The 72089-nt window shown below is 35.3% G+C and overlaps 1 protein-coding gene and 2 pseudogenes across 1 annotated transcript; 1 reads left to right on the top strand and 2 right to left on the bottom strand.

Annotated features, from left to right (window-relative positions):
* The first annotated feature begins 16311 nt into the window (after positions 1-16311).
* On the top strand, positions 16312-30868 carry LOC146888806 (uncharacterized; annotated as a pseudogene).
* An 11168-nt stretch (positions 30869-42036) lies between these two features.
* On the bottom strand, positions 42037-42908 carry LOC146888805 (uncharacterized; annotated as a pseudogene).
* A 1331-nt stretch (positions 42909-44239) lies between these two features.
* LOC114163873 (ACT domain-containing protein ACR6-like) lies at positions 44240-48285 on the bottom strand. The gene is made up of 7 exons (XM_028048251.2): positions 47988-48285; positions 47492-47537; positions 47035-47149; positions 46845-46912; positions 45508-46122; positions 45060-45164; positions 44240-44974 (listed from the first exon to the last, which is right to left on the bottom strand). Exons 1-7 carry the CDS (start codon positions 48032-48034, stop codon positions 44633-44635), a joined length of 1338 nt encoding a protein of 445 aa, XP_027904052.1. The 5' UTR covers positions 48035-48285; the 3' UTR covers positions 44240-44632.
* Positions 48286-72089: the final 23804 nt, after the last annotated feature.

Here is a 72089-nt window from a genome sequence, read left to right as displayed (position 1 = left end):
TAGTATGTGCATTCATCTTTCGTATAACTATTCATGTATTTATTTGTAATTTTGATATTGTATAAATAAATTATTATGGATAAATAAGTTCGTAATCATATAAAAGATAAATTCTAATTATTTGATATTTTTTTAATCTTTAATATATAATATTAATAATAACAAATTTCATAAAACATTAGTATTATATTATTATTCATTTTGATTATAAAGTAAGGGTTGTATGAACTTATACAACATATGTGTTAATAATACTCTCTTCAACTAAAGTACACTAAGGGTTGTTGTATTATATTCATATTTTTTTATTAGATAGTGTAGCATTCTAGACATATGTATAATTATGTTCTTAAGATATCAATGTTTATAAAAAAAATTAAGCATAATAGTTAAGTTAATTATTTTCCAAATGATGTTAGAAGAGCAAAAGAAATGGAGTTTATCCAATTGAAACAAAGAAGTATGACAATAGAAAACTATGCTTTTAAGTTTGAAGAATTAGGAAAATACCCTACTTCTTTTTATCACCCAGAGGAGAGGATGAAGTGTATATAGTTTGAAAATGCACTTGGCCTGAATTGTGAAATGTAGTGGGAATACTAGAAACTTTTTATTTTTCTACGCTTATTCACAAGTGTAGATTTTTTGAATATTTTGAAAATAGTTAAGTCAACATACCAAGATATTTTGGGTCCCTAACAAAAAATATAAATAAATGCAATGAAGGAAAACCTTACAATCGTCCCCAATGGAGGTCTCAACCCAACCAATCTTCACCAGGAAATTTTAGTAGACCTGTGAATAATCATATAAGATGCTTTAAGTGCAAACAAGAACATTACACAAAGATTTTCATCTTAAGGGACCTATCAATTTCAAGTTTGGAAAACCTGGTCATATATTCTCTGTGGATAACAAAAGACACATTTCAATACTTAAGGCAAGACCCACCACAATAGGGAGAAGTCTAGACAATGACTGGAGCTAAAGCCGCTAAAAACCTTGATTTGATTCAAGGTATGCGTTTTATTAATGGTAAAACTTTAAATGTACTGTATGACTCAGACACAACTCGCTCATTCATTTCCAATGATTGTGTTCAACACCTTGACTTATCGACCTCTTTTCTAAACACTATTTTGATTGTTTCAATTCCCACAAGTAAGTCTGTAATTATCGATAAAGTTTTCTTAAATTGTGCTTTATTCATTGAGAATAGAAAACTTATTGTAAATTTAGTCTGTCTACCTTTGTCTTAATTAGATGTTATTTAAAGTATGAACTCATTATGATACGACCCTATCCAGGAAAGAGTATGGTCATTTCTGAATTTGAATCCTCAAGAGGCACGACACGAATAAATCAGAGAAGAACGCGGAATAAGACAAAGATGGAGGACGCCACAATCTAGCAGATTGATAAGTCAAGTGAAGATTCACCACAAAGATGTTAATCTTTGATAAGAACCGAAGGCCTAAGCCAAGAACAAAGAGAAACCTCTTTTTAATGAAATCAAATTCAATATATGACTAAAAGTGTCTACAATAGTTTTTGGTACCTCTATATATAGGCACATGAGTTTAAGAAAACCTAAGAACCCTACAAGAAGGCCCAAACCAAAACATAAACTAATTTATAAAAGAAAGCCCAAAGCCCAAAAACATAACTTATTTTCTAAAAGAAAACCCAAAGTTTAAAAATATAAATTAATTTCCTAATAAGTATCCTTCAAGAGTGCTCCAAGCCATGATCTTCATATCCTTTGAATTTCCACTTGTAGTTGCTTGTAGTATCAAGAGTCTTGAATAAATGTGATTTTCCAATCTCTTGCTCCTTGCCTTTGTCATAGGTCCTTTGAATTGTAAAGGTTCATCTTCAAGTTCTTCTTGTATGAAATCTAGGGATAGTCCTCTATCACTCCCTCCTTCTTGAATCGAATTTGTCCTCAATTTCGAACCTACATCAAATGGAGACAAGTCATTAATATTGAAACTAGAGCTTACCCCATAATCTTGTAGTAGATCAACAACATAGGCATTGTCATTGATTCTTTTAAGAACTTGAAATGGTCCATCTCCTCTAAGTAAAAGTTTAGATTTCCTTTTAGAAGGAAATCTCTCCTTCCTAAAGTGAACCCACACCCATATGCCAGGTTCAAACTTGATCTGCTTCCTCCTATGGTTAGCCTTAGAGGCTAACTTCTCCATCTTCTTTTCTATTTGGGTCTTTACCTCTTTATGCAAGTTCTTGACAAAGGTTGCTTTGGCAAGTCCATCTTTGTTAGTCATAGAATCAATATCAGGTAAAGGTAACAAATCTAATGGAGTTAAAGGATTAAAATCATATACTACCTCAAAAGGCGACATCTGAGTAGTAGAATGAACTACCCTATTATAAGCAAACTCCACATGAGGTAACCATTCCTCCCAAGTTTTCAAATTTTTGTTTACAAAACATCTAAGGAGTTGCGAAAGAGTTCTATTTACCACTTCTGTTTGGCCATTTGTTTGAAGATGACAAGTTGTAGAGAAGAGAAGCTTTGTACCTAACTTACCCCACAAGACCTTCCAAAAATAGCTAACAAGTTTGACATCCCTATCTGAGACAATGCTTCGTGGAAGGCCATGTAATCTTACCACTTCTTTGAAAAATAAATTGGAAGGAATGAAGTGGGCCATCGCTCTTGTGGCAAGGAATGAAGTGGGCCATCTTTGAGAACCTATCAACCACAACAAAAACATAATCTTTTCCCCCTTTGGACCTTGGGAGACCCAAAATAAAATCCATAGAAATATCGGTTCAAGGAGAGTTAGGAACAGGTAAGGGCATAAACATCCCATGATGCATAGACTTAGATTTAGCATGCTTACAAGTGATACATTTATTACAAAAAGAGTGCACATCATGTTTCATGTGAGGCCAAAAGAAATGATCATGCAATATGTCTAAGGTCTTTTGAACCCCAAAATGTCCCATTAAACCCCCTTCATGAGCTTCTTTTACAAATAATTTCCTCATTGACCCTTTAGGCACACACAACTTTGTTCCTTTGAAAAGAAATGCATCATGCTTGAAAAAATCTTTAAAAGCTCCTTTTTCACAATTTTTATAGATCTCACCAAAATCATGGTCATCCATATACAATTCCTTAAACAGTTCAAAACCAAGGATTTTAGTTTCAACCATAGATAATACTGCATGCCTCCTAGATAATGCATCAACCACAACATTTGCCTTACCTGATCTATGCTTAACAACATAAGGAAATTGTTCAATAAATTCTACCCATTTAGCATGTCTTTTTTTGAGTTTACCTTGGCTCTTAAGATATTTAAGGGATTCATGATCACTATGAATTACAAATTCCTTAGGAAGCAAATAATGTTGCCAAGTATGCAAAGCTCTAACAAGGGCATATAACTCTTTGTCATAAGTGGAATAGTTTCCCACTGCCCCTGTCAACCGTTCACTGAAATAGGCTATAGGATGCCCTTCCTACAAGAGAACACCGCCTATGCCCACATTTGAAGCATCACACTCTATCTCAAAGGATTTGTCAAAATTTAGTAAAGCTAAGATAGGTGCATGTGTGAGTTTGTATTTGAGACTATCAAAAGCATCTTGTTGTTCCTTTCCCCACTTAAACCCCATATCTTTCTTAACAAGTTCATTTAGTGGAGATGTTATGGTGCTAAAATCCTTGACAAACCTCCTATAGAAATTAGCCAAGCCATGAAAACTTCGTACCTCACTTGCATTCTTAGGGATGGGCCAGTCCCTAATGGCTTTGACTTTTTCCTCATCAACTTGTACCCCTTTTGAGCTAATTACAAACCCTAGGAAAACAACTTCATGTGCATTTGTCCTTATTGGCATATAGTTATTCCCGCCTCAGTACTTCTAGAACTCCTTTTACATGGCCCATGTATGAATCAAGTGTTTTGCTATATATTAAAATATCATCAAAATATACAACCACAAATTTACCAATGAAATTCCTTAACACATGGTTCATTAACCGCATAAAGGTGCTAGGTGCATTGGTTTACCCAAAAGGCATAACCATCCATTCATACAAGCCAAATTTAGTTTTAAAAGCAATTTTCCATTCATCTCCAACTCTCATCCTTATTTGATGATAACCGCTTTTTAAATCTATTTTGGAAAAATAACTAGCACCGTGCATTTCATCAAGCAAGTCATTAAGTCTAGGGATAGGATGGCAGTACCTTATAGTGATATGTTGATGGCTCTACAGTCACTACACATCCTCCACGATCCATCTTTCTTAGGTACCAGAATTACTGGCATAGCACAAGGACTCAAACTTTCCCGAATCCATCCTTTTTCCAAAAGTTTCTCCACTTGTTTCTGTATCTCTTTGGTTTCTTCTGGATTACTCCTATAGGTGGCCTGTTAGGAAGGGATGCACCCGGAATGAGATCTATATTATGCTCAATACCCCTCTGAGGAGGTAAACCATGAGGGATGTCTTGAGGAAAGACATCATCATATTCTTTGAGAAGTTGTTCCATACCTAAAGACAAAGAAGCTTGTACAGAAGACAAACAAATATTGTTAAGCATAAGCAAATATAAGGGTTGTTTTGAAATCAATGCTCTGTTGAGCTCTTTTTCTCTCAAGAAAAGACTTTTATCACTCTTTACTTTTTTACTTTCCTTTTTTTGTCTTTTTCTGGAATTTTCTCTCTTCCTTTTTTTCGCTCTTGCTCTCTTTTCACTCGCATCTTAAGTTGATCCTCACAAACCTCTCTAGGAGATAAAGGTGTTAGGGACACCTTTTGCCCCTTAAACAAGAAGAATACTTATTGGCTAGACCATCATGGGTTACCTTTCTATCATATTGCCAAGGCCTCCCCAACAGTAAGTGACTCGCCTTCATAGGTACCACATCACATACTACCTCATCAACATATTTACCGATACAAAAAGCAATGTTCACCGCTTATCTACCACCAATTCTTCATTCTCACTCAAGGCAAATTGAGGCAGAAAACCTAAATTGGTGCAGGAATCGAAAATGAGCAAGGAAAGAAATGGGCAACAGCGAAAAAAGCAACCAAAAATGCGAATACTTCAATATAAATGTTACCCAAACGGTAGAAAACGTTAATACAAGTTCAATGTGCTGTCCAAGACTAATAAAACGTGAAAAACGAATGGAAAACGTGAAAAATTAGCTTCTACCACCATGGGTCACCTTCCAAAGCTTAAAAACAACAAAAATGGAGGTTTGAGAGAGTGGAGAAGAGAGCAGAGCGGCTGCTGCATGTTGAATGACCTAAAACTTGTGGTCACCTCACTCTTTGCCACTAGTATTTACAAAAATGCCATTATGAGCTGCAGAATTACAAAAATACCACTTTAGGCCTCAAATGTTGGCCCATTCACTCTGATGACGTGGAAATGATGTGGCAACGATGTGACGACTCTCTTCAACTGAATATTAATGTCCAAACCCCAAAATTTGCTTTACCCAAATACCTAAAAATAATTAAAAACAAAAATTAGGCCAAATAATGCGAATTTAACCCAAATTCGGAATAGTGGCCCAATAAAGCCCAACAGATGAAAACACACTAAAGATGAACAATTAAGTACTGAACAACTGTCAAATGGGTACACAAGGGCTAGTGGAATGAAGGAAAATAATGACTCATCAATTACCGTGTTTTATTTTATTTTATTTATTCATTTTTATTTACTTAAAAGTAATATTCCTTAGGGATGTTACAATTGGTATCAGAGCAAAAGTTTTGAAAATATTTTAAATATTTTGGGACTTTTGGGGAGTGAGCTTATCAATTGTTTGTTTGTGTGAATGAGTTGAATGTTATAATTGGGTGAATGGCTTTGCTTAACTAAGTGAATTGATTCTTAACAGTTGAATGTGGCGTATCCAAGCTATGGCTGCTAACAGGAGGAGAAGGAGTAATGGTGCTGATGACATCGCGGAGGCTATTCACCGAATGGTGGATGCGATGCAGACACCTATAGCAGCGCAGCCTAGAACGGCGATTGCACTAGTCAGGGTGCCGACTGTGGTGGACTTCCTGTGCCACAAGCCAACAGATGCGTGGCTCCGCAAATGTGAGAAAATCTTCAAAGTAATGAACTACGCTGATGAGCAGAAGCTCTTGTTTACCACGTACCTGTTGATTGATGACGTAGATTATTGATGGGCGGGAATGCAATAGTAGATGCAGACCTGGGATGAACAGGTGGAGTGGACTAGTTTCAGGACTCGGTTCCTGGAGAAATAATTCCCTGACACAGCCAGGCAGGACAGGGAGGTTGAGTTTCTCACACTGCAACAGGGAGAGATGACAGTGCATGAGTATGTGAACAAATTTGAGCACCTGGCGAGATACTATTCACAGGACATTTTAGAGGAATGGAGGTGCCTGAAGTTTGAGCGACGACTCAAACATGAACTGAAGAAGGTGGAACACCTTTGAGAGAGAGAGACGATTCCCAATTTTGGTGGAACAGGCTAAGAGTGCTGAGCATCTGGAGAAGGGTCCAGGTCCTGTTACTAGACATCAGAAGAATGTCGCAGAGACGAGGCAAATGAAGAAGCCTTACAATAGACCACAGGCATCTCAGGGTCCCACTTGATACTAGTGTGGCAAACCTCATCTGAAGAGAAATTGTCCTCAGTTGACAGGTGGGGTAGGAGGGTCAAGCAACCGTCGCAAGTGTTTCATATGCGATAAACCGGGACACTTTGCCAATAACTGTCTAGAAAAGAAGAATTTGGGTGTGAAAAAGCCAGTAGCATCGCTAGCAGAACGAGCTAGAGCGGCTGGTAGGGTCTTTGCCTTGACCTCCACAGAGGCTACTCAAACAGGTAACCTTATCCTCGAGTCATGTTTATTATTGGGTCAGTTAGTATTAGTGTTGTTCGATTCTGGAACAACACATTCCTCCATTTCTAATGCTTGTGTGGGGAGATTGAATTTGGAGAAACGTGATTTGGGGTGTGAGTTGCTTGTTTTGACTCCCTCCTCGGGTTAGGTAGCTACCAGTTCAGTCTGCGTTGGGTGTTCAATGGAAGTGGCAGGTCGCAGATTCAAGGTGAACTTGGTGTGGTTGCCTTTGGAGGGATTGAATTGATTATGAACGGCATAATTTGGTGTTCCCAGAACATGAAGGGTTGGAGTTAATCTCAACTCAGAGAGCGATAAATGAAGTGGAAGCTGGAGCCACCTGTTTTATGATAGTGGCTCATACAGAGAAGAATAGCACCGTAGAGAAAATCAGTATGATTCCAGTAGTGGAGGAGTATACGGATGTGTTTCCAGATGAAATACCAGAATTGCCACCGAGCAGGGATATAGATTTCACCATTGATCTTATCCCTGAAGCTGCCCCAATATCCATGGCACCTTATAGGATGGCACCAGCGGAGTTGGCTGAGTTGAAGAAGCAAATAGAAGACTTGGTTGAGAAGAAGTTCATCCAGCTGAGCGCATCACCTTGGGGAGCACCGATACTCTTGGTAAAGAAAAAGGACGGCAGTTCGAGGTTGTGTGTTGATTACCGTCAATTGAATAAGCTGACTATAAAGAATAAGTATCCACTTCCGAGGATAGACGATTTGCTGGATTAGCTGAGGGGAGCTGCAGTGTTCTCTAAGATTGACTTGAGGTCTGGATATCATCAGATCTTAGTCAAACTGGAGGATGTGTAGAAGACGACTTTCAGGTCACGCTACGGGCATTATGAGTATGCAGTGATGCCGTTCGGGGTGACAAATGCTCCTGCTATTTTCATGGACTACATGAACAGGATATTCCGACCGCACCTGGATCAGTTTGTTGTCTTATTTATTGATGACATACTGATATATTCTGAGAGTCGGGATGAACACGCAGAGCATCTGAGAGTGGTGCAGGGAATTCTCAGAGAGCATAAACTGTATGGGAAGCTGTCGAAGTGTGAGTTTTTGCTGAATGAGGTACAATTCTTGGGCCATGTAATCTCAGCCCAGGGAATAGTAGTGGACCCAGCGAAGATTGAAACAGTGGTGAAGTGGGAGAGACCGCAAACAATTACTGAGGTGAGAAGCTTCTTGGGTCTGGCGAGTTATTACAAGCGATTTGTGGAAGGGTTCTCCAAGATGGTGAGTCCATTGACTCAACTCACTAGAAAGGACCAACCTTTCTCTTGGACAGACGAGTGTGAATTCTGTTTTGAGGACATGAAGAGGAGATTGACCACTGCACCTATACTAGCTATTCCTGACACAACCAATATATTTGAGGTGTACTGTGATGCCTCATATCAAGGCTTGGGATGTGTGCTGATGTAAGAGAAACGACCTGTTGCTTATGCATCTCGCCAGTTGAAGATACATGAGAAGAATTACCCGACGCACGACTTGGAGTTAAACATGGAAGCATTATTTGTATAGGGCACAGTTCCAAGTATTCAGCGATAAAAAAAGTTTAAAATACTTGTTTGATCAGAAGGAGTTGAATATGAGGCAGAGGCACTAGATGGAATACCTGAAGGATTACGACTTTGAGCTGTTATACCACCCTAGTAAGGCTAATGTCGTAGCAGACGCTGTCGCAACCGGAATCGCGATGGGAGGGGCGAATTGAAAAAGAAAACGGGTTTAAAAAGAGATTTGGAGTCGCCACCATAGTTATTCTGGAAAACTATGGAAAACCATAAAAATAAAACAAGTCTGCGAAAAACCAGATTTTGGATCCGGGAGTCGGTTACGCGTAGGGAAGATGTTAGCACCCTACCGCGCCCGCCCGAGGGCGGTACCTTTAATTAAAAATGCAAAGCTGATGTGATTTTCAAAATATTAATTTTCCCCAAAAATAATGAGACAAAAATGCTAAAGAAACAATATATTTTTAAAAAAATTTTTGGGCCCGACAAAGATTGACCTTGGTCCTACGTATTCTCATTTAAAGTGAGAAATCAGGGTTACGTAGTTCTTTAAAAGATATTTGAAAAATAATTGAGAAAAAAGATTTGATTTTTTTAGAGGTGAACCTGACAAGGACTGACCTTGCTCCTACGTATCTCACGGTGGAGAATCAAGGATCACGTAGTTCTTAAAAAGGCATTTTTTGTTTGAAAATATTGATATATTTATATTTTGAAAATTGTATTTTTTGGTGTTTTTTGAATTACTTAAAAATATGTGTCATACGACGCGAGCGGTCGGACAGACACTAAAAGAGAAAGAAAACTATTTTTGATATTTTCAAAAATGAGTGTCACACGGTGCGGGCGACCGGACAGACACAACAAAACAAAAGAGAACATTTTTCGTTTTTTAGATTTTTTTCTATTTTTTGTAATTTTTTATAATTTAAATATTTTGTCTCTTTTTAATTTTTTTTAAAGAAAGAAAAGAAAGAGAAAAAAAAGGAAGAAAAAGAAGAAAAATAAAATAAAATAAAATAAAAAAAGGTGGAATTAAGAAAAAAGGATAAAAGTGAGAAACAAAAATATAAGGGTGTATGAGTAATATGTGAGATGCATGAAGTAAATTAGGTATGTACAATAAAAATGGGAGTGCGACAAGTGAAATATAAAAAATGCCCAATAAAACATAAAATAGTGGTGGAGTTAGTAACCTGGGGTGCAGCAGGTAGTTACTAGAGGTGTGTGAAGTGGAATATGGGCTGCACACAGTAACAACAAACAAGTCCAAAACAAAAAGGGGTGTGATATTAGCAAATAAGAGGGGTGCAGAGAAAAAAAAAATACAACAGCAAAACACAAATTAAAGGAGGTGCAGAGATTAAAAAAGGGGGCTGCACGAAGATAAAAAGGGTGGAGGTGCGGGAAGGAAACGAACATGACAATAAACATGGGAGTGAGAATATTAAAAGGGGCGGTGCAAGAAGTGAAGTGGGCTGAGACTTAATCAGCCCAATATGAAATGTGGGTGGTGAAACATAGCCTAAACCTAGCTGCTCGAAAAAACAAGAGCCACGCCCCTCTCTATCTCTCTCGACCCTTGCACGGCTCACGCCCCTCTCTATCTCTCTCGACACGCTGCCACTGGTCACCGACCACCTCCAACTCTGCCTCGCCGCACCACCGCGCGGATAGCTTTCCGGCGGCGTGAATTGACACCGGAGACGTCGCCACCACAGACCTCGACGAGAGCCTAGGATACGCGACCTTCACCCCCCTCCTCTCAGGCACGACTCGAACGGTCGCTGCTCCGGCGATGCTCGGCTCACCGCGACCCAGACCGCCACCGCAGCGCCGCTGCCGGGAACTAGGAACACCACTGGAGATCCTCGTTTAGTTCCTTTTTTCCCCGCGTCAACGCAGCTCAACACTAGTACCCCTTCGCACGCGAGTCCTCTGCGAGAAACCATGACTCGCCAGCGGCGAAGCCGCCGGTGACTACTTCATTTCGTTTTTTCGTTCCGACGGGATGCGTGTAAATGGTGAAGTGGTGGAATGGAGCGTGATTGGGTGATGAAGGTTGCAGTGTCTGGACTTCGTATTTTCATGTGTTTTTTGCAGGTGGAAGATGAGTGTTGTGATGTTGAGATGGTGTTCTACGAATGAGAATGTTGCGGGATTGGACTAGGATGCTGCGGGATTGGAATGGAGAATGAGTCTGAGGTGAAAGTGAGGATGTGAATGGAGGGGATTTTCCGGTGGGTTGTGGGTTTTTCTTGGGTCTCTGTTTTGTATTTTTGTACAGGTGAATGATTAAGATGAAAGTGGATGAGAAAAAGGAAAATGCAGCTGAAACTGATGGTTGGCGATGATGGAAACTGATTGGGAAGTCATGAACAGAATGAATGAAGGTGTTGGTTTTCATCTTGCAGAGAGCAGAATGAGAAAAGGCCCTGGTGAAGGTGTTGAATGAAGGGATCTCTGATGATATTTGTTGTGCCTCTCCTTTGTTCCTTTCCCACCTCGAGACGTGGGATAAGGCTGCCTGCTCCTTTCTTCAGCTATCATGACCCTAAACCATGACCTGCTAGCTCCCACTCATAACCTGCTAGCTCCCACTCATGGCTATCAGAAACCTTACGTTTACCTTTTAGTCTTCTCTTTCTTTTTCATTTCATTTTTTTTTCTTAAATAATAAAAAGTAAAAAAGGAAAATAAAGAAAAATGTAAATAAAATAAAAATAAATAAAATAAGATTAAAACGAAAAAATAAAAATAAAAATAAAAACAAAATAAAATAAAAACAAAATAAAAATATAAAATAAAATAAAAATAGAATAATAATTAAAAAATAAAAAATAAATAAAAAATAAAAGTAAAATAAGATGAAAAGTAAAATAAGATTATGAGAAAAAAAGGTAAAATACATTATAATCCGGACAAAATTGGGTGTTGACAGACGCCCTGAGCAGGAAGAGAGCTCATGTGTCGACCATGATGATTAAGGAATTGGAGCTGATCGAGAAGTTGCGAGATATGAATCTTGGACTGGATATGGAGGCAGGTCATATACGGTGCAACATGTTGAGGATCACTAATGAGTACCTGGATGAAGTTTGAGTGGAACAGGGTAAGGATCAGGAACTGCAGCAGATTATTAGCAAGTTGGGCACAAAGAAGAGAAAGGACTTCAGGATGGGCAGAGATGGTATCTTGCGTTTCAGAGAGGGTGTGTGTACCCAACAGTCAGGTTTTGAGGAAAATGCTCTTGGATGAAGGGCATAAGAGTCGTCTTAGCATACATCCAGGTATGACTAAGATGTACAAAGACTTGAAGGCGACTTTCTGGTGGACTGGCATGAAAACTGATGTGGCAGATTATGTAGCATCCTACTTAGTGTGCCAAAAAGCGAAGATCGAGCATCAGAGGCCAGGTGGTACATTGGAGCCTCTTGACATTCCTAAGTGGAAATGGGATAACATTTCCATGGACTTTGTTACACACCTGTTAAGGTCAGTGAGGGGGCATGATTCTATTTGGATAATAGTGGATAGATTGACAAAGTGCGCTCACTTCCTGCCAATCAATCAAAAGATATCTCTGGATAAACTGGCAGAGTTGTATGTTAGGGAGATAGTCAGGTTACATAGTGTGCCTACGAGTATTATCTCAGATAGAGATCCAAGGTTCACATCGAGATTCTGGCTGTCACTGCAGAACACCTTGGGCACTCAGCTGCGAATGAGCTCGACATATCATCCTTAGACTGATGGCCAGTTTGAGAGAACCATACAGTCTCTGGAGGATTTACTGAGAACATGTGTCATAGATCACCTCGGGACGTGGAATGATGTGCTACCGTTGGTGGAGTTCACTTATAATAACAGCTACCATTCCAGTATTGGGATGACACCTTACGAGGCATTGTATGGCAGGAGATGTCAGATACATTTGTGTTGGCAGTAGGATGGAAAGTCTGTGGTACTTGGGCCAGAATTCTTACAATAGACTATTGAGAAAGTAAGGGTAATACAAGATCAAATGCGTGCAACTCAGAGTCGGCAAAAATCCTACGCAGATAAGAGGAGGAGGCCACTTGAGTTTGCGGCTGGTGACCACATGTTCCTCAAGGTTACACCTACAGTAGGTATTGGGAGAGCATTGAAGTCGAGGAAGTTGACTCCTCGATTCATCGGTCCGTATCAGATTATGAGGCGAATCGGACAGGTGGCACACGAGATTGCATTGCCACCTCACTTAGCAAACCTGCACAATGTCTTCCATGTATCACAGTTGAGGAAGTACGTGGCAGATCCTACTCATGTGTTGGAGCAAGATGATGTCCAGGTGCGTGAGAATCTGACTCTAGGAGTTGAACCGGTGAGAATTCTAGATTCTCAAGTCAAACAACTCAGAGGGAAGGAGATTTAGACTATGAAGGTTCTCTGGGACGAGGCAACCTAGAAAATGACTTGGGAGATGGAGGATCTCATGAGGAAGTCTTATCCTCACCTGTTTTCTGGTAAGTCCTATTTTCGAGGACAATGTAAGACCAGCAAAAATTAATTAATTAAATAATTAATGAATGAATAAATGCGGGTAGAAAGAGCCTTTATGGCATTAAATATTGTTCAATGTGACGTGGAAAAGTACTAGCTCAAGTGGTTGAGTGTACTTAATTGTGTGAGAGGACTAGGGTTCGAGTCCTATGTATGCCTGTTGTGAGTTATTTGATTTATTAGTAATTTTGATAATATATTTGTGAATAGCGAGTGATATTATAATTATAGAATTATAATAGTTATTGCTAAATATGAATTGGCATAATGGTTGTGCTTTAGCCTTATGGGTGGAGGGTCATGGGTTCAAACCTTGATAGATAGGAATTAGCCTTTATTTTTGCCAAATCTACCTTGGAGTGAAAGTGAAAAGGTAGAGAGAACCCTAGTATAAGGGGCAGCCAAAAGGGTTTGAAAAACCACTTTATAATTACCCTTGATTTCGTTTTGTCTCATTAAACCAACATTAATAGACCTATAAAAGGCAACTTTAAGGGAAAAGAAAGGGTTTCTGTAGTTGTTGTTTTGGGTTTCAAGGGGAGGACGAAATTGGATTAGGAATGGAGAGTTTGGGTGTGCAAAGGGCTGAAGCAAGGCATTGGTGAACCAAGGAACTTGCATTTTTCTCAATTCTAATCAAGAATTCCAAGTTAGGGGTGCTGAATTTAAGTGTATCTCAATAATGCTCGTATTTCTACGTTTTGCCTTCAACTGGATTCTATATGGTATGATTATAGTATTATATGCACTGTAATTAAGAATTGGTGGATGGAAGTTTAGGCACAAAGTCCTTTTGGATGAATTATATGAATGGGATGAGGGTTTTGGTATTGTTGTTGTTGTCTTTGGCCAAACCTTTAGTTTGATGATGCAACCCTGTATGAAACATGTTACTGTGATGGCTTGATGATATAGAATGCTTGTTAGTGTTTAATTTGGATTTTGGTATGGTTGTGGATTGTTTTCGCGCTAGACCAGGAGAGGAATACTGCAATTCTTGCCCAAGCGGGTCACTCTCGCCTAAGAGAGAGTTGCAGGGCTTCGCTACTGGTTTAGGGGCCGAGCATCTCGCCCAAGCGACTCGTTTGGTTTTAAGCGACTTGTTTTGTTGCTCAGGTGAGACATGCTCGCCTAAGCGAGGACGCGATAAGACCTGTGCATCATTGAGCGCGACTTCTCGCCCAGGCGAGGGGTTTTGGTGTTTGAGCGACTAATACTCTCTCTTACGCGAGGGTGGCTCGCCTAAGCGAGGTTTAGTTGAGGTCTAATGCAATATGTGTCGAATTCTCGTTCAGGCGAGGTGTCTATGCGTTTTGGGCGAAGGTGTGACTCGCTCAGGCTAGACGAGCTCGCCTCAGCGAGATGGTGTGATGCGGCCACTATTTCATGCTCGCTCAAGCGAGATGATTCAGCTTAGGCGAGATTAATGTGCTCGCTTGGGCGAAAGCACATGGCTTAAGTGAGAATGGCTAGAAGCCAAGCTTATATACACTGTTTGGATTGTTGGTTTGATATTTCTTAAAGTGTAGTGATTATATGCTTGTGTTTGCGGTGTTTGGGCTTGAAGGACTAAGTCCAATAGGGGTCTGGGATGTGCTTGATGGTTGGACGCATGATGGGCATGGAACTGTGTAGTTCCCATCGGCTGCTAAGTGGCGAGGAGTCCTTAGTATGGTGATTACTTGCATCAGACGCACGATGGGCAAGGAACTATTATGTTCCTGTCGGCTGCTATTGGGCGAGGAGTCCATAGTATGGTCATTGCGTGCGTGCCATGGTCCGAGTGAGGGAGGCTTGGATATTTTAATACAGACGAGGAGTCTGTAGGGCAGGACTATGAGTAGGATAGGCTCATAGGGTTGGACCACGAATGGGTTAGTTTCGTGGGAGCACAGTGAAGTCCCAAGACCTAGTTCATGCATATGACTCATGAAGGATTATGAGATTAGGGATGGGTAATTTGAAAATAATGAAATACTTTAGTGATGTTATCTTCTTTGGGATGGATGACATATTTATTTTATGTATTTATATATTTGTGCATAGCTCATCCTATTTGTGTGTGTGTGGCGATGATCAGATAACTTGTTATCCGGGAGTAGATGATTTGACTGGAGAGCCAGGAGATGCATAGAGGCGGAGTGCAGGGGCTACATGGGGATTTTGAAAGGATTTTCATTTTAAGACTTTTGATGTAATCTTAATTATGTTGAACTTTGATGGATTTTTGTAAAAATGTAATTGTGAATATTGGAATTATGTTATAATTAAAGTTTTTATTTTCCTGCGATTTTGGGAATATGCGATTATAAATGAGGTTTTATTGATATTACCGTATTTTATTTTATTTTATTTATTCATTTTTATTTACTTAAAAGTAATATTCCTTAGGGATGTTACACACTGATGTAGTAAAAATTTACCCACAATAATCGATTAGGTAAATTTCCTTATCCACTAATCTCATCAGTATAACTGTAGTTTAAAAACAAATCTGAAATCAATTTGAAAATTATGCATCACTGAATCAAGAAGAGATTTTTCTTAGAGATTGAGATACATAGAGTTCTTGCATTCTTGGGAGATCATTCGATTGGGCATTCAAGAAGATTGATGATGGATTCAATCTTGGATGGTCAAGCCTGACATTACGATTGAGTGTCACATTTGTACATTCATTAGGTGTATTCATTCCTTTCTTTTCTTTTGAATTGTATTTCTGTTCACTGTTAATTCACTGTGTGAGTGAAGGCCTAGTTGCAATTGTGTGGAGGCATTGCATCTAGGGGGAGTTCTTGATTTGTAGATCAAGTTCTTAGGTCTTTAGGGTCTTGAATTATATAGGTGACACTAGTGCAGAAAGGGTATTTGACAGTGGTTATTTTACTATTCTGCCCCAGTTCTAGAACCGGGGCATATAAGGCCGAGGCAAAAAAGGGTAAGCTTATTGCCTCGGGTGTTACTCGAGGCAGAAAACCCCCTTTTTGCCTCGGTTCTGCAAAGAATCGAGGGCATATACTTCCTCTTTTTGCTACTGTAACGCCACCATAACAACCACCACCACCACCACCACTGTAAGAAGTCCTTCAATAAAGGCGGTGTCGAAGGCCAAGCCAGTCCTTTATTATTGTCCAAAACCAAGTCAATGGGCTCGAAAATCACCGAACAAACCTACCCCAAAGTGACGTGCACCGGTCAGATCAAGGTCCGGTCTAAAACGATGACGTGCAAGAGTTGGCAATCGATGATGGAATAAATAGAGAAGTGGAACACGTTTTCAAAATGAAAAAAAGGGGAACGCATTTTCAACTTACCCTTTGCGAGAAATGGTAGCACGACAATGGCTGGAAGTGGGGAAGAAGGCACCGTAGAGGCTCGTCAAAGTAGTGGCCGCGTTCGTCGGAGTAGAATAGTGGCACTATGGTGGATGCTGGTTTCCGAGAGAGAGAAGAGAGAATGGAAGTTGGAGGCGCGGGGAATAAGAAGAATAGTGAAATGGGTTCACGATTTGAACCCTAATTAAAGGATATGGCCTCAGTTCAATTTTTAATTGAGGCAAAAAACCCTTTTTGGCACTGGTTCAATTTCATCCGAGGCTAAATATAACCATAATGGCATTTTTGAAATACGGGTCAACGTTTTGGCCTCGGTTCAATTTTTCAACGAGGCAGAAAACCCTTTTTGGCACCGGTTCAATTTCACCAGAGGCCAAATATAACCATAGTGGCATTTCTAAAATATTGGCCAACTTTTTGGCACCAATTTTCTTATAACCGAAGCAGAAAGGCGTTTTCTGCTTCGGGTATAAGTTGAACCGAGGTATAAAACTTGGAAAAAATTACAAATAATGCCAGTGCACCATTTTATGCTTTGGTTAAGCGACAACTGAGGCCTATAACGCAAGTTAAAAAGCCAAAACTGCACTAGTGTTTGAACCCTATTTTCCCAATTCCCGATTCATGTTCAATACGGAAACTCTTCTCAAGTTTGCACATCGTTTAATCATCACGAAAACACCACCAATGGCATTCAACAACAAATATATATCATTACATAGTCATACAAACACAACACTTTGCAGGGGATTTTAAAGCATCACAATTTCATTGAACAACAGCCAAAACACACAAATCGTCATCGCGTCACCTGGCGTGTGTTCATCGCTCTAGGCGGTTCATAGCAGAACTCAGAAACTGGGTCAAAAATGAGGCATCGCCTAGAAGGCCTTACAACGCCGCCAGGCGGTTTCTGGGCAGAAACCTAGAAAGTACAAAAATTTACCCAATAAAGGGAATTTTTCATGCAATTAGTTCATGGCAATGCACATACATCATACGCAGATTAACGACAGGTAAGAGCAGCTCTCCTTACTTGGTAATCCCCGCTTCAATTGGAAATCCCAAGATTACTTTGTGATCTACAAGAGTCCTCCTTTGCCCGCCCACTAATCTAGCCCTCACGCTCTATCTCTATGTCGCAGATGGTTTTTCTGAACACCTCCTCTCACAATTCACCCAAAATGGCAGTTTACACACTCATAATGCTCCTTTTTATCATAATTACTAGCGTAATAATTTCCATTTACTCTCCCAAACGAAAATTTAATTAAAAGAGGTTTGATGGCTATTCATTAGTCATTAACAAGGGGTTTCTCAGCCCTCTCCATCTGCACCCTCTAATGGCTAGGGTTTTTTACCCTTCCCATCCATGCAAAAAACATAATTTAGCAAAAAGGAATTTGTTTCACATCAGTCAAGGTTTGAACACAGAACCACACAATTGCCAAGTCAATACACATCCAAATCAACCAATACATGTTTAATGATAATTCTTACTCATTAAGAATATAATATCACACACCATGGTCAAACATAATATTAAAATAATAAAACAATTAAATAAGCATAATAATAACATAGTAACAGGACTCAAACCCAAGTCCTTTCAACATGACCAAGTACTCTCAACCACTTGAGCTAATACTGTCCCTTGTCATAATTCCTCACATTAAATGCCATAAATATTCCTTACTCGCATTTGTATTAAATAATTATTTATTTAATTATTTAATTTTCTCGGATCTTATAGACTAGATGTAGATTCATCTTGAATCGAACCAATATAAAACTTGTTGTGTTTTCTTGTTTCTTTCATCTTTTATGAGATTCCTAATTCATTGAATCAGCCCATTAACATAGAATTGAAAAAATGGTTATTGAGTATATAAAGATTAAAGAAAATTTTCAAGATTTCCTTAAAAATAGTGAAAAATCAAATAACCAATTCACCCCCTCTTGGTTGGGTTATATTAGACATATCTATTTTAACAAAAAGAAATACATATTTTATGGAAATTTTAAGGACACACTAATTGCATCATCAATAATTAAATACAATAAATCAAGGATCACATACGAGAAAGATATGAAGTTACTAAGATAGAAGGAAAATAAGGATCACATATACATTGTATGGTTTTACATTCACACATTTATCACTATTATTAATATAAAAACTATATGAAAGAATAACTTGATCAAATTTTTCATGTCATTGCTTTGGTGCTTGTTTTAAACCATATAAAGACTTAACAAGTTTACACACTTTATTTTCTCTCCTCGACTCAACAAAGCCCTCAAGTTGTTTCAAATATATTTCCTCTTCTAACTCATCATTTAAAAAGGCAGTTTTAACATCCACTTAATGAATTTGTAAATTAAAAAAGCAAGCAAGAGCAACCAAAACTCTAAAGGTATTGACTTTTGAAACATGTGAATATGTATCAAAGAAATCTACTCCTTCTACCTGTTGGCAACTAATAACAACAATTCTTGCCTTAAATTCATCTATAGACCCACCAATCCTTAATTGTTTCCTAAAAATTCATTTACATCCAATACTTTTAAAACTAGGAGGAAAATCAATTAAAAACGAAGTTTTATTTTCTTTAAAAGATATCATTTCATTATTAATAGTTTTTTCCTAAAAGGAACATCAATAGATCTCACTACTTCACCATACAGTACCAAAGTCTTTAGCTTTTATTTTTCTTTCACTCCTCCTATGTTCATTTTGAATAATGTTATTAGCATTTTCTCTTAAAGGAAAAACAGAACTAGAACCATCATAAATGACATTACCCCTTGAAGGAAAACCAAAATTATAGGTATCATTAACAATTTTAGTCAATTTATTTTTTAAAGGAAAAACATTTTCAAAGAAAATCACATCTATAAATTCCATAATACTATTATTACAGATTTCACTCACTTCAGAATTAATAACCAAAAATCTATAAGTAGTGTATGCAAAGAATAATCAATAAAAACCCAATCAACTATTTTAATTCCTATTTTTAATTTTTTATTAAGTGATATATTAGCCTTTGCAAGACACTCCCACACTTTAAAATATTTTTAAAAAGGTTCTCTTTTCTTCCATAACTCATAAGTAGTTTTATCACAATCTTTGTAATTATATTGAGAATATAACAAAAAAAATATAAAGCTTCACCCCACATATTTTTAGGCAAACCAGAACTTGTAAGAATAATATTCACCATATCAAGCAAAATGTTCTTTTTTCTTTCAGCTACACCATTAGATTGAGGACTAAACAGAGAGTTATTTCAGGAATAATATCATGAGTTTCCCATAAAGCACTAATTTCTAAAGACATATACTTAGCCCCTTATGATAGAGGACTATCCCTAGATTCCATAAAAGACGAACTTAAAGATGAAGCTTTACAATTCAAAGGATCTATGACAAGGGTAACGAGTAAGAGATAGGAAGATCAAATATATTCAAGGCTCCTAATGCTACAAGCAATAGGAAATTCAAAAGATTTGAAGATTATGGCTTAGAGCACATTTGAAGGATAGTTTTTAGGAAAATTGGTTTATGTTTTTGGGATTTGGGCATTCTTTTATAAATTATTTTATGCTTTTATGTTTTTGAGCTCGGGCCTTCTTATAGGGTTTCCAAGTTTTCTTAAACTTATGTGCCTATATATAGAGGTACCAAAAAACTGATGTAGACACTTCTAAGTCATATTATATGCATTTGCATTATTTGAAAGAGGATTCTCTTGGTTCTAGGATTAGAACTTTGATTCTTATAAAAGATTAACATCTTTGTGGTAAATCTTCACTTAACTATGAATATGCTAGATTGTAGTGTCTTCCATCTCTGTCTTATTTCGTGTTCTTCTTTGATTTATTTTTATTGTGCCTCTTGAGGATTCAAATTCAGAAACAATTGTACTCTTTCCTGGATAGGATCGTATCATCTAGTATCTAGGCAAGGTTCTGGTTTGAAGTTCCTCTTCTATCTTATTTTTTTGTCATTTGAAATAAATAGAAAAAAAACTAAATTTTTGAATGTTTGTCTATTTTGTGTGTTTTTTTTTGAAAATTTGTTTTTCATTATTCTTAGAATTACTTTTAGGGAGTAAAACCCCTATGATTTTATCCAATTCCTTTGAGTTTTTAATTTGTCGTGTTTCTTTCATGTTCTTCGTTTAAATTGTGTATTTCTACATTTGATTTGTGGAAATTATTTGTTTTTATGTTTGGGGGTTTGCAAGTGCAATTACATTGATTTACATGAATTTGGGGGTTTAAAAGACAATTTATTTAGTTTGTTTGTGTGTTGAACTGCAAAATTAAAAAAAAAATAGTGGATCAAAGTCAAAAGAAACAAATATATATTGAAAGAAAATAAAAAAAGGAAAGTAAGGATCCAAGAAAAAAAATGATTTCAACACAAAATTTTGCTGCAATTTTATTTGTGGTTTATTAATCTATTGAATTGCAATAATTCTCTTCTTAGATTCGTCGCGTTGTCTCCTTTAACTCTTTTTGGTAGTCCTATTATTTTTTAATTTTATTATGTTGTGTCTTTAAAATTCCATGAAGTTTTGCCTAGAGTTTTGTATTTTTCTTTAATCTCTTGAGTAAAGATTTAGATCTTGCAATGTTTTTCACATTTTTTTGTTCACTCTTTGCTTAAGCTACATGAGTTCTTTGTCATGCGCTAAAGAGAATTTAAGCGGTAAAAGGCGAGAGTACATTCATGACAAAGCCTATAAGTGTGATACACAAGTGAGAATTTGAGTGAAACATTTGGAAAATTGGTGAGGTCCTGAATATATTTTATTATACTAACATTTTCTTGCACAAACTAGCAATATTGAGTGTTAACACCTCGTTTTGTCCACTTTGTTTTAAAAAATAAAATAAAACAAAATAGAATAAAAATAAATTGCTCCTAATAAATAATCCATAATAATCCAATACAATAATAGAAGATTAGTTTTAAAATTACAATAATTAAAAATATGAAAACAGAAAATAAATTATAGAGGTAAGAGGGAGATGGCATTTTGCAATGAGAGAAGATAGCTTTTACTATTATGCCTTCTGCTATGACTGTCATCGCATCTCTTAGATTCTAGGCCATCATCAAAAGCACTTTCCATCAACACCTTTTGCTGCAGAAGACAATACCGTAAAACTAGAGAAACCATAATTCTTAACCACTCTTGCAGAAAGATAGAGTCACAGAAATCACCAATAGTAGCAAAGACTAGTCTGCTCCATCAAACAGTCATTGTCATTGTCATTGCAGATTTCAGATACTAATCCATTAAAGCAATAAAATCTCTTGAAATCACGGGATTTCATCTTCTAACATCATATAAAATCATTAACTTTCTCTGTAATAAAAATCTTCTATAAAAAATGAGAGGAGATAGATGGATAAGGGGTGGGGAAAATTGGTTAGGAAGAGAACGTTCCAAAATGGAGGTCGAAGTCTAAGCTCAAACACACAATAATGACACAACAACACGACTCACAACACGAATCACACTTCCCGTTTGAAGTTGCTAATAAATAAATTTTGCCCTCATCTTGGAATGCTTTGCGTTCCATTGTGTGTTGTGTGTTCCATTGTGTGTTGTATGCTCTGCATTATAACTCTCCATTATTCTCCTATCTCTACATATTGAAATCATATGCGTTTGTTCTAGATCAGTATATCCAATATGCACTTGAGATTTGTATGTTCAAAATTCCTTAAAAATAAGTATGTGAAATAAAATTTTGAATGCCTTTATTTTTAGAGGTCATAAAATTTCATACTTACCATCTAGAATAACTCTAGTCATAGTTGAAAATGATCCCTTTCGAATCGTATCCGATAGGTCTCAAATTTGTATTGTGACCATCCCAAAAACGCATATGAACCACGCTGGAGCAGAATCTAAGTCGTTCCCTTTGGAAATCGCACCTAAACCCTTTCCGGTAGACCATCAACCTCTAGTCACATCTAAGACTACGTTCCATTCTCCTTCACATCCGCGTTTGAACTGTCCCGGACAGCTTCACACAACCCCTGCAACTAGCGTTTTCTCCCTTTTCGTAGACTTCCCTACAATATTCGAAATAAGTTTGTTCCTTCATTTGGCAGATTCAGGCTTCAAGCCACTCCCTCTCACAACACGGGCCATCCTTGAAGTCAAGCCCAATCCTTTCATTTTCTCCCATTTTGTTATGGTTTCTTTTCCTTTTTTTCCTTTTTTTTTTCTTTTTTCTTATCTATAATATATAAATTTGATGCATCGATTAGTTAAATTCTATTAGTATATTAACCTTCATAACAATCTAGACTTTGGAAACATGCATTTTGTTTCATTCTATAATTATAAAGTAAAACTTTAATAATAATAATTATATGTCTTATGTAATTATAGTAAAATCACCTAATATATTTTATATTAGTTATTTAAATATATATTCAAAATTTTTAAATTATTTTAAAATTATTCAAAATTATTCTATTGATCTTTTTTATAAGGTTATTTTTTATTTTTTATTTTAAACCACTTTAGACGCACTTCTAATTTGGTTATTTCTATTTTAGACCACTTTGGATGCACTTCTAATTTGGTCATCTTAAAATTATCCAAAATTATTTTATTGATACTTTTTATAAGGTTATTTTTATTTTAAACCGCTTTAGATGCACTTCTAATTTGGTTATTTTTATTTTAGACCACTTTGGATGCACTTCTAATTTGGTCATTTTAAAATTATTCAAAATTATTTTATTGATACTTTTTAAGGTTATTTTTATTCTTTTATTTTAAACCATTTTAGATGCACTTCTAATTTGGTTGTCCCTATTTTAGACCACTTTGGATGTACTTCTAATTTGGTCACCTTAAAATTATTTAAATTTTTTTTTACAATTTTAAGAGATTTTTCATTTATTACAAATTTGTAACGACTTTATATGCACTTTTAATTTGGTTAATTTATTTAAACCTTTTTACAACCACTTTAGATGCACTTCTAATTTGGTTATCTAAAATTGTTTGAAACCCTTTTTATTTTTTTATATATCACAAAATATTATTTATACCCGCAAATATTTTCAACAAGAACTACGTAACTCTAAATCTCCATTGCACTTGGAGATACGTAGGGGCAGGGTATCATCCTTGTCGAGCTAAATAAATAGAAAAATATTGTTATTTTGTTATAATAATATTTTTTTTTAGAAAGTTTTTCTTTTTTTTGTTTGAGGTGAAATAAGTTTTCTTAAGTTAAATAATTTCCTCATTTAATTATAGGCAACCGTCTTAGGACGGACATTGTGGGGTACTAATACCTTTCTACGCGTAACCGACTTACGAATCCATTTTGGTTTTTAGGACTAATTCTCTTTTAAAAGGTTTTTTCTAATATTTCCCTTGAATAAATATTGGTGGCGACTCTATTAAAATCGTTTTTTTAAATGATGGAAAGCGATCCCGTCGTGATTCCAATTGCGACACATGACGACTCCATTGGGGACTACTAGTCAAGCCTAACAAGATTAAATGTAGAAATTAGATAAATTTTATTCCATCTCTTACTTTTTGTTATTTTATCATATGTTAGTTTTTCTTACACTTGTCTTTGTTTATTTTAACTATTGATCTTTTAATTTCATTTGAATATCACCTATAATGAGAAACATGTCTATATTGTATTATTTTGTTGTTTGGATTGCATGTGATAGTTTAGGGTTACTCCACACACACAACACTCACATTTACACACACTTGGGAGTGAGGTCTTATACCCGGACCTGAGTGAAACTTAGGGAGTGAGAGACAATTAGTGGTGCCATTTTGGATGCACTTCTAATCTGGTTGTCATGAAAGTCTCAACTAGAACGTGGCTCTTTCATTGGTGCCTATACTTTGGATGCATGTTTTGAAATAAGTAATGAGCTCTAGAAACCAAAGGATTGTTTAGACATAACCACTTATTGGAGAGGCTTACTTTAGAGTAACCATTAGATATGTAGGGTAGATGTCCTCCAGTCTTATATGCACTCAAGTAAGACACTATGGGGAATCCAATTTTATCCTCATCCTTCTTTTCAGTTTAACTATTCCTTGCACTTTGCATCATCATTTCATTTTATTTTATTTTTTTCTTTTTAATAGACAATGAAAAATATATTTTGAAAAATAATAAGGATGTAACCTCACTTTTATTTTCATGCGGTTTGCTTAGTTGTCATATCATGTCCACATGCATACATTTATCATAGAAGTTGTCATTCATGTGTTGTTTATTTATTTTTATTTTTATTATGTTTTGTTTTTGCATTAGGCTTATTTGAGAATCGTGAAAGTCAAGTTTGATCTAAAGTATCTTTGAAAAAACAAGTCATGGGATCAAGTTGTGAGACTAAAGGGACAATTTCAGTGAGAGTCAAGATGACAAATGTTAAATTTCTTCAACCCTTTAGCAGTTTAGTGAAAGGCACTAAGCGGGTAACCTTTTCAAAGAAATATGGGAGTATACTAAACCTTTTGGAGTTAAATGTACAAGTAGAGGCTATCTCAACATTAGCATAGTTCTACGACCATCCTATGAGATGTTTCACTTTTCAGAACTTTCGATTGGCACCAACATTAGAGGAGTAAGAACGAATTTTAGGGATTTCATTAAAGGACACAAAACCTTACTATTATCAAGGGCATTATCCTTCTATGAAAAAGATGGCAAACCTCTTGAGGGTTCAAGAGAGAGAGAGTTAAAAGAGAAAAAGTTATGTAGAAATAGCGTAGATGGATTTACCCAAATGTACTTGGTAAAAAGGATGAAAACCTTGTCTGAAGAGAATGATTGGGTCGATTTTACAGAGATTTTGGCACTCATTAGTTGTGGAATTGTTCTCTTTCCACAACTTAATGATTACATAGATTTTGTCGCCATTGATGTGTTTTTAGCTCTTCGAGATAGAGGAGAGAATACCATGACAATTGTATTGGCAAATACATATTGGCAAATACATATTGTGCTCTCAACCATTGGCAAATACCTCCAACAACAATTAGAAGGAGTAGTCACTGAATATAAATAGAGGCTTGAGATTGAGAGGCAAAATAGGCAAAAGGCTGAACATGCAGCGATCGTTCATCAAGAAGATTGGGGGAAAGAAAGACAAAAAGCACAGGAGTTTATTGGCTGCATCGAAAGGAAAGACTCTTCTTTGAAGATCTTATGGCAAAGATCCTATTCTGGAAGGATGAGCTACGAAAGTCAACAAACAAAGATCATATAAAAATATTGGAAGATGATAGTGCATTTTGGAAAGATCGCTACTTGAAGTTGGCATGGCTAGTTAACTAGGCTATTATTGAAATCCCAAAAGGTCTTAGGGCAGCTGATGGAGCAACAAACCCACTATTTACTCTGATTGGAATTTGTAGTTTTCTTGAACATTGTAAGGAGTTGATGGAAAAATTGAAAAGTATGGCTGTAATTTATGAAGAAGTGAAAGTATGGATACAATGTAATTCTCACTAATCATGAATGAAATTTTCTTGTCCACTTCTTTACTCCAAATAAAAAGTATTTCACCTTAAGATACTTGTGATCAATTAACAATTCACGATTCTTTATTACCAAACAATATGTTAAGAACAATAAAAAAAATTCATTCTCTTTTTTTATGTCATACTCATATCATGATTCATCACAGAAAATAATTAGGCCAGTAAAGAAAACATTCCCACGACACCCTTATGGGACATGCGCCAAGACCAAGATCATAGAGGGAGTTGTAGATGACCTAGAACAACAACGTGAGGAGTTTATAGAAGAGATGAATCAAATGAAGGAGAAAATGAACAAGATGATGGAGATGCTATAATCGTTGAAGGATGCAAATGGGAATTCATCGGACGAACCTCAAACCACCCCTTCTTATCCACCTGGATTTACTCCATCCCCGCAAGTTAATCCTAATCCTCCATTTCCTCCATATGGCCTTCCGCCCGGTTACACACCACCCTTGGCCACCACTGCACCAGAAGTCAACAATCATGCCTCCGCTTCAAACCCTACTCAAGGTCCTCCCATCAGCCACATTCCTTCTACAAACATTGATCCTCCCTTGTCAGGTTTGCCACACCAAACAAATGACCCAAACTTTGACACCACTGGATTGCAAATTCCAATTCATCCTTCCACCGGTGCACCTTACAATCTTGAGTATACACAACCATACAATGTCATTCCTGAAGGCATTCTGAATCACCAAAAGCTAAATTCACCACCCACCATCACCATGCATCATAAACAACTCGAAGATAGCCAGTCTAAGGATAAATTGCAATCCCTAGAAGACAGATAGAAAGCTATTGAGGGATTTGATTATTATAGGTTCAATGTTGTTGATTTGTGTTTGGTTCCAGATGTTGTAGTCCCACCTAAATTTAAAGTTCCTAAGTTTGATAAGTACAAGAGAGACACGTGTCCAAAGAATCATCTCACTATGTATTGTAAAAAGATGGCCTCATGCGCACATGATGACAAACTGTTAATTCATTTCTTTCAAGAAAGCCTTGTGGGAGCGGCCTTAAGTTGGTACATGAACTTAGAGCGAGGACGAATACATACATGGAAAGACTTGGTAGAAACCTTTTTGAGGTAATACAAGTATAACATGGATATGACCCCAGATCGAACCCAATTGCAGAACATGAGCAAAAAAGATGGTGAAACTTTTAAAGAATATGCTCAACGTTGGAGAGGGGTAGCCACTCAAGTACAACCTCCTTTGTCTAAAAAAGAAGTGGTTACGATGTTCATTGATACACTCTAATCACCTTTTTATGACAAGATGATTGGTAACGTATCATCGAATTTCTCAGACCTAATTGTGATTGGAGAAATGATTGAAATGGGAATAAAGAAAGGGAAGATTGTCAACATGACAAACGGACCAACAAGTGCAAAGAGACCTTCATTACCTGCCGATAAGAAGAAATGGGGAGAAGCAAATGTAGTTATGTCAATGCCAATTATGCCCGATTATAACCACATCCCTTACATGCCAAATTTTCGACCCCAATTCATGTTCAACCTACAAATAACCTCAGTATCTCAAATACCCTACCAACCACCTTGTCAACCCGGAATGATGTATCGACCACCACCACTACCACAAATTCTGACATCTACTTCCTGCAAATAAATCCTCTAGGTCCCTCGTACCAAAATGTCAATATTGGTCAAAAGAAAGGGAACAATCGTCCAAGAACATTAACTCCCATACCCATGACTTATACTGAACTCCTCCCACAGTTGGTCAACCCTCCTTAGTTGTTCATTTTCCCTTAAAACCAATGGAACCACCCTACCCAAAGGGTTATGATCCAAATGCCAAATGTGATTACCATGCTGCAGTGTTGGGCATTCGACAGAAAGGTGTTGGGGTCTGAAGCATAAAGTACAAGACCTGATAGATCAAGGGTTGATAAATTTCCAAGAAGAACAACCTAGTGTTGGAAGTAATTCGCTTCCAAGTCACGAAATTCGATCAATAAATGTCATTGAAGGGCGACCTAACCAACTTATCAGAGAAGTGGAGAAAGTTAAAACTCCCTTGCAAGTCATCTTTTTAAAGTTGTGCCAATTCAAGATGATTGAAGGTGAAGTCTTTGGGGAAGAAATGTGTGGTTTTCATTCAGAAGTTGAGCACCATATTGAGGAATGTGATGAATTTAAACAATTATTGCAAGGGCTCATAGACTCAAACTTAGTCCAAATATGTCATCTACAAGTAGAAAATAATGTGTTAGAAACTCAATCAAAAGAAAGTCCAAAAGTTACTCCTTTGAAACCCCTGGTCATTCATTTCTCTAAAAATATATTTTTTCCAACGTCGCCGACTCCGAAGCCCATTACTTTGAAGATCCCGACACCATTTCCCTACAAAAGTGATAAAGCAATACCATGGAATTATGGTGTAACCGTGCATACTGGTGACAACATTAATGAACGAGGGGCAAAAGACTTTGATGTTGAGAACACTGTAGTTACAAATATCGTAGGGGTAGGCAGAATGACACGTAGTGGTAAAGATATACCCCTGATGAATTGAGAAAAGAAAACTCAGTAAAAGACCCAAGGATAAAAGAAAAAGGGGTGACATGAATATAGTTTAGACAATGTGAGGGTGATAGTTTTGGTGGAGCAAAAGAAGTGTCAAATGAAGAAGCTTCAAAATTTCTCAAGTTCATTCGACAAAGTGGGTATCAACTTATTGATCAATTGAACCATACTCCAGCAAGGGTTTCCCTCCTTTCTCTATTGATGAACTCTGAAAGCCATAGAAAGTTGTTAATGAGGATTTTAAATGAAGCACATGTGTCACATGACATTACGTTAGACTAATTTGGGGTATTATTACCAATATCACCGCTAATAATTATCTCATCTTCACCAATGATGAAATCCCAACTGATGGAAAAGGACATAACAAAGCTTTGCACACCTCTGTAAAATGTATGGATCATGTCATAGCCAGAGTTTTGATCGACAATGGATCCTCGTTGAATGTGATGCCTAAGTCAACATTGGATCGACTATCGTTTGACGATACTCACATGAAACCAAGTTCTATTATTGTGAGAGCTTTTGATGGATCACGTAAAGAAATTATGCGAGAAATTGATATCCCTATTCAGATAGGCCCTTTCACTTTTGAAGTAGTTTTCCAAGTCATGGATATCAAACCAACTTATAGTTGCCTTTTAGGTAGGCAATGGATTCATTCAGCAGGTGTAGTCCCTTCCACTTTACATCAGAAGTTGAAATTTGTGGTGAATGACAAGCTAGTGATTGTTTCAAGCGAAGAAGATATGTTAGTGAGTAGCCCAAACCCCACTCGTTACATTGAAGCAACTGAAGAAGCTCTTGAAACATCTTTTCAATCTTTGGAAGTAATTAGTACTGCTTATGTGGAGCCTCCAACCAGGGGGCAAAATTCTCATGAGCAATAATTATGGTTGTGAAAGTAATGTTGAATGAGAGGTATTAGCCAGGAAATGGATTAGGAAAAAGTCTGAATGGAATTGTCAAGTTCGTAGAGCTACCAGAGAACAAGTATCGATGTGGTCTGGGCTATAAACTCACTGAAGTTGATAAAAGAAGGATAGCAAAAGAGAAAAGGGAGATGAGGTTGGCACACCTGACAAATTATGAACTGAGGATCGAGAAAATTCCCATTTGCAACCTTTATCATAGTTTTCGAAGTGGAGAACTAGAGCATACCGATCAGGTGGCTATGACTAAAGAAGCTCAAGATGATGATAATTGTACCAACTTGGTGTACCCTTGCAACTCCTATGAAGAGCTTTAGAACTGGGAGATCATCAAATTTCCTATGGTTTTTAATTCGCTTTCAATGTAATTGTAATGCAAACTCTTAGATTATGCCCTATCTTTATTTAGCTTTTGGAATGGGCTTGCATGTTACTTTTTGGTATAACTGATGAATGGGACGTACTTTGATGCTTTCTAATTATCCATTTTAGTCCTTATCTATTTTCCCTTTTCCTTAATTTTCTCCCTTTATCTTCAATGTTTCCCCTTCATTCATTCCATGTTAATATGCAATTGTAGATATGAAAATAACCACACTGAAAATAACAATGTTAATTTCTCATGCTATAATTTTGATCATACTATCCACGAAGCTGATAAGAATGACGATGACTTAGAAATTCCTCTTGAGTTGAAAACATTGGTGGATCAAGGGAATCAAGTCATGATGCCCCATAAGGAAGAAATTGAAATGATCAATCGTGGGAGTGAAAATGACAAGAAGGAAGTGAAAGTCGACACTACTATTAAAGGAAGTGAGAGAGATCGATTACTTGAGCTTTTGATGGAGTATGTTGATGTTTTTGCATGGTCACATCAGGACATGCCTAGCCTAGATCCAAACATAGTTGAGCACAAGTTGCCTTTGAAGCCAGAATGTCCACCAGTAAAGCAAAAATTAAGACGAATGAAGCCAAAGGTGTCATTAAAGATTAAGGAAGAGGTGAAAAAACAACTTGACACAAGATTCCTTGCAGTAGCTAAATACCCTCAATGGGTTACCAACATAGTGCCTGTCCCAAAGAAAGACGGGAAAGTAAGAATGTGTGTTGACTATCGTGATCTAAATAAGGCTAGTCCTAAGGACGATTTCCCTTTACCACACATAGATGTGTTAGTTGATAATATGGCAAAGCACTCATTCTTCTCCTTCATGGATGGTTTCTCAGGGTATAATCAAATCAAGATGGTGCCTGAAGATGTTGAAAAACCCACATTCATCACACCACGGGGAACATTTTGCTACAAAGTAATGCCATTTGGGTTGAAAAATGTTGGGGCAACATACCAAATGGCAATGGAAACTTTGTTCCATGATATGATGCATAGAGATATTGAGGTGTATGTTGACAATATGATAGCCAAATCAAAGACAAAGGAAGAACATAGGGTCAATTTAAAGAAGTTGTTTGATCGCCTGAGAAAGTATAAACTTTGACTAAACCCATCTAAATGCACTTTCGACGTAAAATCAGGAAAATTGCTAGGATTTATTGTTAGTGAAAGAGGAATAGAAGTGGATCTGGACAAAGTACGAGCCATAATAGAAATGTCACCCCCAATACAGAAAAGGAGGTTCGTGGTTTCTTAGGAAGATTGAATTACATAGCTCGGTTTATATCTCAGTTAACCGCTACTTGTAATCCAATCTTTAAGCTATTACGAAAGAACCCACCAGTTAAATGGAATGAAGATTGCCAAAAGGCCTTTGAAAAGATCAAACAATATTTGTAAGAACCACCGGTCTTAGTACCTTCAATGCATGGAAAACCCTCATCATGTACCTTATTGTACTTGGCTCATAATCATGTCGAAGACTATCAATCAATGTAATGTGAATTTTCGGATGAAGACATAATGGCACTTTTTGAAGAGGAACAATCATTGAATGGGGAGAAATGGTCTCTCTTATTTGACGGAGCATCTAACGTATTTGCATACGGAATTGGTGCAATGCTAATTTCTCCTGAGAATCAAGTCATTCCATTCACATCGAGATTAACCTTTGATTGTACAAATAACATGGCTGAATATGAAGCATGTGCAATGGGAGTCCTGGCAACACTTGAATTCAAGGTCAAGGTTTTGGATGTTTATGGTGACTCCGCAATAGTCATTCACCAACTGAAAGGCGAAGGGAGACTCGAGACACAAAGTTGATCCTATATCATTCTTACACTAAAAGAATGATGGAACAATTCAAAGAAATAACTTTTCATCATATCCCTCGTGAAGATAATCAGTAAGCCGATGCTTTAGCTACTTTATCTTCAATGTTCAAAATAAGCCAAGAGGGAGATATGCCATTGATAAAAACACAACATCAAGATCAACCAGCATATTGCCATGTAATACAAGAAGAATCAGACGGGAAGCCATGGTTCCATGACATTAAGTGTTGTCGAAGACTATCAATCAATGTAATGTGAATTTTCGGATGAAGACATAATGGCACTTTTTGAAGAGGAACAATCATTGAATGGGGAGAAATGGTCTCTCTTATTTGACGGAGCATCTAACGTATTTGCATACGGAATTGGTGCAATGCTAATTTCTCCTGAGAATCAAGTCATTCCATTCACATCGAGATTAACCTTTGATTGTACAAATAACATGGCTGAATATGAAGCATGTGCAATGGGAGTCCTGGCAACACTTGAAGAAGGGAGACTCGAGACACAAAGTTGATCCTATATCATTCTTACACTAAAAGAATGATGGAACAATTCAAAGAAATAACTTTTCATCATATCCCTCGTGAAGATAATCAGTAAGCCGATGCTTTAGCTACTTTATCTTCAATGTTCAAAATAAGCCAAGAGGGAGATATGCCATTGATAAAAACACAACATCAAGATCAACCAGCATATTGCCATGTAATACAAGAAGAATCAGACGGGAAGCCATGGTTCCATGACATTAAGTGTTATTTGTAAAATAGAGAGTATCCTCCCAAGGCTTTAGAAAATGATAAAAGAACCTTAAGAAGATTGGCGATGAGATTTTTCTTAAATGGTGATGTGCTTTATAAGATGAATTATGACATGGTGTTGCTTAGATGTGTTAAAGTGGCGGAGGCGAGGAAGATAATGGAAGAACTTCATGAGGGTTCGTTTAGAACACATGCAAACGGACATGCACTGGCAAGAAAGATTTTGAGGGTTGGGTATTATTGGTCGACCATGGAAGCTGATTGTTGTGATTATGTTAGAAAATGTCATAAATGTCAAACATATGTTGACAACATGCACGCACCACCAACATCTCTAAATGTTTTATCGACACCATGGCCTTTTGCAATGTGGGGTATGGATATGATTGGCCCCATTGAACCCAAGGCTTCAAATGGACATCGTTTCATTTTAGTGGCCATTGATTACTTTACCAAATGGGTTGAAGCAGCATCATATATTAGTGTGACAAAGAACGTGGTGACCAGGTTCATTAAGAAAGATCTTATTTGTCGTTATGGCTTGCCAAACAAAATCATTACAAACAATGGGACAAATTTGAACAACAAGATGATGAAAGAGTTGTGTAATAATTTTAAAATTCAACATCATAATTCTTCACCCTATCGTTCAAAAATGAACGGGGCAGTCGAGGCAGAAAACAAGAACATTAAGAAAATTGTCCAAAAGATGGTGATAACATATAAAGATTGGAATGATTTGCTTCCTTTCGCGTTGCATGCCTATCGTACTTTTGTTCGCACCTCTATTGGGGCAACTTCGTATTCTTTAGTACGGGATGGAGGCAGTACTCCTCATAGAGGTTGAAATCCCTTCTTCACGAGGATTAGTCGAGATAGAACTTGATGAAGCTGAATGCCATCAATTAAACCTCATTGAAAAAAAGATTGGTCGCTTTATGCCATGGACAATTGTATCAAATAAGGTTGAAAAGAGCCTATGACGAGAAGGTTCACCCTCGAGAATTTTGAGAAGGAGAGTTGGTACTCAAGAAGATCTTGCCTACACAAAAGGACCATAGGGGAAAATGGACTCCAAATTATGAAGGACCCTATGTAGTAAACAAAGCCTTTTCAGGAGGAATCCTAATCCTCACAAATATGGATGGCAAAGACTTATCACTTCCAATAAACTCTGACGCTGTTAAGAAGTACTATGCATGAAAGAGGTTAGCGAGGTTGAAAACTTGAGAAGGCAGTCTAAATAAAAATTGTTAGGTCTAAAAACCCTTTTAGGTAGCTTGGCAAAAAAAAACGACAAAAAAAAAATCTAGAAGCTTAAAGGTTTGCGAGGGCAGCTCATGAAGAAGTTTGAAATGCTCATTGAATTGAGACTCGAAAGGAATCTATATCATGAACAATCCAATTGGGTTGTATCAAATGCGATCTTGAATCTGATGTTCTCAAATGCCAATGGATGGATTTGTCAAAATTAATAGCATGACGATTAACATTGTTACTTTAATCCTTTTGTTTGTCTTCAACCCTTGTAACCACTATTTCAATTCCAAAAGAATAAATACCACAATTTTAGCTTACTCACCATTTCAGTGCACTCCTTCATCTTGTTATATACCAATGAAGAACATGCCATAAATTTGTAATGTATATAAATATTGTGAAAGATTTCAAAGGCCATAAGAAATTTGATAACATATGATGATGAGAGTGAACTGATTGGATGGTTGCAATCCTCATAGAAAGAGCTTAGCCACTCTAAAAAATAAAAATAAAAAACTCTCTCCTTGAATCTTGATGCGCTAGAAAACCCAAAATGAAAAAGTTGAAAAATGTTCAAAATAAAAGATATTGCATGTCCTGCATTATTAATGTGTTGACATACCTTTTTTACTTTTTATACATCATACATGGCATGCCATACACCTTTAATGAAACATGTTTCATGTTCATCGTATATTGCATGCCATACACCTTTCATGAAACACATTTCATGTACATCATACATTGCATGCTTAAATTAACTTTATAATCGACAATTTTCACATCCCATCTCTCAAATTAAATCAATTGGGTTATGATTATCTCTTTCGGTTCTCCCCTCAACCTTTCAATTAACACAAAACTTCATTTGGAGTCTTTGTACTTCCTCTTTTAACTTGCCAATTTCATGATTGAGTCTCCGTACTCAGTTACAATTTTAAGGTTGCATATTGCCGTCATGATTAATTTGCATATGTGGCATTTAGAGTCCTCGTACTCATCCTTTATTTCTGTTGGAGTCGCACTTAGAGTCCCCGCACTCATCATGTGGTTCACTTGGGTCCCTGCACTCATCCTTTAACTTCATCCCTTCTATTTTAATTCAAATAATTCTTTTTTAGTCCATTCACTTTTATTTTCCTTTTTAGTTTTTGCACTATTTTATATTGTTTCTTAAATTTAGCAAACTTTGATTTAAATATTGTAATTTGTTATCAAAACTTTGTGTTCTTGTCTTTACTTTAATTTTATTAAGATATTTTTTATCTTAATAAAATTAAGTAAAAAGGGGTAATTGTTAACACCTTGTTTTGTTCACTTTGTTTTCAAAAATAAAATAAAACAAAACAAAACAAAATAAAAATAAGTTACTCCTAATAAATAATCTAAAATAATCTAGCGCAATAATAGAAGATCAGATTTAAAATTACAATAATTAAAAATATGAAAATAGAAAAAAAATAATAGAGGTAAGAGGGAGATGGCATTCTGCAACGATAGAAGATAGATAGCTTTTGCTACTATCACTACAAGAAAATGTCTTATTAGTAACCAATTTTAGTAACTTAAAGTTGTTAGTCACTATATTGACCAATTTAGATATCAATTTACAAAATTAAAATTTATTGGTTACTAAAATAGTCACTAATATAAATAAAAAATTATAATTGGTCACTAATTAATTAGAGAGCAATTTAGTAACTAAGTTATTTTGGTAGCCAAAACTTAGGTAGCTAATTTTTAGTGACCAGTTTTTTTTATAGCCAAAACTATGGTAGCTAATTTTAAAAACCAATTCAGTGACCAATTATATTTTTTTATTCACAATAGTAACTATTTTAGTAACCAATAATTTTTTTACTTTGTAAACTTGTATCTAAATTAGTAATTATAGTAACTAACAACTTTTGGTCCCTAAAATTGGTTACTAATGAAGCATTTTCTTGTAGTGTATGCCTTTTGCTATGACTGTCATCACATCTTGTAGATTCAAGGCCATCATCAAAAGCACTTTCCATCAATACCTTTTGTTGTAGAAGATAATACCGTAAAACCAGGGAAACCATAATTCTTAACCACTCTTGTAGAAAGATAGTAACAAAAATCACCAACAGTAGCAAAGACTAGTCTCCTCCATGAAACAACCATTGTCATTGCAAATTTCATATACTAATCCATTAAAGCAACAAAATCTCTTGAAATCACGGGATTTCATCTTCTAACATCATCTAAAATCATTAACATTCTTTGTAATAAAAATCTTCTAACAAAATGAGAGGAGATGGATGGATAAGGGGTGGGGAAAATTGGTTAAGAAGAGAAAGTTCCAAAATGGAGGTCGAAGTCTAAGCTCAAACACACCACAATGGCACAACAACACGACTCACAGCACGAATCACACTTCCCGTTTGAAGTTGGTAATAAATAATTTTTACCCTCATCTTGGAATGCTCTACGTTCCATTATGTGTTGTATGCTATGTATTATAACTCTCCATTATTCTCCCATCTCTGCATATTTAAATCATATGTGTTTGTTCGGGATCATTATATTTAGTATGCACTTGAGATCTATATGTTCAAAATGCCTTTAAAATCAGTATATGAAATAAGTGATATTTTCTGATCTTTTTGTTTCTCTCGATACGTAGTAAGCCAATTAACCCTAAATATGAAAATGCCTTGATTTTTAGAGGTCATAAAATTTCATACTTACCACCTAAACAAACTCTCGTCATAGTTGAAGATGATCCCTTCGAATCGTATCTGATAGGTCTCGAATTTGTGTTGTGACCATCCCAAAACCGTATATGAACCACGCCAGAGCAGAATCTAAGTTGTTCCCTCTGGAAATCGCACCTAAACCCTTTTCGGTAGACCATCAACCTCTAGTCACGTCTGAGACTACGTTCCTTTCTCCTTCACATCTGCGTTTGAACTGTTCCAGAAAGCTTCACACCAACCCCTGCAACTAGCGTTTTCTCCCTTTTCGCAGACTTCCCTACAATATTTGAAATAAGTTTGTTCCTGTTGGAAAAAACTCACACACACTAAAAGAATATGCAATGTAACTCACTATGGTGTTTTTTATTGATGGAGAATGCGCTATTATATAGCCAATTACAAACCAAATAATAACAAACCAAATTAAATCTTTATCTAATCTAATCTTATCTAATACCCCATATTATCAAACTAAATCTTATATACTCTAACTAACTAAAATAACAACTAACTTAAATCTAATTAACTAAATATAAAATACCCAATCACTTTGTTAAATAAAAACAACTCTATAAACTAAAATATAATCTAAATATTATCTAACAAAATTAAAGATTATCCAACAGTTCCTTCATTTGCCAGATTCAGGTTTCAAGCCACTCCCTCTCACAACCTGGGCCATCCTTGAAATCAAGCCCAATCCTTTCGTTTTCTCCCATTTTCTTATGGTTTCTTTTCCTTTTTTTAAATTTTTTTTCTTTTTTTATCTATAATATATAAATATGATGCATCTGTTAAGTAAATTCTATTAGTATATTAACCTTCATAACAATCTAGACTCTGGAAACGTGCGTTTTGTTTCATTCTATAATTATAAAGTAAAATTTTAGTGATAATAATTATATATGTTTTTAGTAATTATAGTAAAATCACCTTTTATATTTTATATTAGTTATTTAAAAAATATATATATTTTTAACCATTTTAGATGTACTTCTAATTTGGTTATCTTAAAATTATTCAAAATTATTCTATTGATACTTTTAATAAGGTTATTTTTTTTTAAACCACTTTAGATGCACTTCTAATTTAGTTATTTCTATTTTAGACCACTTTGGATGCACTTCTAATTTGGTCATCTTAACATTATTCAAAATTATTTTATTGATACTTTTTATAAGGTTTTTTTTTTATTTTTTTTATTTTAAACAACTTTAGATGCACTTCTAATTTAGTTGTCCCTATTTTAGACCACTTTGGATGTACTTCTAATTTGGCCATCTTAAAATTATTAAATTTTTTTACAATTTTAAGATATTTTTTATTTATTACAAATTTGTAACCACTTTATATGCGCTTTTAATTTGGTTATTTTATTTAAACCTTTTTACAACCACTTTAAATATTTTCAACAAGAACTACGTAACTCTGATTCTCCATTGCACCTGGAGATACGTAGGAGTAGGGTATCATCCTTGTCGAGCTAAATAAATAGAAAAATATTGTTATTTTGTTATAATAATATTAGTGTTTTTTAGAAAGTTTTTTTTTTTTGAGGTGAAATAAATTTTCTTAAGTTAAATAATTTCCTCATTTAATTATAAGCAATCGTCTTAGGACGGACGTTGTACGGTGTTAATACCTTCCCTACACGTAATCGACTTACGAATCCATTTTGGTTTTTAGGACTAATTCTCTTTTAAAAGGTTTTTCTAATATTTCCCTTGAATAAATATTGGTGACGACTCCATTAAAATCGTTTTTTTAAATGATGGAAAGCGATCTCGTCGTGATTCCAGTTGCGACATTGAGTAATGCAACATATTTTCGGAGAGGCATCCTTTTAGAACTGGTTTAACATATGGTTTAAATTATCCTACTCCTAACCAGGATCATTTGGTTAGAGGACTTGAAAGTACCAAGAGAGTGACACGTAGAGATACACCTAGTGTTTGTGAGGCCTTGGTAAAGGATGTTAATGCCTTGGAATTCAGAATTATAAAGTTGAATGGCAAGATTGTTAGTATTAAAAGGAAGCACAATCCTGACGGAAAATCATTGTCAAAGACAAATGCAGTAAGATGTTCTAAATTTGAAGGCTATGGCATGAAACTCATCAATGTCCTAATAGGGATGCAAGTCCCATGACTAATGAAGACCTCAAGAACTACAATTTATACTTGAAAGAGGAGGAAGAAAGGGCAACACAAATATTATATGTATTGAAAAGAAGGCAAGAGCAGAAGGTAAAAAGAGCACATGAGAAGGAAACACTTGTAGAAAATGAAGCAAAGGCAAAGAGAGAAAAAGAAGAGAAAGAAATAAGAAAAAAGAGGCAGGAAAGAAAAGAAAGAAAAAGAAGAGAAAGAAAAGAGAGAGGGAGATGAGAAAGAAGAAAGAGAGAGAAAAGAGCGAGAAAAAGAAAAAAAAAGATGAGACTAGAAAAAGAGAGGAGGAAGAAAAGAGAGAAAAAGAGAAAGAAAGAAGAGAGCATTATGAATTGTCAATGAAAAAAAGTACTAACTTTCCTCTTATTGGCATCAACAATGGAAAGAAGAAAGGATATTTAAAGAAAGAGTTTGTCATCAAGCAACAATGGGATCAACAATGGGAAGAAAAAATGATGATAAAAGGGGATAGCACAAGCTTAGAAATATATGCTCCTGAATTAGCTTTTTTACCCATTCCTAACAAATCTATGAGTGATCAAAGTCATACCTATAAATTGGTTGTTTGTTTGTGTAATATTCCTTTCTTTTTCTTTGAGCATTGCATCTCTAGTTTAAAATTGTTCGATGCTTTGTGCACGTTGGTATTTGACCATGGAGGCAGACCTCCAAAATCTTTGATAATAAGAGATTGGCCTCTTCCAGGATCCAAATCTCAGTTTAGTAGAATTTCTATTTTCTTTTTATTATTTTAGATTTATGTCTTTGATTTGGGTTTGTGTTTGGATGTAGGACCTTCTAGAATTCGAGTCGAATTCTCTCCAAACAAGGAAGAATGACAAGGAATCTTCAATTGAGACAAACTTGAGGACAAATTCTCTTTAAGAAGGAGGGTATGATAGAAGACTATCTCCTAAACTTCAAGTGATACGAATTTAAGGACAAATTCTCTTCAAGAATAAGGAAATGATAGAGGACTATCCCTAGATTTCATACAAGAAGAACTTGAAGATGAAAGTTTAAAATTCAAAAAACCTATGACAAGGGCAAGGAGCAAGAAATGGGAAGATCAAATATATTCAAGGCTCCTAATGCTACAAGCAACTGGAAATTCAAAGGTTTTGAAGATCATGGTTTGGAGCACATTTGAAGAATAGTTTTTAGGAAAATTAGTCTATGTTTTTGGGCTTTAAGTTTTCTTTTATAAATTAGTTTATGCTTTTATGTTTTTGGGCTCATGCCTTCTTGTAGGATTCTCAAGTTTTCTTAAATTTATGTGCCTTTATATAGATGCACCAAAAAATTTAGGTTAAAATACCTTTTTGGTCCTAATTTTCGTCAAGTTTTTTCAAATAAGTCCTAATTTTGGTTTTGTGTTCAAATAGGTCCCAATTTTCGTCAATTATGTTCAATTGGGTCCTTTTTTGCTAACACCGTTTAAATCATTAACGACCATGAACAGTGACTGCCACGTGTCATTTCGTGGTTTTTTTGAATTTTTTTTATTTTTATTTTTAATTTTTAATTTTTTTTTAATTTTTTTAATTTTTTTTAAATGTACACGTGTCAACCCAGGAGTGTGCCACGTGTCACTTTGTGGTTTTTTTGAATTTTTTATTTTATTTTTATGAATTTTTTTTGAATTTTTTTTGAATTATTTTTTAAATGTTCACGTGTCAATCTAGTAGTGTGCCACGTGTCAAAGTCAATATTCTATATTCGATTTGGTCTCTATATTTGTTATTTTTGTTCAATTAGGTCCTAATTTTTGTTAAGATTAACCAATTTGGTCCTTATAGAAGATGTGACCAAATTTAATTTTTATATCAAAGTTATAATGATGTGAATTTTAATATATTATATAAAGATATTTAATAAAAATATGAATTTTAATATAAAAATTAAATTTGGTTTTAATTTGGAGAGGGACCAAATTGGTTAATGTTAACAAAAATTGGAACCTAATTGAACAAAAATAACAAGTATAGGGACCAAATTGAATTTAGAACATTGACTTTGACACGTGGCATGCTACTGGATTGACACGTGGACATTTAAAAAAAATTTAAAAAAAAATTAAAAATTTTTAAAAAAATTCAAAAAAACCATGAAGTGACACGTGGCACACTCCTAGGTTGACACGTGTACATTTAAAAAAATTAACAAAACTTAAAAAAATTTAAAAAATTAAAAATAAAAATAAAAAAAATTCAAAAAAACCACGAAGTGACATGTGGCAGTCACTGTTCATGATTGTTAATGATTTAAACGGTGTTAGCAAAAAAGGACCCAATTGAACAAAATTGACGAAAATTGGGACCTATTTGAACACAAAACTAAAATTAGGACTTATTTGAAAAAACTTGACGAAAATTGGGACCAAAAAGTTATTTTAACCAAAAATTTATGTAGACACTTTTGAGTCATATTATATGCATTTACATTATTTGAGAAAGGATTCTTTTGGCTCTTAGATTAGAACTTTGATTCTTATCTAAGAGTAATATCTTTGTGGTGAATCTTCACCTAACTTATCAATATACTAGATTGTGACATCTTCCATCCCTGTCTTATTTCACGTTCTTCACTGATTTATTTTTATATTGCCTCTTGAGTATTCAAATTTATAAATGATTGTACTCTTTCCTGGATAGGATCGTATCACTTTATTAGAACGAAGAAGCCTAATTTTTCTTTCTAATTGATTTTCTAACTCAGATTTATATATTTTGAATTTATCAAAAATTTCATGTTTGTGGTTTATTATATACACATAACAATATTTAGAGAAATCATCAATAAAAGTAATAAAATATATTTTACCATCGTGTGTTAAAACATCATTACTATCACATACATCACTATGTATTAATTCAAGTAGATTAGTTTCCTTTTTCATGCATGTATGGCATGGGTTCCTTAGTTGCTTTAATTGAACACATTTCACATTTTTTTTCTTCAAAATCAATAGAAGATTTAGGAATAAGATTAAGAGACATCATTCTTCTAACAAAATTTGAATTTATTTGACCTAGTCTAGGATGCCACATATCACAACTTTCAACATTGGTAATAATCAAATGAGAACTACTAGATATTTTATAGCTGAAAAAGGCATAAGACTTAACTTAAACAAACCGTCACACAAATATATCCTTTACCAATAAAAACACCATGTTTAGTAATAACAATTCTATTGGACTCAAAAACAACTTTGTAACCTTATTGAACTAACTAAGAAGTACTTATGAGATTTTTTATAATTTCAGAAACATGAAAGACTCCATTTAAAATAAGATAATTTCTAGAAGACAACTCTAGTTTCACTTGACTCTCTCATAGAACATATGTCATGCTCCCATTTACCATAGTTATGGTACGTGTGCTTGTTTCTTGATATAAAGAAAATGTTTTTTTATTAGCAAACACATGAACATTAACCCTAGAATCTATAAACCAATCATTTGAGTTAAAAATATAATTTAACTTAGGGCGAGTGACATGCTACCTTTCATATGGGAAATCATAGGCAAATAGTATTAGCTTCAGGTTTGGAACTAGACATAGGTTGGCGATGACATTGAAAGAATTTTTTAGCTAGATGATTAGTTCAAGCATAAACAAAACAAAACATCTCATTCCCCATATTTTTATCCTTATGCTTATTGTTGTTATAAGAAAAGTTGTTTCTTGGTTTAGAGAAAGAAGGGTTTTTCACAAACTTATTTTTATTAAAACCATGTTTTTTGAAGGATTTTGGATTAGGCTTATAAGAGCTATCGAATTTATTACATTTCTCAACAAAATAGGCTTTGGAATTAGACTGCGAATTTTGAGAAAAAAGTAATGTTTTCCTCAATATGAAAACACACAAGCAAATCATCAAAATAGAAATATTCAGGCTTGTGTTTTAAACTTCGAGCACAATCAAACCAAGAAGGAGACAACTTTGAGATCAAAAAGAGCCACAAGCATAATGCTCGATAAAATAATATTTTTTAATTTCATGTCAAAACAATATTTTCAAACTCATGAATCTGATCAGAAATGGGTTTATTATCAACCATTTGAAATTAAATATTTTTTTGCAAGAATATCTAGATAAATCTTTTTCTGCATATCCATATTTCAATTCAAGTGTTTCCCATCAATCAATAGTAATGTTGGTATGGAAAAATATGTCCATGACATAAAATATCTTTATCTGAAACATCAGTAGAAGAGGTCGAAAAAACACTCAAGATGATAGAAGAATTAGTAGTTTTAGAAATCACAACAAACAATCCTATTTCAGTAAGCCAAAACTTCATCTATTGTTGGCAACAGAAAAAAAAAAATTGCCCGTAAATTTTCAAGCTTACTTGAGAGTGACTTAATCATGAACATGGCAAGCATAATATTATCTCTGATTTTTTTTAAATAAAAGGAATAAACAAATTATAGAACAAAAAATTTTCTCTTTAAGAATGTTGGAAAATAATGAGAAAATAAAACAAGATAGAGATCTGGATAAGATGAGATTATCAAGTCAAACAATTATTATATTTTTGCAAGATACAATAACCCGTTAGATCACTACTATTTTAAGAGATAGTATAAAGAAAAATAGAAGACGTAATATTTTTGCAAGAACTAGTGTTTCTTGTGGGTTTTTCCCATGCACCTAGGAGGTGGTATTTATAGGTAATGAAAGGAAACATGGGAGTCAATCGTCATCCATATGATTTAATTAAAAAATAATTTAGGATTAATATTACATTAAAACATTAGTAACGGTAAAAAAAAATTTAATTAATTTTTTTCAACATTATACCAATATTTCTATCAAATGAAGTTGATAGTGCACCTTATTGTATATATTCTCTTCTGAGAGATTATTTATTTTCATTTAAACTTATTTATTTGCAAAGAAAAAGTGATAAAATAAATACTCTAGAAAATAAAATGTGGTTCAATAATAAAAATATAATTGTATCCGTTATCTCGTTTTTTTTTTCAAAAATGACAACTATATAGTCATATAAATCGAAAAAGACAATAAATAATAAATGTTATAATCAATTTGATTATAGTAAAACCTCTCTATAATTGCTTAAAAAAGAATAAAACATAAAGCAATTAGATTAAAGTTGTATAAAACAAATAATTATACTTTTTTTATTATATGTGAAATTTTTTTTCTTTATTTAATTATTTACGTAATTTTTCAATTTAATAAATTCATAGAAAAATATAATTGATTATATATATATATATATATATATATATATATATATATATAGAATTAACTTAACAAAAAAACAATAATTTATTAAATACTCAAATAAACAACAGCTTTAAACATTCAAAATAAAAACCGATGATATTTTTAAAACATTAAACTTATTCAAGCCTTTAATATATGAGGTGGAGTAATGCTACCATACAAATTCTTAAATAGCTATGATCAACGTTTTCTTAAACCAGCAAGTAAATCATCTCGTTAATTAGCATATCATCTTGAGATTTTTAATTAACATCCCTTCTTGGTTTGTAATTCCATCTACCTTAGTGACCTTTTAGGTTTAAGAAAAACCGCTCTAACAATTTTTATGAAAACCAAACCAAACTAGACTTAGTGGCCTTTTAGATTTAAGAAAAATCAAATAGCATTCTTATGAACATAGCAGTACTTAGTGCACAACAGGATATTTGAACAGAGAGAAAGGAAAGGAGGAGACATACAATTATACACATAATTACAATTTTTCCATTCAATTTTATGTGCATACACAAAGTTTACATCTACTCCAAATTACACCACCAAAATGTACTCTTTAAACCATGTACATGTACAGACCCAATTGCATCTACACCAAATCACACCCCTAAAAGCACTATATACTCTTTTGGATTTGGCATCCTAAAAGCACTACTTGCTTCATATTGAACCTAGGTAACATGCTACTGAGCACAACTAAGCTATGTAGATGTGTGTTTAAGCTTTCTACTGTACAGTGTAAATTCCAAGCCCCTTTGCTGGGAGGAACATATATACAATCTCTTTAACTTGCACACATAAATTTCTTTTTCACTTGAGAGTAAGGGAAAGGAAATGCAGGGAATATACAAAGGAGGACTCAAGAATAAGATCTGATCAGCTTAAAATTCTGAAAAGATCGAGCTTTGAAAAAATTTCCTAAGAGAAATCCAATTGTTGTGGGTTGAGGGGCCTTTGGTGAAAGACTAGAACTATGTTTTACGTTCAGTACTTTGTCACCAATCTGTCTGCGAATTGAATCTATAATCTTGGGGTCAACTGGGTTACCAGTGACATCTGTAACATAAAAAGTATCTCTTGCCATTCCTTCTTCTGTTGATATTTCTGCTCTTTTGATACACAAACTGTTCTCTCGAAATATTCTTGTGATATCTGAAAGAAGTCCTACACGATCTTTTGTGCACAACTCCAGCTCCATTCCCTGCATACAAACACATATGTTAGCATCATTCCATTCACAAAAGGTTCTGAGAAGTGCAGCTTCAAGCTGTGGATTGTTATCACACCTCAGATGCTCGCCTTTCAATTGCTGCTTCAAGACACTGCACCAGTCGTTCACGTTCAGCCTCTAAACTAATGGGAAAGCCATCCACATGCCGAATATAAAACTCCTAGATGAAGGAGAAAATCTCAGTCAGAAAAATTCAAGCAGAAAATGGACTCAGACCATTCCATGCTGACCATATGAAACTCAAGTATAGAATGCATGTAGTTCATCTGATCAAACATTGTTTAAGTTAATGTGATACTTGAGCCATAGAACTTTCTCATATAATGAACTAATATTATAGGTTAAGTTCTCATCTTCTGTTTAAGTCACAACAGTTGAAATTTACAGGCCAAAATTTTTAGTATTTGAGTTTAGTTTAGCTACAATAACAAGTACAGTAGTACACAAAGCAAAAAAGGTTGAACCATATAACAAACAACATAAAGAGAAAAAATTTGGCTAACCTGAAAAGCTTCTGTCCGTAATGTCTTAACAACACCATGAAAAACTACATACTGCATGTCAGTTAAAGTGCAAACAATATCAAACAGCAACTTTGGTCGATCTTTTGCTCTCATGGTAACCACAGTGTAATCCTTCTCAACACAATCTACAACGGTTACATGAGGGAGAGGGCGTTTGTCTCTATCTCTGAGTCCCCCTCGTCCTTCCCTTTCAATCCTCTCATAATCCCTATCAGCAAACATAATCTGATGCAATCTTCTGTCCCTATTTGTAACGCCAGTGGGTGAAAGTGTTGTCCTTGCTGTCTTTGGATCATTGCTTCCCCTAAGAACATTAGAAAGCAAATCCCTTATCGTAGAGAGGCGAGACGGATCCTTGATGGCGCAGCCGCTGGAATCATCTGTCACATGAACTACAGCTGCAGCTCTAGTATTATGTGTCCATATCTCAGCAGTGGCCACATTACAGTGAAGGTCCGTGAGAACTGCACAGATTTCAGATAGTAACCCGGGTCGGTCTGTGCCGGTGAGTTCAATTACAGTATGCTCTTCAGTAGGTACAACTCCAACAGACTCTCTCAGTGAGGGTGCAAAGCTCGGATTGTTTTCAATTCTCTACAAAAAGAACAAAGATCAGTGAGAAACCACAAAGTCACAAGACTTATTGACCATCATCTATCATCAAGGAACTATATATTATTAGCATGACGAGAATCACATATCACTTGCAGAAAGAAGACACTCATATCTTAATGGACCTAACTTAGGCTTCACACACCAGAATGGATAACTTAAGACACTTGTACTTCGGCGTTTATTAAGATCAAATCTCCAAAGTTTCAAGACCCTCACATTTCTTCAAGGATTTTTTATCTTGCTTTATATCATCCTATGTTCACTATATAACTAATTAAATCAGTATGACAGTAATATAACGAGTTAATCACCAGATGGAACTAACAGTTAATATAACATTTGCTGGAGAACTACTGGGACCAACAGAGTTTTGATGAGTCAAATAAATAAGTGAAATAAAAAATGAACAAAATTGGAATTTGAGCTTGTTCTCCCTCCATCTAATTTGGTAAACCAGTTCATAGCTAACTAGAGCAATCAGCAAGCAGAAAATAATGGCAAAAGTATAGTAAAGTTCATATTTTAAAAGAACCAAATTCAAATTAGCATTCTCGGCACTAACACAAGTGTCCTGCTTACTTAACCCGAGGATTTCTAGCAAAAGAAAAATAAGAGAGAAGGGGGAGACCCTACAACAGAGAATGAAAACATAAATAAGCCTTATTTAGCTTTTTAAGAAATTCAAGCAGAAAAATCCCTACCCTTTGAATATAATCAATGACTTCCTTATCTCTGATCTTGTTTCCATTACGATCAATCACATTAAACACTGAAAATCATCAAAATAAATACTAGAATCAGAAGCAAAGTTCACAAAAATAATTATAATCACTACTCTAAGTCTTTTTTTTTTCCCTTTAGCTTGCCACTGATGAAGAATAGGAAACTTACCATCCATGAACCACACCCCATCAGAGGAGATATAGGCCTTTGTTATCACAAGGTTCATATCTGAAATAACTTGGACAACATCCAAGAGAATCCCATGTTTGTTGACACTGTCAACCTGTAAAAACACTTACATAAGAAAAAAGTGCATAGCTATTTCTTTTTCCCGAAAAATGAAATTGACTCCGAAACATTTTGTTTTTATATTAAAAAAATAAAAAAAATAAATAAATCCAGCCAAATTCTACAACATCAAATCATTAGAAAATTTGAACAAAAAAATAGGAAGAATCTTTTCTATTGTCAACTCAATTTTGTGAACCAAAACAGGGGAAAACACAAACTTTATAAGATCAAATAATTAGAAAACTGAAAGAAAGAAAAAAAAAAAAAAAAAGAATCTTCCTTATTGTCAACTCAATTTTGTGAAGCCTAATCAAAGGGAAGCAACCAGCTTTACCTGAATAACAGTTGCGTTTTCACAGGCATTGTTGTCAATCACAACCCTGCATATAAAAAACTAGCCGGTAAAAAACACCAACACTATAGACACAGTATACACACACCGGAATTCAAACATGAAAATAACGATTATCACATCAAACCACAAGAAAAAGCATACCAAATACAATTTTGTTTTAGGAAAAAAGTAAAAAAAAAAAAAAAAAAACGAGAAGATTTGGTAACATAGGATGTTAATTTGTTCCATGGCTTACAAAAAAAAAAAAAAAAGAGGAATCAAGCAAGGAACTTCCATGTCAGTACTGGAAAAAATGAAAACACCAAACTGAAAAAGAGGTTTAATTTTACACCCCAGTTGATTAAAACTTCCATAAACCATAAAACAAGAGAAAAACATGTGGTGCTGACAAGCAAAACATCAAAAACAGTCCCCATAAACAGAAACAAAAAGAAGAGGAGAGAAGAAGAAAGATTGAAAGTAGTGAAGCAGTTACCTCGGTGGGTTCATCCTTCTTATAAGCTTAGCATATTCATCATCCATGTTGCTATGTACAGTGTGAAGAGAAAAAAATAAGCAGAGAGAGAGAAAAAAGAAAGAGATGGACAAAAGAAGCGGTTATGGATGAAGGAGGAGGAAGAAAGGATTAGTGACAGTAAATGGGTATGAGAAGGGAGAAGAAATTAGGGAGAGGCAGTGGTAGAAGAAGAGGGAGTGAGTCCAAGGAGCAAGGAGAGAGAAAAGTGAAGTAGGAGAGAGAGAGAGAGAGGGCACTTCACTTTGAATCCACATTTCTTTTTGGGTTTTTTAGTCTTAAAATCAAGGCTCTGTGTGTGTGTGCTGTGTGAAAGCCGCGAGAGAAACTGGTCCTGACCTGTGACGTGGCGGTTCGGGATTAGGAAAGGGGCGGTTACGTGGCTCCGTTCTCCGTACTCGCCCATGGCTGGGGATTCCTCTGCGATGACGTCACTCTTCCACCTCACCCACCAACTTCAACACCTCTTTTAAGACTCCGTAAAATAACAACTTCAACGGAGTTTTTTTGTTAAAAGTCGGTTTAATTTTCTGATTTCAAGCATGATGATAATATCCTTAGAATTATTTATTTTATTTAAAATATCAATTGTTTTATAATTTTAAATTTCTGTTACGATTTTATTTTTAGAAAACGTTTTTAAAAATTGAATCTCAAATAAAGTGAAATTATTAATATACTAAACTAAATATGTATAAATATATGTAGATATGTATACTAAACATGTGTTTATTGTATTTTAAACTTTTAATTAGTGGGATGGTATGTGTCAGTTGTATCTGTTTTGAAAAATGTATTAATTGAGTTTTAATTTTTTAGAAAATGTTTTAATTAGATTTTTTTAGTAAAAAATTATTAAGATATATTGATATTTAAAATTATTTATAAAATTAAGTATTGATATTTGTATTAAAATTTAATGAAAAAAGTTATGAATTAAGTTAACGATTTTAATAATTTTTGTCAAAAATTAAAATTAAATTGACACATTTTTGTAAACATGTATCAAACTAATACATTTGAATAAAAATGAATATCATTCGACTAATTAAACCTAAATTAAAATATTATAACTTAGATTTTCGAAATAAGTATTTAATTTTATATTTTTAAGTAAATACTTAATTTAAACATTTTTAAATTGAATAAAAATATTTGGTCAATGTAAAATGGACTAAGTCGGCTAGACATTTTATTACTTGATCGTTTTTTTTTCAACTCCACCTTTTATCCGTTAAGCATTGTAATTTGTGTTAATTACTAATTTATTCTTATCATATAAACAATATTAGATTAGTATCGTCTTCATCTATTATGTTCTCACACATTTTGAAATTTATATTCTTGTGACACGTGTAACTATATTTTCTTTATCTTTTGAAGAAAGTTTTTTAATTCATAATATTGACATATAGAACTATTTTTTTAAGAGATTTGTTTATGTTCATGTAAAGTTGACATAAGGTGCACATAAGTGTTTAATACATTTTTATACGAAAAGCATGTTTAATGCAAATCATTTTCATACCTAAAATGCATGAACTGTCAAGGTTTTATTCATCTAACTGGGAAAGCATGCTCTTAATTTTAATTTGGTATAATCAACAAGACAAGGACATTAAACATACATATTTAATACATTTTTATACAAAAAATGCATGGTTAATGCAAATACATCTTCATGTTTAATACATTGTCAAAGTTTTATTCATCTTTACCTGGGAAAACAAATGCTCTTATATTTTAATCGGCTACAACAAACAAGACAAGGACATTTAGCATACATATTTAATATATTTTTAAACAAAAACTGCACGTCGAATGCAAAAACATTTACATGTTTAATGCATTGTCAAGGTTTTGTTCATCTTTAACTGTGAAAACATGTTACAATTTTTCAATTTGTTACAATCAGCAAGAAAAGGACATTAAACCACTACAAATAAAATTTATAAACGATCAAATTTTAATGATAAAAATAATTAGTTACTATAATAATTAATTTGAATATTTATTTATAAATTAAAATTTATTGATAACTAAATAGTTTATAAATTAATTTTTAAATTAGTCATCAGGTTAAATTGGTTTGTCATTAACATTAATTATTATGATCAAAAGAATTTATATATAAACTGGTATCTAATAATAATAATAATAATAATAATAATAATTTATAAACTAATTTTTTTAATAATCATTCTTGATAGTTAAGATTAATATCAATTTAAAAACTAGTCTATCATACCAATTTAAAGATTAATTTATAAATTATTTAAGTTATCAATAATTTTTAATTTATAAATTAAATTAGTTATAACTAATTATTTTTTATTATTAAAATTGATCTGTATTTAGATATTTATTTGTACCTAAGATACATGTACCCACATGTGATGACTTTGTGTTATTTGTAAAAACTTTGAACTACGAGTGTATTATCGCCTAAACGATGTGTAAATATAATTTTGCTCTCACAATCTTATTATCTACACTAGTCGCCTAAACGAGTGTATTTTTTTAGAAGATACAAATTGTTGATCACACCATCTCTACTAAAACGTAAGTGTTTAACATCTCCACTCAAAAGTAATATTGTCGATAAATAATTGAGAAGAAACCATAGTTATCATCATATTCAATCAAATATTTTTATTTCTCCATTCATTCTTTTCAAAACCATTTTGACAATATTACCCTTTAAAATTTTCTAATATTTTTCAGTGTAACTATAAATGTGAATATCCCGCGTGTTTATTTCATCTATTGTAATAATAATACTTGTGGTGTTTATTATCAAATAAAATATAAATAATTTTTAGTTAAAATTTTAACCCAAATTTTAAAATACAACAAATGCAAAGTTTTACCAAATAAAATATAAATATTTTTTAGTAAAAATTTTAATCCAAATTTAAAAGCACAACAAACCGCAATTGTTCATTCTATTTTCTATTTTGTTTCATAACCATCTTCTGTCTTTTAGGATGATTCATTCACAGTGAACTTTTAACATACCATTCATGATCTCGTGTTTGCAATCCTTGTATTTGGACATCATTTGGCTTGCATTTCACTGTCATTTAATTTGACGATGTATGGTTTTTAAATTCTCCCTAAAGTACTCTAAAGTTCAATTTCATTTTCAATTTCTATTTTGGCTTTCTATCCCTCTCTATCTATGAATATTCTCCCCATGTTTTCGACTTATATGAACAATAGTGAAAAATGAAATTTAAAAAAATAAAGAGGAGGTGGAAGAAACTTTAAAAAGAACAAATACAATGGAAATAGTAAGTATATGCAAGTTAGCGAAAGTGAGGGTAGAAACCAAGAAATAAGATGAATAAATGAAAATCAGTTGAATAAATGTATAAGAAAGAGTGTAAAATTGAAATTGATGATAGTTTATATAATTGTCGTTAACAAATAAGTTAAAAATTACATTATTAAGGGTAAAAATAGGAAAAGTAAAAGAGTACAAAAAATGGTGTAAGGTTTTAATACGCATGTGAACTTGCATATTTTAAATATGTATATTATACAAGTAAGTGATGATATTATAATGTTATTAAGTTAATATACAAAAATAAATTTATATTTATTAAAAATAAAGTGAAATGAATGAAGAAAATATGAAGAAATAATTGTTGATGAATAGGTAAAAAAAGAAGGGAAGATAAACAATTTTATAGAAAACATGTAAAAGTAATTATTAATTTTTTAAATTTTAACAAATAATTATATTATAAAGGATAAAATTGAAATTATGAAATGTGAATATAAAATAGAGAATATATATATATATATATATATATATATATATATATATATATAACAATTATAATATTTATAGATGATGAGTGATATTTTCACTATCCAATCTATTATTTTGAATTGAAGAGGTGATAAATGTTTTACATTAAAAGAAATAACAATATATAATACAATTTTCTAAAATTTTCTTACTATTAGCAAAAATAAATATTTCAAATTTCTCTCCTTTCATTCTCTCGTTTATCTCTCTTTAACTATTTCCCTATACACTATTCAAAATTATGACTTCTTTTACTTTATTAGAATCTCAAAATTGAACTATAAAACTCAACTTATCATTTTTGTTACTCCTTCATTCTTTTAGGCTTTTCTCACATGTAGTTTTATAATCATTCATCGTCATGTATCGATCCCTACATTAGCCGTTGTGTTTGAAATCATTCTCTTCATTTAAATAAGGGGTGAATAATCTTGAATTTTTTAATTATTATGTATAGTTTATCTTACCAATTACTTTTGGATTGGTTTTGAAAAGAAAAAAAATATAACACTCCATTTAAATAATAACTTTAATTTAAATGAAATGCCATACAGATAGAAATTTAGAAACAAGTCCTGGAGTATAAACATTACTCCTTACAATATCCAAAAATGCTAGGATTCTAAGGTGCACCATGATGCCAGATACAACCAAGAATCCAAGGACTTAACAGAATTTAATAAAATACCAAAGAGCAAAGCGTACATGGGCCATAGCCCTAAAGAAAAGCCCAAAAGCAAAAGTTAATCCCAAGGCTAAGCAGCGGAACCATCATCTTCCTGTTGTCCACGGGTGTTCCTCGCATCTGCTCACATCAACAAGTTGATGATCATCGCAAAAGAGAGTACCACACAGCAGAACACACAACAATAATAAAAAGGTAAGCTAGAGCCGAAAATGGTTTTATCATGCAATCAGATATACTTTCACAGTCAATTATACATACACCACCCAAGCATGTTATGACCTTTCAAAACAATACACTAAGACTCGACTCGACTCGACTCATCCGGATACATATAACCTGGTCGGATTCAGCGGATGCTTGCACTTGTGGTGGATACCTCTGCTCACCCCCGAGCTGCTCACCCCCGACCTTTGTGTTATAAGTGTTACAATGAATCAATTTCCTCACACACAAGATTAGCCCTGAATGAATTTCAGGCCTCCTGCTACTCCTACCACATTTCAGTCCGCTCTAAGTGAGACTAACTGACTCCTTAAAGTGTCAGGATGCAATCCTTACCTTGAATCCTTACCAAGTTATATAGATGGGGCACCACCATGGACATCCACTAACAGGGGCCATAGAATTATGTTCCGACCACTGAAGCACGACCTTGAAGTCCCACCTAGAGGCTTCAAGGAATTACGTACTGACCACGTGTCAAACATATACAAACAGCCAAGTAACGGATACACATATCATGCATAGGAATCTCATACCAACATTCGTAACCAACCCTCATTTATCATAAGTTGAATCAATACCAACTCGTTATTCCCAACCATGAGTAAAGTGTTTCTCCTCATACCAAAACCATGCCACTGGATCACCAACCATCATGTCCATTGTTGCTCATGTCAACTTCGTGACCACATATACATATATTCAGCCTCTCAAGTATAACTCATATAAATCTTATGCCAAACTCATAATTCACACATATAACCCTCTCCTAATCATGCATACTCATTCCCATTAAGCCATCATACCATAACTCATACAAGCACAAGCTAAACATCCAAACACAGAGGGGAACCATCTTAGGACACATTCTCGCCCGACTCTTCGCTCAGGCTAGAGGGTCTCGCTCAAGCGAGAAGGACTCTCGCTCAGGCGAGCTCCCTCTGCCTAGGCGAGAGCTCGACACACACACAATAGCGACCTCTACGCATTCTCGCTTAGGCGAGACTCCCCTCGCCTGAGCGAGACACTCACTGCTCAAAATTGAGCTGGTCGCCTAAGTGACCCCTCGCGTAAAAGTTTGGGCGAGCCTCTGCTCATCTCGCCTAGGCGAGACAGGCTCGCTTGGCCGAGATTATCAAATCTCGCCATTGTTTTCCTGCGACAGCCATTCATACCAAGCCAAAAGTAACATACAAAAGAATTCCACGCATCCAGAACATCATATCAACCATAAAATCGTAGCACAACAGCAAGAACAACGAAAAAGAGGAATACAATATTAGGTTCTAGCTTCCCTTACCTGGAAAAAGGCTAACAGCTAGGTTCTTGGGTGCGAACAGATAAACGCGGTAGCTCCTAGAGCGGTTTAGCGAGCTGGAAACACAAGAACAGAAGGACACAAAGCCACTTAGTACGACCCTAGTTGGAACTTGAAGCAACTATGCTAAACAAGAGAGGCATGGGATGGGATGCAACTTACGTGGAACGAAACTGGCTCGAACAAGTGCGACGGGGCTCCAAGGCTAAACCCTATCGGAAAGGGTGACGGCTACTCAAAGGGGTTAGGAAATCTGTTTCAACAAAGTGAGAGGAATGAGGTTTAGGGCAGACTTATGGTTTGTTTCCCTTTGGGCCAGCCCTTAGGCCCAACTCACATGGGGCAGCCCTTTTAATTTAGTGCAGAAAATATTAGGTCTTACATTCTCCCCAACAACAAAAATTTTTGATCTTGAAAATTCACCGACGAGATGGGAAGAAAACTACGTTTTTCCCATTTCATCCAACAACCACCACTTAGACATGACTAAAAAAATGACTCTGGCACCTATAGTCACTGAAAACTCTGCCTCTGTGCCAAGCGATATGTGTTCAACTGTGTAGATTGGTTTAGTCACTACTCTCGAAGTAACTTCCAACCTGCAACCTTAGAACTGGGATGCTCCTCCTTACCTACCCAACCAACTTGTATTTGATAGACCGACTCGTCTACCATATGCTCTTCACTACCTCTTGTAGGTTTTATCAAAGTCTTAGATGACATTAAGTCTCAAACTAAAGCATGTTCGTTATCACTTCCCATCACCTTGTTTACTCCTTTATGTCTCACTTCAGTGACTTGATCACCATGGAGCTTTGGCCTACCGCCCTACCATCAACACTCTTGACCACTTTTATGCGTAACGACACTCATAACATCTTGCCTCCTTTACTAACTTCAACCAATGGTAACAAAGTCCACAACCAAGTCATTTCATTTCCAAATTAAACTTTTCTTTATTACAACCACCCATTTCATTTCGGCATCTCCCCTTCATTTATGATTTGCTAAACTTTAACTATCCTTTGACAAAAGCCTAAGAACTAGGTCTTTCCTTGGCTTATAATTTCTAGCTTGATTTATACCTATCAACTCTAAGATACTTCCCAAACTAAGATTTTGCTGAATTACTTCTTCCCCAATCTTGTCGAGAGACTCACTAGTTCTAGTCAGATTACTAGACTAATGAAATCTCCTCACACATTCTCTTTCCACCCCAAACACTTATGTTTCTTAACCAACTCTTACTCTCACCTCGTCAACTCGAGGATCTTGAATTTCCTTCTCTGGCCAAACGTTTGCGCCCACTTTCTCACTTCCACGTTGACATCCTAATTTGAAATCATAACTCAAACCATCTCTTACTCCGCTTGCACAACTTTCTCTGAGTAACTCCATAACTCCAATTCTAAATGATCACTGAACATCCTTACTTAGTACCCATAAGAACGCCGCCTTCGCGGTTTTATGAATAACCGATTGTTGTAGTAATTCACTAGGTCATGAGTAAGATAGTTCTTCCCACACACCTCTTACCCTTCATAGGTATCTCTTCTCCCCACCCCGTTGTGCCACTCTGATCAACATACAAGTCACTCATTCGTTCACTCCAAATGATGTCCCTTTTAAGTCTGTCGTGACAAGAAAGCAATCATCGCTGAGGAATCCTCCTCGAGACCCCTATAAAACTTGCAGAACCCTTTAAACTCCCATTTCGATAGCCTTAGCATTCCATTTTCTCAACAATGTATCTATCCTTTTATAACCATAGTTGAAATTAAAACAGACAAAATATGTTTGAGGGCTTAATGATAATCCCCTCTACTGTTCTTGATATTTATACATATGATGAAAGAGATACACAGAAGTTGAAACATTAAAGGCTGCAGCTAGTGCTAGGTTAGAGGTTATCCAACACTCAACCTCCTAGCTTACACATCATGATTGCCTAGATATATTAATTACTTCTACACTCCCCCTCAAGCTGGAGCATACAAATTGTATGTACCCAGCTTGGAACAAATAAACTCAATTCGAGGTTCCCTTAATGCCTTGGTCAACATGTCTGCGAATTGGTCATTCGATCCCACAAACTCAGTACATATTTCCTTTGCCAATAAGTTTTCACGAACAAAATGACAGTCTATTTCTATATGTTTTGTTCTCTCGTGAAACACTGGATTTGAAGCAATGTGGAGAGCAGCTTGATTATCGCAATACATCTTCATAGTCTTGATGTCACAAAACTTAAGTTCTTGAAGAAATTGCTTCACCCATATAAGTTCACATGTTAGTGATGCCATGGCTCTATATTCAGCTTCAGCTGTCGATCTAGCTACTACACTCTGCTTCTTACTTTTCCATGAAATAATATTACCTCCAAAGAATACACAGTATCTAGTAGTAGATCGTCTGTCCATAGGAGATCTTGCCCAATCCGCATCACAATATCCAGAGACATGAAAGCTTCCTCGATCTTCATATAACAACCCTTGCCCGGGAGCCTTTTTTAGGTACCTTAGAATGCGGATGATAGAATTCCAAGGGCCAACACATGGAGACTGCATAAAGTGACTAACCACTCCAACTGCAAAGGATAGATCTGGCCTTGTAATGGTGAGGTAAATTAGTTTTCCAACCAGCCTCCTGTATCTTTCAGGGTCAGAGAATAATTCACCTTCTTCAGTTGTTAACTTTTGATTTGGGTCCATAGGACTCTCTACTGGTTTACAATCAATCATACCAGTTTCTTGTAGGATATCAAGAGCATACTTCCTTTGAGAGATTACAATGCCATGTTTAGACTGTGCCACTTCAATGCCTAAGAAGTATTTGAGGCTTCCCAAATCCTTTGTTTGAAAATGCCTACACAAGTGCTCCTTTAATTGAGATATGCCAACAATATCATTTCCTGTAATGACTATATCATCAACATATACTATTAGGTAGATACATTTCCCAGGAGAAGTATGCGAGTAAAAGACCGAGTGATCTGCCTCATTGCGTCTTAACCCAAAACTTTGAATAATGGAGCTGAATTTTCCAAACCAGGCACGTGGTGATTGTTTGAGGCCATATAAAGAGCGATGCAATTTGCACACCATACCAGACTCCCCCTGAGCAACAAATCCAGGAGGTTGCTCCATGTAGACTTCCTCCTCAAGATCACCATGAAGGAAAGCATTCTTGATATCCAATTGATGAAGGGGCCAATGACGAATGGCGACCATTGTAAAGAAGAGTCGAATAGCAGTCATTTTCGCCACAGGAGAGAAAGTGTCACAATAGTCAAGGCCATAAATCTGAGTGTACCCTTTGGCAACTAATCGGGCTTTGAGCCTATCAACCTGACCGTCAGAGCCAACCTTAACTGCATATACCCATCGACAACCAACCGCCTTCTTGCCCGGTGGGAGGGACATGAGCTCCCAAGTATGGTTGTGTTCAAGAGCTTGCATTTCTGCAATCATGGCTTGTCGCCATCCAGGATGATCAAGTGCTTCCTTCACATTTTTGGGAATAGGAACAGAAGACACTGAAGATAAAAGAGAACAATAGAAAGGCGACAATTTGTGATAACTAAGAAAATTATAAATGGGATGGGGGTTCCGAGTGGAACGAATACCTTTTCTGAGAGCAATGGGCCAACCAGAATTACCTTCATCAAGAGGCATGGGAGTAAGAGACGAAGGAGAAGGATCTGAAGTCGAGGATTCACCATATTCTTGGATAATTGGACTATCCGTCAGGAGGTCGGGACTCAGGAAGGTATGAGTAGGTGGGGATGAGGGCTCGAGAGTAGGTGGAGTAGGACTTAGGTTGACAGAGACATCTGAGATAAGGGACTCAACAACAGGAAGAGGGAGGACTTGTTGTATGACATGAGTGTCTTGAACAGAGGAAGAGAAATAAGGGGTTTGTTCAAAGAATGTGACATTGGCAGACATGTAGTATTTCTTGGTTTCAGGAGAGTAACACCAATACCCTTTTTGAAGACGAGAATAGCCTAAGAAGACACATTTGAGAGCACGAGTAGAAAGCTTATCTAGACCTGGAGACAGGTCGTGAACAAAACATACACAACCAAAAACCCGAGGAGGAATGTGAAAAAGAGGGTTAGCTGGAAACAAGATGGAGACAGGGACTTTATGATTGAAAGAGGATGAGGGCATCCAGTTAATAAGAAAACATGCAGTTAAGAGGACATCTCCCCAATGATGGACAGGGATATGAGCACCAAGCAAAAGTGTACGAGCAGTTTCAACCAAGTGTCGATTTTTTCTTTCTGTTATACCGTTTTGCTGTGGTGTGTGTGGACAAGTGGACTGATACAAGATACCATGTGAACTTAAAACTGCAGACAAAGCAGATGAGAAGTACTATTTGGCATTGTCACTTCTTAAGATTTTGATTACTCGACCGAATTGATTCTTGATTTCGTGTAAAAAAAGATGTGAAGATGGATAACAATTCAGAACGATCTTTCATAAGATAAACCCAAGTACATCGTGAAAATTCATCAATGAAAGTAACAAAATACCTAAAACCAAAAGACAAAATACAACTAGGTCCCCAAATATCGGAATGAATGATGGAGAAACTAGAATTACATTGTGAGAGAGACTTTTTAGGAAAAGCAGATCTAACATGTTTGCCTAGTTGACATGATTCACATTCTAAGGTGTGGAGACCACTAAGTTCAGGACACATTTTTTTTAACTTGGACAAATGAGGGTGACCAAGTCGATCATGTAACACTTTAGGACTAGGAGTTGCAACACATGACACTCGTGGACGAGATCCAAAGTGATATAAACCGTCGGCTTCATATCCTTCTCCAATCTGTCTCCCCGAACCACGCTCCTGTATAACAAAAAATTTGTGATCAAAGGTTACTGAACAGTTGAACAATTTGGTTAACTGGCTTAAGGAAATTAAATTAAAGGGACAATTAGGGACAAAAAAGACAGATTTTAGAGTTAGGGAGGGAGACAGGATGACTTGACCGACTCCCTTTGAGGAAGTTTTAAAGCCATTGGCAAGGGTTATAAAATGAGGTTTGTCTTGAAATGAAATGGTTGAGAACAAAGAGGTATTACCAAAGATGTGGTCAGAAGCACCGGAATCAATTACCAATGAATTGTGACTGTCAATGGATTGAGAAATACAAGCTGTTGAAGTACTCGGGGCTTGAAATGATTGTGTCAGGCTGCTGGACTTGAGACGTAGGTACTCTTGATACTCGTCCTCAGTGAATTTGGACTCAGTAGTGTCAGCCTGAGAGACATTGGCAGTCTTAGAAGGAAAATCATGTAAGGAGTAATAGTTTTCCTGAGTGTGACCCATCCTCTTGCAATACGTGCATTGAGGACGTCCACGGCCTCCACGTCCACCTCCTATAGGTCCACGTCCTCCTCTTCCTCGAGTAGCGACCATAAGAGATGATTCTACTCGAGCATGAGATTCTTGAATTTCAAGTGTTGGGACTTTCGGGACACGAATCATACGCTGGATCAGGGTGTCCATGGAAGGGACCTCATGAGAGGTCAACAGTTGATCTCTAATGTGATTGAAGTCTAGATGAATGGCGCGAAGAATCATCACCATATAGTATTTGTCCAGCTTCTTCTTCATTTCATTTGAAGCGTCGACTTCAAGAAACAACCGCAGGTCTTCCACGGTTGATTATGCTTCATTCATGAAGGAGATCATGTCATGATTGGTCATTTTCAGAGATGCCAACTTGTCCGCCGAATCATATAGGCGTTGGATATCGTTGGCATAGATATTTTGAGTCCTCTTCCAAAACGAGTGACATGTTTTGAATGCCCTAAGAGACATTAACAGTCTCGGCTCCACGGATTGCCACAACAAGGCACACAATTGAAAATCTGCTTGCTTCCACTGTTCGGCTTTTTCTTGAGGCACATGGCTTCTGTCTTTCTCAAGGTGGTCATGATGTCCTTGACCAAGGAACCACATCTCGACGGCAGCAGACCAGGAGAGGTAATTTTGTCCATCTAACTTCTCGGAAGTAATGGAAGGACTTCCAGAGAATGAAATAACACTTCCAGAGGCCATTTCTGATCAAGGGAACAAAAACAGAGAGCAGAAACGCAGAAACAAAAAAAACAGTGGAGACTTTTAAACGACCGAGGGAGATGTCCGCAAGGGTGACGTCTGGACCTCACTAAATCGGAGTTTTGAGGGTTAGAACAGTAGCAAAAGACTCTGGTGAGAGCTACGGAGGTGGCACCGTCGCCGGCGAAAATTGAGGTAGCCGGAGATGGCGGCCGGCGGCGAACAGTGGCAGACGGCGGCGGAACAGTGGTAGACAGTGACGGTTTTGTGCACAGTGACGGTTTTGTGAACAGTGACAGTAGGTAGCTTTGGATAGTGTTTTATGGCAGTGTACAACTGCAGACAGTGATTAACAGTGGCGGATGACGGCGGACAGCCGCGGACGATGGCAACAAGTGCCGATGGACAGACCAGACGGAAACCAGAGTGGGATCGACCCGCACTGATACCAAGTTGAAATTAAAACAGACAAAATATGTTTGAGGGCTTAATGATAATCCCCTCTACTGTTCCTGATATTTATATATATGATGAAAGAGATACACAGAAGTTGAAACATTAAAGGCTGCAGCTAGGTGCTAGGTTAGAGGTTATCCAACACTCAACCTCCTAGCTTACACATCATGATTGCCTAGATATATTAATTACTTCTACAACCATATTCCTTATTAGTCACTCCAACCTTAGTCAATACTCTTATTGAACGGCTTGACATACCATAACTTCTTTTTAAAGATTCACCAAACTCACAGTACTCTTGGTGATTATACTGAGTTTATACCATTATGTCTCCAACAACTCTTTCACTTGTTTCTCTTACTTCACAATCCTAGCATAAAGCCTCCAATTAGAAACTATCAGCACAAGTTCGACTTCAGACCCAAATGCAAAAGGGAACTTCACCACTCCAAAGCGAAAAATTATAATGTTTACTTCAGAACAAATCTATAACTCTTCTACCACTGAAATTCCTTGCATCTATTTTTCGCTTGCCTTTGTCGTTTAACTCTAATTCACATGACACCCTACCCTCATCTTTCAGCTTGATTCACACTTGTTACACCACTACTGACATATCCCTTCAAATAAAAGGATACAACTTCGTTGGAGATCACATCTCCTAAGAATGAGATTAAGAAAACAACAAATTCACCCTTGAGATCATGTCCTAACCTTGTAAAGGAAACAATTCGAATTGGCTTTGAATTTAAATACTTTGATCACCGCGAAGGCACCACACACCCGAACGAGTCCCCCCTTGGTCACAATTGTAGCAAAACCACCATCTCAACCTCAGCCCCTTCCTAAAGGCAACCAGGACTTCCTTACCATACTGGTGACATTAAGAAGTACACGATCCCAAGAAAACCAGCTCTTAGTCCAAGCATCACTTCGTAAGGTGCCCCTCTAGATGAGATTTATTCGTGCTAACAACTTTAGCATCAACCATCGTAGACACCATGTCAACTACTCAAAACTTTTCTTTTCATTCCCTCCATCATTGTATTCCGACATCAGTTGGGTTGTCCTTCCATACGAGAATAACCTTTAAAGGTGTGCCCTTCCTTCTGGTGCGTGAAACCTTCCACTTTATAGCCAAGGTCAAATGTCTTGCTCATGGGAACTACTTTTCCTTGAAGCATCCCACTAACAAATTTGAAAAGACCTATCATCACCTGCTAACTATTAATCCTAGTATGAATCCCTTATGCCACTTCTTTCCTATCCATAAATTGTTCTTTCCCCTACTTAGGAACATCATCTTTCTTGACTGATCAATAAACCCTTATCCATCTCAGCCTCTCACTAGAGGTTTGCCATCCTTTCGCACTTCCCGGTCTCCTCCTTTCTTACCTTTATCGTCGCTAAGCAATCCGTCCACTTTCTGCAACCTAAGGTTTGCCAATTGTCCCTCTTCCACGACTCCAAGAAGCACTAGATGTGACCATATGACTATATTTAATGACACTCCATCTAACACTGTATGCATTTGCATAACTCGAAACCTCACCATCGTCGGGATGTAGGATCAGCTTGATTTCCTCAAACGATGTGGCACTTGCATGCACTGATACCTCTCAGTGTTCTTACCCCTTTGGATTCAATTCCTTTTAGAAAGCTTGTAGTATCTGTTTTTCGAGAGTTTATCCTTAAAGCTCCCTCTGACCAATCGTTATTTTGGGAATTCCAGCATCTTCTCCAGTTTATTAATCCAAGACATTGAATATGCATTCCTTTATCTCCGTAGACACTAGACACAAAGCACAGAGGCATAGCAAGACAAACTACATCATACCAAGCAACAATCTATCACTTACAGACAACGAACCCCTTTTTGTCTGTCACCCCTCTTTCCCCAAACCATTAGAATTAAGAAAAGAAAACAACCTTTAATCTAGTCATGAGTGTGCACCCTCATTACTCTATCAAGGCGTGTTCTGTTCCTAAAACTTTTGGTTTCACTGACAAACTCGACTAGACATGACTACTTACGCCTGCAAGGCATGACAAACCCACAACCTCAGGTCATCCTAAGAACAAACTGCACTGATACCATAAATGTAACACCCCATTTAAATAATAACTTTAATTTAAATGAAATGCCATACAGATAGAAATTTAGAGACAAGTCCTGGAGTATAAATGTTACCCCTTACAATATCCAAAAATGCTAGGAGAAACAAAGGCACACCATGATGCCAGATACAACCAAGAATCCAAGGACTTAACGAAATTTAATAGAATACCAAAGAGCAAAGCGTACATGGGCCATAGCCCTAAAGAAAAGCCCAAAAGTTAGAGTTAATCCCAAGGCTAAGCAGCGGAACCATCACCTTCCTGTTGCCCACGGGTGTTCCTCGCATCTGCTCACATCAACAAGTTGATGATCATCGCAAAAGAGAGTACCACACAGCAGAACATACAATAATAATATAAGGGTAAGCTAGAGCCGAAAATGGTTTTATCATGCAATCAGATATACTTTTACAGTCAATTATACATACACCACCCAAGCATGTTATGACCTTTCAAAACAATACACTAAGACTCAACTCGACTCGACTCATTCGGATACATATAACCTGGTCGGATTCAGCGGATGCTTGCACTTGTGGTGGATACCTCTGCTCACCCCCGAATTATGTGTTACAAGTGTTACAATGAATCAATTCCCTCACACACAAAGTTAGCCCTTAATGAATTTCAGGCCTCCTTCTACTCCCACCACAGGAGTCAGTCCGCTCTAAGTGAGACTAACTGACTCCTTAGAGTGTCAAGATGCAATCCTTACCTTGAATCCTTACCAAGTTATATAGATGGGGCACCACCATGGACATCCACTAACAGGGGCCATGGAATTACGTCCCGACCACTGCACATTCTCGCTTAGGCGAGACTCCCCTCGCCTGAGCGAGACACTCGCTCGCTCAAAACTGAGCTGGTCGCCTAAGCAACCCCTCGCGCAAAAGTCTGGGCGAGCCTCTGCTCATCTCGCCTAGGCGAGACAGGCTCGCTTGGGCGAGATTATCAGATCTCGCCACTATTTTCCTGCGACAGCCATTCATACCAAGCCAAACGTAACATACAAAAGCATTCCACGCATCCAGAACATCATATCAACCATAGAATCGTAGCACAACAGCAAGAACAACGAAAAAGAGGAATACAATGTTAGGTTCTAGCTTCCCTTACCTGGAAAAAGGCTAACAACTGGGTTCTTGGGTGCGAACAAATAAATGCAATAGCTCCTAGAGCGGTTTAGCGAGCTGGAAACACAAGAACAGAAGGACACGAAGCCACTTAGTACGACCCTAGTTGGAACTCGAAGCAACTGTGCTAAACAAGAGAGGTATGGGATGGGATGCAAGTTACGTGGAACGAAACTGGCTCGAACAAGTGCGACGGGGCTCCAAGGCTGAACCCGTATCAGAGAGGGTGACAACTACTCAAAGGGGTTAGAAAATCTGTTTCAACAAAGTGAGATGAATGAGGTTTAAGGCAGACTTAGGGTTTGTTTCCCTTTGGGCCAACCCTTAGGCCCAACTCACATGGGGCAGCCCTTTTAATTTAGGACAAAAAATATTGGGTCTTACAAAAAAAATCTGGCTCATTATCTTTTCAATGATATTTTTAAATTTTAAATAATATTGAAGTTTATTGGCATGTTGTAATATAAGCTGATTGCATTTAATTCTTTGTACTATATTAATATTATATATTATCAATAATATTTTAATGGTTGTTTTCACAATCATACTGAAGTTAAAAAAAACTGGGTCAACACATAATTATCATAGTGAAACTAAATATGTAAGTTATGGTGAAAAAAAATATACCTACTTGTTATTTTGTCAATTCCATTATTAGACATTTATTGTTTGAAGTCCCACACATTGATTAGGGATTTGACAATCTCATAATATATAAGTGATATGCAAATCTCATCTTACAAGCTAGTTTTTGTGGGGTTGAGTTAGACTTAAAGTCCACTTCTAACCTAGTATCAGAGTCATTGTTTAACAAAAAAAAAAACATATCCTGACGAGATTTATTGGACATTTTGTTCCACCTGCTATCGGGCCACTACCGGATCACTCATTTCTCACCTTATAAACCAGATTTGTAGGATTGAATTAGACTTAAAATCTATTTCTAAATCGTTTAAGAATGTGAGAAAATCTTCCGATTGATTTACTAGATGAATTACAAAAGTATATGATCATAAAAGAGTCATGTTGATTGTCGATGTTCTCACTTTTTACATTTTATCTATTGTTTTTCTAATGGGAAAAGTGCAAGATAGGAGTTAACTTGTTTATTGAAAAGAAAAGTGTTTTGTTTTTGCTGTAAGCATTTAGGTAGTAGTCATAAAGCAAATCACTTAGAAAATTTTAATAACGGGAATAATCTTTTTCTCAGGTTTAAAGAACACGAATCAAGTAATGCACACGCAAATCAAGTTTTATGATATTAAATGCTTTGAAGATATTCAGTTGTTTTTCTAATACACGAATAACTTGTATTAACTATTCTTATTACCATTACACCTACTTAAACAAGTTTTTTAAAAGTTAAAATGGTTGAAATTTTATTTTGTGATCTACTATGCAGAAAAATAGATTTAATAATCTTGCTCTAATTTCTATTAGATGTACTTTAAGAAAATCTTGATTATGAAATAATTACCGATGATTTTACAATATAAAATCTAAAAGAGAAAAATAAATCTAAACACAAATGATATTACGGTAAATAAATAAATAATAATAATAATAATAATAATAATTATTATTATTATTATTATTATTATTATTATATGTGTATCGATGATAATGATTTAATTATCCTTAACATGAATTATCTTATTCGGCTACTTTTTAAGAGGACGTGTTGTACCTACGTTTTTATAAATTAACTCAATCTTTTTAACTTTTAAAAAAAAAAATAATAAAAAGTATTTTAAAAGTAATATAATTTGTAACACCCCAAATTTAAAATAACCTGGATCTTATATAATTGTCATCTAAAAAGCATACAAAAATATATAAATAACTTTATTTACACTCATCCTTAAAGGTAAAATCGTAACTAAAATAAATTCAAATTCAACCCAAGAAAATAAGTAAAAGAGAACAATATACTATTGAGTTCTTCAAAAGATAACGAGTAAAAGAAAAACAAACTAAAATCTAAACAACTGCATTGTCATCACTACCACCACTGTTAGGAAAGTCAATACCTAAATCCTTATCTACTCACACCAAATAATGGTGATCATTACTAAAGGAGTGAATAACACAAGTACACAAGCACATAAAAGGGCAAGCTAATTACAAAAAGAAGAAAAAAAATTACACATATATACATATATCATAGGCGGCCACCAGCTTTCCCAAAATCAATAAGGGGAGATTTGCTACTTATATAACACTCAAAAGAATTGCAGAACAATGTGCCCATTACATCAAGCTAAGCAATATCAACTAACCCATCACACATGATGACACTCTAGACTCAATTATCCGGATCTAAACATTGATGTATGATTCTTGGTGGTTTTTGTACTAGTGGTGACCTCTACTACTTGTAGAGTCATTGTCAATGGGTTTCACCATACAACACACAAGGTTAGTCCCTTTAACCGTCATCATAAGAACCATGTGGCCATTCTTAAACACAAGACCTCATGCCCCTCTCACCATATAACTCATTCTACTCTACATGAGTCTTGAATGAGCATTAAAGTATCATGATAAACCTCAAATACTAACTCCCATGGAATCTCCTACATTCTCACACAAGCATTTGAAAGCACATATTAGAAATTATTCTCGTATGACTTGCTTGGGCGGCCGAAATCATGTTGAGTCCACGACGAGACAATAAGTTGGGTGCAAAGATGATGCCTCTAAACTTGCTATAACTTGTCCCTCAAAGTACTCTCTCTCTGATGTCCCTTTCCTATGGATATTGGGGCTTCATATAATTGTTTTCCACCCAATCTTACATTACTTCTCTCCTTAGGAACTCAGGATGTTCGTGTCTTGGTAGGTTGACGTGTATTCGATCTTCTCGAGGAGGAATCACTTTATTTGTTATTGGTATCTAGGTCGAACATTGGATGGTTGTATGGGGAACTTAGGCCTGATATTGAGCACAACCTGGGAGTGACACGGTCCAGGATGTTGAGGGGTCGGTCGACCCAAATCCGCTAGGGTGTATATGTCTCTCTTGGAAAATAAATAATTCTTATAATTTTTTATCCAATCCAACTTAACAACACATTATGCAAACAATTTGGAATTTTAGAAATAAAATTGCAGCTTGTGTAAAGCTCCAAAATGTTGTATTAACATTCAAATTAAAGATGATTGAATCAAGAACCAAATGCAAAAAGAATCAACCTAACTGAATAACTATATAAAAAGTTATGCACCAAACAATCAACAAAGGTCAAGGTTGTCAACAACCAAAATTATAGGGACCTTGCGATAAAAACCGCTCTCACTACAAACTTCCAATTCAAGATATGACCAGTCAAATTCAAGAACTATATGGCTAGGATCAGTTGTTAAAATTTCAGCTCGATCCAACGATTAACAAAGTTGGAACATTCATTTTTCGTAAAGTGTGCAGTGTAGAAAAATGGGTAGTGTTACACCATATGCTTCTTGGTTGTGAGATCTTGACTTGTTCCACTACACAATTTGGTATCTTGCATTTTTCTCTTCTGAAACTCATTTCAAAGTGGTTATAGATGATACCAAATTGAACAATTGCAATAATCAATATCTCTCATTCCAATTGCATTTTAAACTACCTAAATTCTATATTTACTAAATCTATAAATGAGTAAAAGCAAAATCTTAGTTAAGTAATATCAAACTCTCAATTCAAACATGGTTACAACCCCAAAGTCCAACCTTGCACGAAATTCTACATCACCTGCCAAAATAAAACAGTTCTATCTCCATTTAACTCAAGAACCATATTTCTCCGAGACCCACAACTTAACCTCACATGCATTCACTTTCAACATGTCACTATAGCCCATCAAATTCAATACATGTATATATATATATATATATATATATATATATATATATATATATATATATATATATATTTCTCATAAAATAGACAACCAAAAATTCTTTGAACAAAAGCATCCCTTCCATAACAATTAACATTTTGAAAACTCAGTTTTTCTTATCAATACATGGAATTAAACTACCAATTAATAAAAATCCCCAAATTTTCTAAAAATGAAATTCCTAAACTTGAAACAAGACCAAACCTACAATACCACAATTCAATTGAAAAAAATTAATACTAAGACACAATCATTAGCTTCCCTTACCTTAAAAGACAACCTCAAACAACTTTACAAAATCCTCCAAACCCTTCGACTCAAGAAATTCTTCAACCAAGAGACAACGTATGAGCTATTTGACCGAAGGAAGGAACCACTAATTGTAGTAATTTAAACCAAAACCCTAAAAATGAATAAAATCCAAGAAAGTTCGCAATGCGAATCAATAAAATAGTGGGCTCAAAAGAGGTTGGAATTTTGGACTTACCCGAATGAAGAAATTAATCGGATAGATTCGAAGACGACTTTACGACGATCGAAACCCCTATCTCTGATCATCTTATCATAAGGACGATAAATTGAGAATGAGAAATTGGAAAATGAAGATTGAAACGGGAGGAGGATTATGTTTCACAAAAAGGATGTTTCTGTGTATGACACTAAAATGGGTTAAAATAGGTTGCTTTTGTTATTTTTAAAAAAAAATGTATTATTGTTGTTATTATTGTAAAGGGTTTTACATAATTCATGTAAATAAAATAGATTTGAGTCAACTTATCAATTCATTAACTTGTTAATCCTAGTAGACTCTCTTGAGATGATTTAAGTAACTTGTAATAATAACAATAAAGTAATATAAGTGTGAATTTAATTATAGTCATTCTAAACTCAAATAAATAAATAAATATATATATATATATATATATATATATATATATATTAAATAATTTTCTTTTATTACAAATAACCATCATAAATAAAGAACATATTATATATTCAAGATCAATGTGTTTAAAAATTAGTGGTTTGAATCCATTTCTAAGACCGGTGAAGGTGAGGAGGACATTAGCAACCTCTCCTCTAAGTAGTTAACTATTTTTCTAAAGAGAAAAATAGTGATATGTATTTTCCAACAATATTTGAAGAATTATAAAATGATCCTATCTTATTATACTCTAAAATTTTTAAGACAGCTTAATGTTTTTCTCATATGAGCTTATTCCAAGGTATCATGTAAAAAATATACATTTTCTTTTCTTCAATATCAAATAATAGAAAAATGGTATATCTTGAAATAAAATAACAAATAACAATTGCATAAATTTTATGTAATTATATAAAACAGAATAGAATAACGAAAACTTAAAATTTCATGATAATTATATATTTATTACTTTTAAAAATATAAAGAGAGAAAGTACTTTAAGAAATTAAGTAAATTCGATAAATATCCTAACATTGCAAATTTATTTGTGTGCATAATTGATTTTCTTTTGACCCCTTTAATCTAATCATTGATATCCTTTTAAACTAATGAATGAAACCGAACGGAAGTTGATAACATTGATTTAGATGCATTTCTTGGAAAAGATGAGATGTCTTGTGAGTGAAGGAATGCTCCTTGCAACATTGTTTTAATATTGATTCCTTAGAAAGACCACATGGTTGGAGATAAACAATGCATTTGGTTTGATATTTAAAGTTTTACACCAGATAACGTTACTACGAAGCTTTCACATCCAAATTAGGTTGGAAACCAAATGTGTTATTTTATTTCAATGTGAATTCGATTTTTTCTTATTTATTAGTTAGATACATTGTATTTATATGTAGATATACCTCTTTTAAATGTCTTGACAATATTAAAATTCGTTCACTAAATATACATTAATATCAAATGAATAGAATATCAAGAATATCAATTAAATGAAACTCAATAAAAAGCTTTAGACATTTAAAAAATTCTAAACCAAGACATATATAGAAAAATCATTAAAAGAAACAACAACCAGAGTAAAGTCATGCCCCAACTCAGAAATAATTCCTCTAGGACATGCTCAAGGAACAAAATGACACTCATAAATTCACCTTTATGAGCTATGGGTACGGTAATGAAAGATGAGAAAACTAAACATTTGAGATACACGTGTCGTTTCATGAATATAACACAAGGTAATTTTAGAGGTATAAAGTCTTCAAAGTAATTATATATGACACCTTTAGAAATCTTTGTAGCATGACCACACAACTCCTAATCACCATCCATGGCCAAAGCCAATTTAAAGAAGGATCCAATTACCAAACTTATACACATTTCTCATCTTCCACATAATTATTTGTACCTTCGCTATATACGGGTTGGAAAATAATATTAAGTAAATCTATTATAATAAAAATTTGTATAAATCTTATAAAAATGAATCTATTATTTTTTGTAATAAATGCAATTGTAATATATCACAGAATATTATATCATCACAAATATAATTATGAGCATACTACAAATCCCATTAAATCTATTAATTGACACACAAATATAGAATAATAAATTAAATAACATATATCCTATCAATTAATCAATAACCACTTTACATTTTTTATCCACTTCTGTTTATAAATGGGGTCACGGGACAATTGTGCAATCCGCAACAATCTCCCCTTTAACAATTAATAATTGCCCATCTGAAATTGAACTCGTGATCTTGGCTTGATACCAATTGTTAGGATCAAGTGTTAACCACTAGCCCAAAAGCTATAGTCATTAGTCAGAGCGCAACTCTTTTTACTTAAGAGTTTAACAGCCCAAGCGCCACGATTCGATTGTGACCCAGCCCATTTGCCTCCACCACGAGACAATTGATGTCACCTACAACAACAAGAATGATGCTCTTTCTTTAACTCAGATTTTATCTCTAAGGAGGATTTTTAGGTAAGGTTTTAATGAGGCACAATTCCCTAAATAGATTTTTTTGACTAAAACTATTAACTTATAAGGATCAACTTTATCAAACAAGATGGAGAAATACAATCCATGGTTGTTCAAAAAGGAACAATTATACAAATGGACATAACAAATATTGTAACTACCAACTAAGGTACAAAAAATAGTTCGAGATTGTTTGAAAAAAGATAACTTGACAAACAAATATAACAAGTAATGTATCTACCAACCAAGGTAGGTGAAATAGTTTGAAGTTGTTTGATGTGACCCCAACAAGCCCAAGCTCAAGTGCATCAACAAGTCCAAGCCCACATCAAGGCCCAATCACTAGAAGCATGATGAGAAAGATTCACATGGGCCTTTCACAAGATGATCAAGTCAATCATGGGCTTTTTACATTATTCACATGGGCTAAAGAAATCTCTAAAATATGAGATGATGCATGAAGGAAGTAGTATAGATTTAAATTGGGCCATTGTTTAGGCCTTGTTTTTGTAGAATAATAAGTCAAACAATGTGTAGTTGAATTGATAAAATTGGGCTTGACTAAGCCCAATAGGAGATTTGGCCATGAGCTACCAAAGGTCAAAGGTGGACTAAGTGGAAGTCAACATTCCTTCCTACACCTCATGGATCATGCATCCCATGGAGCCAAGTCCACACTCCACCCATGCGCCTCCTTCATCTAAGGGCTAAGAGAGTGTCTTCTTTTCCAAGTCTTCATCGAAAGGCTAGGAAGATGCCTCCTTCTCCAAGCCACCATCCAAGGGTGATGATTAAAGCTTCCCCTCCAAGCTTGATCTAAGGGCCAAGAATTAGTCTAGCTTTTAGGCTCACATATAAAAGCCAAAAGTAGACCATTTGTACATTTTAACTCTTGAAATTTCTAATAGAATGTTTGTGTTGAGATCACTCCACTCTTCTATTATTTTGAGAGCATACATGGCTAACCTTCTCCTTCATCTCCTCTAGCCACCTTCCATACCATAGCTCCACTTCTACTTTTCATCTTCACCAAACAGCTCCATTGCCGAGAGCTCTTCTTGCTCTTATCTTCATTTCCACTGCAATTCATCTACTTCTTGGTGTCTTCCATGGATCTCCTTCCTCTCTTACACCAAGGACGTCCATCATTGTTCAAAAAGAAACTCAAACGAACATACATAACAACTATTGTGACTACCAACCAAGACAGAGAAAATAGTTTGAGGTTGCTCAAAAAGAGAATATCAAACAAACAAACATAATAAATATTGTGACTACCAACCAAGGTAGGAAAATGTAATTCAAGGTTGTTCGAAAAACAAAAACCACAAATGAAGGGTCAAAAGTATGTTTGAAAACAAAGTACCACATCGCTCAATAATGAGCAAAGTTGAACACCACGGTCAAAGATAATTCA

The sequence above is a fragment of the Vigna unguiculata genome, chromosome 1 (assembly GCF_037176805.1).
Source record: "Vigna unguiculata cultivar grain cowpea cultivar isolate G323 ecotype 2 chromosome 1, ASM3717680v1, whole genome shotgun sequence".
In the NCBI taxonomy this organism is placed as follows: Eukaryota; Viridiplantae; Streptophyta; class Magnoliopsida; order Fabales; family Fabaceae; genus Vigna; species Vigna unguiculata.
The sequence above is the reverse complement of the archived record's forward strand: the minus strand, read 5'-3'. Positions and strand labels throughout refer to the sequence as shown.

Excerpts from the sequence above, each read along its gene's own strand:
- LOC114163873 (XM_028048251.2), bottom strand. The coding sequence starts at position 48,034 with ATGGATGATGAATATGCTAAGCTTATAAGAAGGATGAACCCACCGAG. Across the intron at positions 46,913-47,034 it reads TGGGGTGTGGTTCATGGATG|TGTTTAATGTGATTGATCGT; the intron begins GTAAGTTTCCTA and ends GATGATTTTCAG. Across the intron at positions 44,975-45,059 it reads TTGAAAGGCGAGCATCTGAG|GGAATGGAGCTGGAGTTGTG; the intron begins GTGTGATAACAA and ends GTTTGTATGCAG.